Source organism: Bufo bufo, chromosome 1 (genome assembly GCF_905171765.1).
Source record: "Bufo bufo chromosome 1, aBufBuf1.1, whole genome shotgun sequence".
Lineage (NCBI taxonomy): Eukaryota > Metazoa > Chordata > Amphibia > Anura > Bufonidae > Bufo > Bufo bufo.
This window is the reverse complement of record NC_053389.1, coordinates 123,761,481-123,833,569: the sequence shown is the minus strand read 5'-3', so window position 1 is coordinate 123,833,569 and position 72,089 is coordinate 123,761,481. Positions and strand designations below refer to the sequence as shown.

Below are 72,089 nucleotides of genomic sequence, written 5' to 3'. Positions count from 1 at the left end.
CACCTCACCGCTGATCAACTTCGGACGGTTGATCAGCGGTTTTGAATTTTTTTTTCCCCATTTTTTGGCCTTTTTTTAGTTTTTGTTTTTTTTCTGTTAGTTTTAGGGTTAAGTCCGCGAACACCCGTGCCCCCACACACACGCACACAAAATAAAGAGTTACACACACGCACATATACACGCAGACACACACTCCCCTATGGCCCGCCGGACGTTCTCGGCCGAGGAGGCATACGCCCAGCTTGCCTCTGACTCCGAGAGTCCCAGTGAGGATGAGGATGACCCCACATTCCTGTTGTCATCCGCGTCCTCCTCATCATCTAGCGATGATGATGAGCCCCCAAGGCGGCGGAGACGCCGCCAGGCGGAGCAAGGGGACCGCCATGTTAGGGACCCTGTGGCCCAGCCTGGTACGAGCAGCTCTGGGGCTCGTACTGGTTTCCCGGCCCACCAGTTAAATCCACCGGAGCCCCCTGCCGGTGAACTTGTCTGGTGTAGCCCAGAGCGATACGAGCCTGTGATTCCTGATTTTGTAGGCCAATCAGGAATCCAGATTTCCACAGTGGGCTACACTGAATATGACTTTTTTTGTCATTTTTTCAGTGACCCACTGGTAAATCTGATGGTGGAGCAGACGAATCTGTACGCCCAACAGTTCGTCGCTCAACACCCGGGCTCCTTTTTGGCCAGGCCCGGTGGCTGGACGCCGGTCAGTGCAGCCGAAATGAGGACATTTTGGGGCCTCGTGCTGCATATGGGCCTGGTCAAGAAACCCAGTGTCAGGCTGTACTGGAGTGGGGACGTCCTATACCAGACCCCACTTTACAGTACAGCCATGACACGCTCCCGGTTTGAGGCCATCCGGAAATGTCTGCATTATTCCGATAATGCAGCATGTCCACCCCGAGGTGATCCTGCCCATGACCGTCTGTATAAGATACGGCCGGTCATCGATCACTTTGGGGCCAAATTCATGGAGGCCTATGTACCTGGAAGGGAGGTCGCAGTTGATGAGTCTCTCATTGCGTTCAAGGGGAGACTCATTTTCCGCCAGTATGTGCCCTCCAAGCGGGCGAGGTATGGCGTAAAGCTATACAAAATTTGTGAGAGTACCTCAGGGTACACTTACAAATTTCGTATATACGAGGGGCGAGATTCCCGGATTCAACCACCAGAATGTCCCCCCACTCTGGGTGTTACCGGGAAACTTGTGTGGGACCTTATGTACCCACTGCTGGATAAGGGTTACCACCTGTACGTGGATAACTTTTATACCAGTATCCCCTTGTTCCAGTCCCTTGCCGCCAGATCCACGTTCGCTTGTGGGACCGTGCGGAAAAATCAACGCGGCTTCCCTGCCCTCCCCCTCCAGGTACCTATCCCCAGGGGTGAGACCCGTGCCCTTACCACTGGAAACCTGTTGCTGGTCAGGTATAAGGACAAGAGGGATGTCCTTATGCTGTCCACAATTCATGGTAACGGCATCACCCCTGTCCCTGTGCGAGGTACCGCGGCAACGGTCCTCAAGCCCGATTGTATCGTCGCCTACAATCGGTATATGGGAGGAGTTGATCTCTCGGATCAAGTCCTCAAGCCATATAACGCCATGCGCAAAACCCGGACATGGTACAAAAAAGTTGCGGTCTACTTGGTGCAGGTTGCCATGTACAACTCTTTTGTACTATCCCGAAGCGCTGGCAGCACAGGGACATTCCTGCAGTTCTATGAGGCAGTCCTCATGGCCCTGATCTTTTCGGACCGGGAAAGAGCAGGCCGGAGTACCTCGGGAACTGTAGGTACCCGGATCGTCCCTGGCCAACACTTTCCAGGTGTGGTCCCCCATACTGGAAAGAAGGGACGAACCCAAAAAAGGTGCAGAGTGTGTCACAGGAGGGGGATACGGAAGGACACCACTACTCAATGTGACACGTGCCCCGATCATCCGGGCCTCTGCATTATTGGTTGCTTCAGGGAGTATCACACTTCCATGGAGTACTAAATTTATATCCCAATTTAGCACTGACATCGGAAAAAAAAACTGGTTCTCAGACTTGAGACACCCAAAAAAATGAAAATAATTTATTAAAAGTAGACATGTTAGGTATTGCCGCGTCGGTAATAATCTCCTCTATAAAAATACCCCATGACCTAACCCCCCAGATTAACACGGTCAAGAAAAAAAAAAAAAAAAGGTTCAAAAAAAGATTTTTTTTTGTCACCTTACATAACAAAAAGTTTAATAGCAAGCGATCATAAAGTCATATAGCCCCCAAAATAGTGCCAATAAAACCGTCCGCTGGTCCCGCAAAAAATGAGCCCCCACATAAGATAATCAGATAAAAAAAAAAAAAAAAATGACACCTAGACTTTAGAGATACAAAAAATTTTTTTTTGTATCAATAAGGATAATATAGTCTAAAACCTAAATAAATGTAAAAAAAGTTGACTTATTAGGTATCGCCGCGTTCGTAAGAATCTCCTCGATAAAAATACCCCATGATCCAACCCCCCAGATTAACACGGTCAAAAAAAAAAAAAAAAAAGTGCAAAAAACGATTATTTTTTGTCACCAAACATAACAAAAAATTTAATAGCAAGCGATAAAAAATAAATAAAAAAATGACACCTAGACTTTAGAGATCCAAAAAAAAAAAAAAAAAGTGCAAAAAACGATTATTTTTTGTCACCAAACATAACAAAAAATTTAATAGCAAGCGATAAAAAATAAATAAAAAAATGACACCTAGACTTTAGAGATCCAAAAATTTTCTTTTTGTATCAAAAAGGATAATATAGTCAAAAACCTAAATAATTGTAAAAAAAAAGTAGACTTATTAGGTATCGCCGCGTCCGTAAGAATCTCCTCTATAAAAATATCCCATGACCTAACCCCCCAGATTAACACGGTTAAAAAAAAACGGTGCCAAAAACGCAATTTTTGGCACTTTTCCATTTCAATCCGTTTTTTCCGGTAACAAAACGAGGGTTAACCACCAAACAAAAGTTAAAATTTATTACCCTGATACTGCAGTTTACAGAAATGCCACATTTGTGGTCGTAAACTGCTGTATCAGTAAAAGGGAGGCCGCAAAAGGAAAGGACCGACATGGTTTCTGGAAGGCCGATTTTGATGGCCTTTTTTATTGACACCATGTCCCTTTTGAAGACCCCCTGATGCCCCCCTAGAGTAAAAACTCCCTAAAAGTGACCCCATCTAAGAAACTACACCCCTCAAGGTATTCAAAACTGATTATACAAACTTTATTAACCCTTTAGGTGTTTCTCAACAGTTAATGGCAAATGGAGATGAAATTTCAGAATTTCAATTTTTGGTAACCTTGCCTCACAAAAATGTAATATAGAGCAACCAAAAATCATATGTACCCTAAAAATAGTCCCCCAAAAAATGCCACCTTATCCCCTAGTTTCCAAAATGGGGTCACTTTTAGGGAGTTTCTACTCCAGGGGGGCATCAGGGGGGTTGAAACAGGACACGGTGTAAATAAACCGGTCCATAAAAATCAGCCCTCCAAAAACCAAACGGCGCACCTTTCACTCTACGCCCCGCTGTGTGGCCGTACAGTAGTTTACGGCCACATATTGGGTGTTTCTGTAAACGGCAGAGTCAGGGCAATAAAGATACAGTCTTGTTTGGCTGTTAACCCTTGCTTTGTTAGTGGAAAAAATGGGTTAAAATGGAAAATTAGACAAAAAAATGAAATTCTCAAATTTCATCCCCATTTGCCAATAACTCTTGTGCAACACCTAAAGGGTTAACGACGTATGTAAAATCAGTTTTGAATACCTTGAGGGGTGTAGTTTCTTAGATGGGGTCACTTTTAGGGAGTTTCTACTCTAGGGGTGCATCAGGGGGCTTCAAATGGGACATGGTGTAAATAAACCAGTCCATAAAAATCAGCCCTCCAAAAACCAAACGGCGCACCTTTCACTCTACGCCCCGCTGTGTGGCCGTACAGTAGTTTACGGCCACATATTGGGTGTTTCTGTAAACGGCAGAGTCAGGGCAATAAAGATACAGTCTTGTTTGGCTGTTAACCCTTGCTTTGTTAGTGGAAAAAATGGGTTAAAATGGAAAATTAGACAAAAAAATGAAATTCACAAATTTCATCCCCATTTGCCAATAACTCTTGTGCAACACCTAAAGGGTTAACGACGTATGTAAAATCAGTTTTGAATACCTTGAGGGGTGTAGTTTCTTAGATGGGATCATTTTTGGGTGGTTTCTCTTATGTAAGCCTCGCAAAGTGACTTCAGACCTGAACTGGTCCCTAAAAATTTAGTTTTTGTAAATTTCTGAAAAATTTCAAGATTTGCTTCTAAACTTCTAAGCCTTATAACATCCCCAAAAAATAAAATATCATTCCCAAAACAATTCACACATGAAGTAGACATATGGGGAATGTAAAGTCATCACAATTTTTGGGGGTATTACTATGTATTACAGAAGTAGAGAAACTGAAACTTTGAAATTTGCTAAATTTTTCCAAATTTTTGTTAAATTAGGTATTTTTTGGTGCAAAAAAAAATAATTTTTTGACTTCATTTTACCAGTGTCATGAAGTACAATATGTGACGAAAAAACAATCTCAGAACGGCCTGGATAAGTCAAAGCGTTTTAAAGTTATCAGCACTTAAAGGGACTCTGGTCAGATTTGCAAAAAATGGCCTGGTCCTAAGGTGTAAAAAGGCTGTGTCCTTAAGGGGTTAAAATTAAAAATCATTAAAAAAATGTTCATTATTGGGGGCAGATAGCTGTTCATGTGCATAAATATGGTAAAAAAAAAGGGGGGCATTGTACAGTCTCTGGGCCAAAACACCCAACCATCTGGGCCGGACTGGGAACCTAAAGTGGCCCTGGAAAAAAAACTAAAAGCAGCATAATGTTGTACGTGGCTCCAAATTGCCAGAAAGCAGGACAACACAAGTAGGCAGGGCCGACAGAAGTAGGTGGAGCCAGCAATAGCATAGTGCAGCACAAAATACTGCCCAAGCAGAACCATATACTATAGCGCAGCACAAAATACTGCCCAAGCAGCACAAAATACTATAGTGCAGCACAAAATACTGCCCAAGCAGAACCAAATACTATAGCGCAGCACAAAATACTGCCCAAGCAGAACCAAATACTATAGCGCAGCACAAAATACTGCCCAAGCAGAACCAAATACTATAGCGCAGCACAAAATACTGCCCAAGCAGCACAAAATACTATAGTGCAGCACAAAATACTGCCCAAGCAGAACCAAATACTATAGCGCAGCACAAAATACTGCCCAAGCAGAACCAAATACTATAGCGCAGCACAAAATACTGCCCAAGCAGCACAAAATACTATAGTGCAGCACAAAATACTGCCCAAGCAGAACCAAATACTATAGCGCAGCACAAAATACTGCCCAAGCAGCACAAAATACTATAGCGCAGCACAAAATACTGCCCAAGCAGAACCAAATACTATAGCGCAGCACAAAATACTGCCCAAGCAGCACAAAATACTATAGTGCAGCACAAAATACTGCCCAAGCAGAACCAAATACTATAGCGCAGCACAAAATACTGCCCAAGCAGCACAAAATACTATAGTGCAGCACAAAATACTGCCCAAGCAGAACCAAATACTATAGCGCAGCACAAAATACTGCCCAAGCGGAACCAAATACTATAGTGCAGCATAAAATACTGCCCAAGCAGAACCAAATACAATAGTGCAGCACAAAATGCTGCCCAAACAGAACCAAATACTATAGTGCAGCACATAATACTGCCCAAGCAGAACCAAATACCATAGTGCAGCACAAAATGCTGCCCAAGCAGAACCAAATACCATAGTGCAGCACAAAATACTGCCCAAGCAGAACCAAATACTATAGTGCAGCACAAAATACTGCCCAAGCAGAACCAAATACCATAGTGCAGCACAAAATACTGCCCAAGCAGAACCAAATACCATAGTGCAGCACAAAATGCTGCCCAAGCAGAACCAAATACCATAGTGCAGCACAAAATACTGCCCAAGCAAACCAAATACCATAGTGCAGCACAAAATACTGCCCAAGCAGAACCAAATACTATAGTGCAGCACAAAATACTGCCCAAGCAAACCAAATACCATAGTGCAGCACAAAATACAGCCTCAGTTGCACCAAATACCACGATGCAACAGAAAATACTGCCACCCACGCCACAGTATTCAACTGTATCACCGTCCTGAGGACGGCGATATAGTTGAACTCGGCAGAGCATCTGTGGCTGCTGGCCAGGTGCATTAGTATCTGTTGCTCCTACATTAATAATTGCTGAGCACAACAGATCGTTATGTATCTGGCCGATGGCCATGTAGCCCTTCCCTAGCCATCGGGCCACCGGGAAACTTCCCTGTATAGTCTAGGGCCAGTCCACCACTGCCTGCCAGATCACAACTGTTTCCCCCTGATTCCTTTACCACCTTCGACTGGGGAGTCACGTATACCACTCTGTGAGCTATAAGATCTTAGGTGAGGCGTGACTCCCCTTTAGGCCTCTTGCACACAACCGTGCCGTGTTTTGCGGTCCGCAAATTGCTGATCCGCAAAACACGGATGCCGCCCGTGTGCCTTCTGCAATTTGCGCAACGGAACAGACGGCCCATTATAGAAATGTCTATTCTTGTCCGCAAAACGGACAAGAATAGGATATAATCTATATTTTTTTGTGGGGCCACGGAATGGAGCAACAGATGCGGACAGCACACGGAGTGCTGTCCGCATCTTTTGCGGCTCCATTAAAGTGAATGGGTCCGCACCCGAGCCGCAAAAAATGCGGAACCAAACCATGGTCGTGTGCAAAAGGCCTTACAAAGAGCCGCTAATACAGGAGTGATGGTGGTGGGAGAGTGGATCCAACAAACCTCAAGGGGCACTGGTGTCAAGAGAACCTAGCAGCAGTAGCGCCTCCATGCCACTACCTTATTGGTCGGGGAGAACACTCATGTTCATACCCGGCAGGAAAACACAGGAGGGTGAGTAGGGTTCATAGGACATCAATACCCTGACACTGCACAACCCCTTGAAATATTCATATGGTCCTGCACATCTTCATGGTAACTTGCTGTACACAGACTATATTGCACTATTGTATCTGATGTAAAGATTATAGGGGTTGTTCAGGAATAGAAAAATTTGGCTACTTCTTTCCAAAAGCAGTGCTACTCTTGCCCATGGGATGTGTATGGTATTACATCTCTGCTCTATTGAAATGAATAAGGGTTAGTTGAAATACCGCAAACAACCTGTGGACAAGTGAGCTGCTGTTTTTGGAAGAAAGATTGAACAATTCCTTAAGGGCTCGTGCCCACGAACGTAAGGGCTCCGTGCCTATGCTGCGGACCGCAAATTGCGTTCCGCAATGCACGGGCACCGGCCGCAGGGCAGCCGCATGCGGATCGCGGACCCATTCACTTGAATGGGGTTCGCGATCCGCATCCGACGGTCCGCACCGCAAAAAAGTAGTGCACGGCCAGAAACACCACGGAAGCACTTCGTAGTGCTTCTGCACCGCGTCTCCGGATTTGCGGACCCATTCAAGTGAATGGGTCCGCATCCGTGATGCGGAATGCACACGGCTGGTGACCCGTGTATTGCGGAACCGCCGTGTGCGGTCCGCAGCACGGGCACGGAGCCCTTACGTTCGTGGGCATGAGCCCTTAAGCTACATGGCTGAGCTGTTGTTGCTCCTAGGGATTTCTACTTTGTTAAATAATAATGGATTATTCACTGGAGAGGACTGCTATGTCCTATAGCCGCACCACACCGAAAGTCCTTGAACAGGACAGGAATGATGCGTCTGTACCTCTAAATTAGAATGGATGTCCACATGAATGGGGTTCGCGATCCGCATCCGACGGTCCGCACCGCAAAAAAGTAGTGCACGGCCAGAAACACCACGGAAGCACTTCGTAGTGCTTCTGCACCGCGTCTCCGGATTTGCGGACCCATTCAAGTGAATGGGTCCGCATCCGTGATGCGGAATGCACACGGCTGGTGACCCGTGTATTGCGGAACCGCCGTGTGCGGTCCGCAGCACGGGCACGGAGCCCTTACGTTCGTGGGCATGAGCCCTTAAGCTACATGGCTGAGCTGTTGTTGCTCCTAGGGATTTCTACTTTGTTAAATAATAATGGATTATTCACTGGAGAGGACTGCTATGTCCTATAGCCGCACCACACCGAAAGTCCTTGAACAGGACAGGAATGATGCGTCTGTACCTCTAAATTAGAATGGATGTCCACATGCAGTGAGTACGTCAGCATTACAAACCACACATTTTTCTATGGCTTGTCTCAATATATTTTAGTTAACACCTCCTATGTAATGACCTAATTCCTGGCAGCCATTAAAGTTACCACACCCAGTATAATTACTCCCAAATCCTCAGTGTGAAATTGAGCATGTTTTCCACCAGTCAATGAGGAGCAGTAATGCCTTCTTTGGCAGTTTTCGACAGTCACTTATCCCTCCTGAAGTTAGGATATTTCTCACAAACAGTCTATATGGGAATATGTTTACCGTAATTACACCGTAGATATATTTATATATGAATTCATTCGGGCTGAGATTTATGGGTCGCACTTTTACCATGGCTCATTTTTATAGGGTATTATTCCAGTTAAACTCAGTTGACTGAGTGGGAATAGTTGAAAGAACTGCATTCGTTGCCTCAGCGCCATCTAGCATTGGTTGTTTGCACTCGGCATGTTGGGTGACACCAATGGGCCTTCATCTGCAAAGGTCTGGTGGTGGAGAAAAAAAACAGCTCCTGGGCCTCAATGCAAAATCTGTAACAGTGCCTCCACTTACGATGTGCCATTTAAAATACTGGCATCTTCCTATGTAGCAGAGGGCCCCCCAGGTGCCAGGGTTGGACTGTCCCACCAGAATACTAGAGGATCCTCTGGTGGGCCCAGGCTCCGATATCATTGTGGGCTCCAAAGGTCCAGGAGATAATCGTTTGCCACTAGGGTCTATTTCTTTGTTTTAAAATGTATTACACTTTATTGATGATATAGGGGTTCAGCCCCAAGAATAATTTTCTCTGGTGGGCACAAGGAACCCCAGTCTGACATTGCCAGGTACGACTGCTACTTCTGCACTCCCTATAGATGCACCCCTGAGCAATGGTACTTGATTTTCCATCCTGTAATAATTATAGCTTTCTTAAGTGCTGGGGATGTTACGTAAGAGAACCACACACCTAAGGTGAATTGCAAGACAGGTCATAAAATATGGAATTAATAAGTAGCGCCCACACCCAAAACACGAGTCTAAGATGAAGCATAGTGTACTTTGTAATCCCCACTATTCCTATGCATCTGTTTCTGGAAGAGTTTGGTGACCATGAACCTGGTGGCCATGACAGCATTGTCTTCCATCTTGCAGTATGCAGGCATATTTGCTTTTCAGAACTCTAGGAAAGCTGTGAGACAGTCCCTGTAGTTGTCACAAACTTTCCCAGAAAGAGATGAGACCAAGAAATGGCTGCATAGAAATTCTGACTTAAAGGGCTTGTCCTACAACATTTATCACATACTTGCAGATAATCACTGTGTGATTGTTGGGGGTCTGACCACTGGGACCACCACCAATTGTGACAAAAGGAGTTCCTAAGTCCCCTGTGTGCACATGTGTGACTACTGTACAGAGCTTGCCTATCTCCATCCATTCCATAGAAGATACTGGAGCGATGATGACTCATGCACACTACCGCTCCATTTACAAAGGGAACTCGGAGAACCCTTCTCTCTTGATTGACAGGGGTCCCATCGGTCCAACTCTTAGGGATCATGCATTCATCATCCATTCAGGAAAACCCCTTAAAGAAGCAAGGAACATATTAAACAGAGAATATATGCTTTCATTAATCCAGAAGATTTGATAATCCAGCAGCGATCAGTAGTGTTGAGCGCGAATATTCGTATTACGAATTTCTATCGCTAATATCGGCACTTCGAGAATTCGTTGTAGTTTACTGTACATCATTAGATAGTATTAGGAAATAAAGGAGCTGTGCTGCCCTCTCTCTCTCTCATTCATTTGAATTCCTTCTTTCAGGGAGTGCACAACTTTAATTTCATGTGTGAATAAGTTCCGAGGAAACTCCACCCAATTTTAATTAAACAGAGGAACGAATAATAACAGTGATTTCAAAATGGCATCACGTAAAGGTATGGGTGTATTTCCCCTTTAAAACCTTGTAAAGTACGTTATAAAATAGAGATTATTAAATGACATTACATGGACAATATCTATCTATCTATCTATCTACATAGACATGACTCGTGTACATACCAACATTCTTGTGGTCAATTCAGTGAATGATCAAACTTCATCAAGGACTGACCCTCCTTTTAATGGAAAATTAAGGCCGATCCCTGCAAAGTCAGGACTGTTAGCATTGTTAGGCATTGGCTGCAGCAGAGTATGTGACCATGCCCATGCTGCGCCAGATGTCAACACTGCATGGACCAGAACATGGAGACATCGGAATTAGCGTGGAGGACTGGAATGGCGGGGAACAGGTAAGTATGAATCCTTAGCTTAGTGGGGCAGGCTGATGGCATTTTTAAAATGTCATTATTATCGGAGAACCCCTTTAACGGATGCTCCAGGTTGCATGTTTGGTGTTGTTAGGGGCGGTGCTGGAGCTGTGACCGAGAAAGGAGAGGTGCATCATGGGTTTGGTTGGAATCCAAAACTACATACAGAATGGAAACTAGAGCGATTTGTGTACATGGCGAAAAGGGGCCAAAATTGGAAAAAATGAGCATGGCGAATATGTACATGAGCTGTTAAATATGTGTTAAAATAACCATAGTAATCCTGGAAAACCCCTTTAACCACTTCCAGACTGAGACAGTTTTCGCCTCCCTAACCAAGCCCAATTTTGAAAATCTGACGTGTGTCACTTTATGTGGTAATAACTTTGAAACGCTTTTACTTTTCAAAGTGATTCTGAGATTGTACTTTTTGTAACACATTGCAATTCACTTTAGTGGTAATTTTGGGTTGATATGTTTCTTGTTTAAAAAAAAAAACTCCAAAATTTATAGAAAACTTTAATTTCTGTGTTTTTAAGACATACATGAGCTGATACCTCAAAATTATTAACATTCACCATATGTCTCCTTATATCTAAAGTTTACTTACTTATACCTATGAACATAGGACTAAGGCCTCATGCACACGGACTTTTTTTTTGCGGTCCGCAAAACGGATATCCGTTGTTCCATGATCCATGACCGTTTTTTTCGTTCGTGGGTCTTCCTTGATTTTTGGAGGATCCACGGACATGAAGGAAAAAGTCGTTTTGGTGTCCGCCTGGCCGTGCGGAGCCAAACGGATCCGTCCTGACTTAAAATGCAAGTCAATGGGGACGGATCCGTTTGACGTTGACACAATATGGTGCAATTGCAAACGGATCCGTCCCCCATTGACTTTCAATGTAAAGTCAGGAGTCCCTTTTATACCATCGGATCGGAGTTTTCTCCAATCCGATGGTATATTTTAACTTGAAGCGTCCCCATCACCATGGGAACGCCTCTGTGTTAGAATATACCATCGGATTTGAGTTAGATTGCGAAACTCAGATCCGACAGTATATTCTAACACAGAGGCGTTCCCATGGTGATGGGGACGCTTCAGGTTAGAATATACTAAAAGAACTGTGTACATGACTGCCCCCTGCTGCCTGGCAGGTGCTGCCAGGCAGCAGGGGGCAGACCCCCCTCCCCCTCCCTGTATTTAACTCATTGGTGGCCAGTGCGGCCCCCCTCCCTTCCCTGTATTTAACTCATTGGTGGCCAGTGAGTTAAATACAGGGGAGGGAGGGCTGCCATGGTTACTTAGCAATTTTAGACGCATTATACTTACCTGCGATGTCTGTGACCGGCCGGGCGCTCCTCCTACTGGTAAGTGAAAGGTCTGTGCTATAAGCAATGCGCCGCACAGACCTTTCACTTACCAGTAGGAGGAGCGCCCGGCCGGTCACAGACATCGCAGGTAAGTATAATGCGTCTAAAATTGCTAAGTAACCATGGCAGCGAGGACTGCAGTAGCGTCTTGGATGCCATGGTAACCGATCGGAGCCCCAGCGTTTAAACTGGGACTCCGATCGGAACTCTCCGCTGTCACCAATGATGGGGGTTGGTCATTTTAATGGGGAGGGAGGGAGGGGGGGCCGGCCGCACTGGCCACCAATGTGTTAAATACAAGGGAGGCAGGGAGGGGGGGCCGGCCGCACTGGCCACCAATGTGTTAAATACAGGGGGGGGGGGGGTCTGTCATGTACACAGTTCTTTTAGTATATTCTAACCTGAAGCGTCCCCATCACCATGGGAACGCCTCTGTGTTAGAATATACTATCGGATCTGAGTTTTCACGAAGTGAAAAATCTGATCTAAAAAGCTTTTATGCAGACGGATCAGCGGATCCGTCTGTGTGAAAGTAGCCTACGGACAAGGATGACGGACGCAGGTGGCAATCTTGTGTGCATCCGTGTTTTTTCAATGGGTCCGCGAAAAAAAACTGAAAACGGAACAACGGCCGCAGATGCACACAACGGTCGTATGCATGAGGCCTAACACTAACATAGGACTAACACTAACATAGGACTAACTCCGATGCCTTCAGCTGCCAAGCGCACATGCAACAAGTCAGGCAGTTTCATAGATACAAATCTGATGACAGATTCCCTTTAAATCAAGTTAAAGGGTTTCTATCACTTTGTATGACATAATTAGCTGTCAGACACTAGCGATCTGCTAGTGTCTGCTCTGGCCAACCATCCTACTATAATCACTTGTGGGGCAGCGGTTTTGCTAAAAAACTAACTTTTATAAATATGCTAATGAGCCTCTAGGTGCTATGTGGGCGTCATTAGCACCTAGAGGCTCCGTCTACCTTCATACACAGCCGCCGCCCAGCGCGTCCCTCCAGCCCGCCCATGTCCTCCTCCGTGTGACGCGGCGGCCGAATTCTCGCGCATGCGCCGTGCGCGGCTGTATTCGGCGCTTTTGAGATGTCTGAGCTCGGAGCGGTCAGACATTCAATGCGCATGCGCGGATGTATTCGGCGCATGCGCATTGAATGTCTGACCGCTCCGAGCTCACATCTCAAATGCGCCGAATACAGCCGCGCACGGCGCATGCGCGAGAATTCGGCCGCCGCGTCACACGGAGGAGGACATGGGCGGGCTGGAGGGACGCGCTGGGCGGCGGCTGTGTATGAAGGTAGACGGAGCCTCTAGGTGCTAATGACGCCCACATAGCACCTAGAGGCTCATTAGCATATTTATAAAAGTTTGTTTTTTTAGCAAAACCGCTGCCCCACAAGTGATTATAGTAGGATGGTTGGCCAGAGCAGACACTAGCAGATCGCTAGTGTCTGACAGCTAATTATGTCATACCAAGTGATAGAAACCCTTTAATTTTCCATGCCACTATCTGTATTGGAAAAATCATAAAATCCTGCAGTTTTTACATTTACCACAGAGCTTATTATTAGGCCTTATGCACGCGACCGTTGTGTGTTTTGCGGTCCGCAAACCACGGATGGCGTCCGTGTGCGTTCTGCAATTTGCAGAACGGCATGGACAGCCATCAATATAACTGCCTATTCTTGTCTGCAAAACGCAGACAAGAATAGGACAGGTTATATCTTTTTTACGGACCACGGAACGGAGCAACGGATGCGGACAGCACACGGAGTGCTGTCTGCATCTTTTGCGGCCCCATTGAAGTGAATGGGTCCACATCTGAGCCACCAAAACTGCGGCTCGGATGCGGACCAAAACAACGGCCGCGTGCTGTCCGCATCTGTTGCTCCGCTCCGTGGTCCGCAAAAAATATATAACCTGTCCTATTCTTGACCGCGTTTTGCGGACAAGAATAGGCAGTTATATTAATGGCTGTCCGTGCCGTTCCACTAGGTGCGGAACGCACACGGACGCCATCCGTGTTTTGCGGACCGCAAAACACACAACGGTCGTGTGCATGAGGCCTTAGGCTGACAATTCCTGTTCTGTAGATGTTAATTCTCAGCAATCATGTCACTATCTTTACAGGCAAAATTACAATGATAGATAAAACCCACTGAATATTTACAGCGTATCTACTTCCCTTCCCTGCACAATGACTTTTCTCCATAGGTCGCATGGTATGCTCATATATATTATGTCTTTGGTCCATGCTGTTAACAGCAGCTCAGGAAAGATAGCCACTCTCAAAATCATGTACAGAAAAAATAAATAAATATACAATTAGAAAATAAAAACAGATTACAAAAAAACGGGGTCACTATTTGGTTTTAATTAGTAAAAAGGGTTCGTTATAAGATTCGCTGCAGATTCTCATCACCCATTAATAACCTACCTTTCTTGTGAAAATCCAGTCCTGTAATCATGAAAAATGCTTCTAGATTCCCAGTGCACCGTGGGCTGCTCCACTCGGTGCACTATCACTCTGCCACAACACTAGCAGCACTTCCATCTCTTGTTTGATTACAGTGCCTGAGATTTCAGACACGGCAGCATCGATGAAGGGGAAGCCACAGAATGGAGCAACCCCACCCACGGTGCAGAGTCCTCGAACTCTGACCAAGTATTGGTCGGAGTTTGAGGACTGGATTTCCACAAGAAATTCTGGCTCTATATTTTGGGTCACTTGCCCTAAACGGCCATATGCTTACTTTGAAACAGATTTTGGAGGGGACAGACTCTCTTTAAAAAGGAATCAAGTCCTTATTTGATTATTCATAGTATTGCTATTAGTGGAGAGATGGAAGGCCTCTGCCATAGAACAGTAACACTATTACCATGTCCATGTTACCTAATCTGCTACAACCGGTTCAGGCTGCTCCCATCCTATCCTCCCCCTTAAAGAAAGAATATTGTCCATTATATGGAATGACAGGAAGCCAGGAATTAATCCCAGACCCTGACCCTTAGCTGCAGCCTGGGAGGTCTCGCCCGCTACAGAGAATTACTATTCTGCACATAGCCATCATCTGTCATTGTCAAATATCCCTGGCTGGCAAAGATGGTGAGAGATGCTGTCAGTTGTTTCACTTGGTGCCATTTTGTATCACAATTGTTCTTTCTCAACCGATCCAATGAAATGTCTAGGAAACTATTGACCGGGGAGGAGTCCTGAGTAGGTTTTTCTCCCAGATTACTGTGGGTAAAATCTAAGTTCAATGAGAGCTTGGACTGGCACTTGTCTCTGAACAGCAGAATGCATAGCCCCTATGAGCAGCCATCGCTCATGTCGTCATGAAAGCCATGGGGCATTGTGGCCAGCACTGGTATGGTGGCACTGGCCACGTTATGCATTATGGGCGGTCACGATTATGAGGGCACTGTGGAGTGACTGGCACTGTTATATGTTTGAAAGGGTTGTTCAACCACCACAGCAATTTTAGTTATGGCTCAGACAGTGCTCAGGCTAAAAAAAAACAAAGCCATTTACCTAGTCACCGGTGCTAAAGGTCCCACCCTTGTTGTTTCCGGACCCCTGCGGACTGGAAGTGTGATTTCCTGAGCATATTCACATGTACCGCTGCAGCCATTTATTTGTCTCTGTCTCAGACACACAACCACTGAGACCAGAGAATGGTTACAGTGGTGCACGTGATAGCAGACAGAACATCGCCCCTTCTGGTCCACAGGGGACTAAGAGCAAAGGGGACGGGACCCTCTTTGCTGGGATGCAGCACCCTGATTAAGTGAGTGGATTTGTTTTCTTAACCTGAGCACAGGACATGACATAACTGAATATGCTGGGAGGGTCAGACAGCCATTTTAAGAGCATTGCGGATCCGTGTTTTGCGGTCGTGTGCAGGAGCCCTAATTCAGCAATGCAACATTTCAGTCCTCTTACTGGGACTTTCCTTTCTTTTGGCTTGAGAAAAGTCCCAGTAAAAGGACTGAAAGGTCACATTGGTGAATAAAGGACACCTTAGTGGACCACATTTTGGTAGTGCTGCAGAATTTTTTTTTTATATATTGTTTGGACTCAGGATTGGGGTCACAGCTGCTGGGACCTCTAAGGGTACTTTCACACTAGTGTTTTTCTTTTCCGGCGCTGAGTTCCGTCCTAGGGGCTCAAATTCGGAAAAGAACTGATCAGTTTTATCCTAATGCATTCTGAATGGAGAGTAATCCGTTCAGGATGCATCAGGATGTCTTCACTTCAGTCTTTTTGACTGATCAGGCTTTTCAGAAAAACGTAGCATGTTGTATTTTTACCTTCGGCCAAAAATCCTGAACACTTTGACTGAACGCCGGATCAGGTCTTTTTCCCATTGACTTGCATTAACGCCGGATCCGGCGCTGTGTGTTCAGTCAAACCGGATCCGGCTTTTGCATGTTAAACCCGAAAAATGTTTAAAAAAAGTTAAAGTCCATAAATGGCGGATCCGTTTTTTCCAATGCATTTTTTCATTGTGATCAAAATCCTGATCAGGATTCAAATGTAATCCGTTTTAACATGTTTTTCCGGACCCGGCGGGCAGTTCCGGTGTCGGAATTGAATGCCGGATTAAAACAACGCTAGTGTGAAAGTAGCCTTACTGGGACTTTCCATAAATTTGCTAATATTTTACCATAACATCTATATCCTGTGTTCATCCTTTCAAATTCATACAATTCTAGTTAGTAGTATTTTGCAAATGTTGGCAAAAAAATAAAACGTGTAGTTTTATAAAAGAAACATTGAGCAGAAACATAAAAAACAAAAACAAAATTTGGTTTCCTCTGTCTGGAGCTGTGCCCGAGTGAGTGAGGACAGCTCATAGAGCAGAAAAGGCTCATTGCACTGCACAGGAAATGAATGGAATATCTGGAAAATGAACGTGGGCTGACACCATAGTATAAACATAGCTCACCGGACTGGGTGGAGGCTCCATTACTCGCTCACAGATCCTACACACAACAGGAGAGACTCATGCAATAACAGGTGAACACACCCGAGGTCAGGACAAAAAGTACAGACCAGTCCAGTGACATCCAGAATCTCCCCCGAACATCATACCAGCCACAGTCAGTGCTTGAGTAATTCTCAAGTTCTTAAAGGGGTTGTCTCACTTCAATGAATAGCAGTTATCATGTAGGCAAAGGCACTTACTAATGTATTGTGATTGCCCATATTGCCTCCTTCATTCATTTGCTTTGGCCACCGCTGCCATGCAGATACGAGGTGGCCAGGACAGGAGCTGCTGCGCATGCGTTCCTATCAGGGCCGGTACAAGGCAGGGGCCGAAGGAGCGGGTGCCCTGGGCGCTACCATTTGCGGACAGGAGGGGGGCGCAGGTGAAGTGCCAGCAGCAGTGGCGTCGCCAGGGGGGGGCCAGAGGGGGCCACGGCCCCCCCTACATCATGCTGTGCCCCCCCAACTAAAATGACCCCCCCTTCCCCAAGTGAGCAGCCGCCGCCGGGCACGGGGAGATGAGCGCTTCCATTGCGCTCATCTCCATTGTAAACTGTCTGTGCCAGCGGAGGTGCAGGGGAGGGAGAGGCGTGTCCCTTCCCTTTCCTCTGATAGGCTGCAGGCAGGCACCAAAGTGGAGGAGAGGCCCCGGCCCCTAATTACTCCTGTTTACCTTTCTAAAGCTAAAGGACCTTTGATGATGTCATCACAGGTCCTGTAAGGGAACTGCACAGTGTAAAGTGTAGTTCCCAGGTCAGAACAGTGCATCTGCCAGGACCTGTGATGACATCATCTTCAACATCACAGGTCCTGCAGAATCTAGCAAAGGAACTGCACCAAAAATGGTGTAGTTCCTAGGTTTCAAAGGTACATCTGCCAGGACCTGTGATGACATCATCACAGGTCCTTCAACCCCTAACAGCAAGTATTAAAAGTTCACAAGCAGCTCTGTATTGATCCATACAGACTGGAATGGAGAGGTAAGAGGAGGTCCTCCACTTTTCATCATTTACCCCCCCCCCCCTCCATGCCCTGTTTTTACTCATTGCTCACTCATGTATACTACTTCAGACAGTTACCACTACCTCATGTACCTCACAGTGACTATAATGCATAACTGACCACATATTTCTATAAACACTGCATCTACAGTATTATACCTTCTATGTGTCACATCAATACACTGCTCTGTATATATATATATATATATATATATATATACACACACATACATGCACACACACTGCATATATTACACAGTATTATACATGCAATATGTACAGATATATAGTATATACCGCAGTGCACTGATATGTGAGGTATGAGGTATAATAGATGCTGTGTGTACAGATATCAGTACACTTCTGTATATACTATATATGTGAGGTACGAGGTATAATAGATGCAGTGTGTACAGATATATAGTATATACAGCAGTGTACTGATATGTGAGGTACGAGGTGTCAATACACTGCTGTATTTACTATATACCTGTACACACTGCATCTATTATACCTCGTACCTCACATATTACACTACTGTATATACTGTATACACTGCATATATTATACCCCGTACCTCACATATCAGTACACTGCTGTATATACTATATACCTGTACACACTGCATCTATTATACCGCGTACCTCACATAACTGTACACTGCTGTATATAATATACATCTGCATCTATTATACCTCTTTTGTGTGCCAGGGCTGTTTTGTAATCCCATTCCGGCCCTGATGGCATAAATTATAAAACGCAGCAGCAAGAATAGTTCATGGAACAAAGGGAGGGGCTATAAAAGGGGAATGGGGGCCCAATTTAGATTCCTGCTATGGGGCCCAGTGATTTTTATGTACGCCCCTGGCTGCAGGCACTAGGCCGGCAGCCTATCAGAGGCCGGCGCAATGACGTCATCGTGCCGCCTGAGCCTTACATTACAGCGTGGGACACAGGAAGAGGCTGCATCGCATCGCTGACACTTAGGTAAGTATAAGTGTTTTTTTTTTGTTTTTTTTTACAATAGTGTTACTGGCACATTGGGGGGGCTTATTACAAAACTGGCACATGATGATGGGGGGGACTTTATACTGGCACATGATGATGGGGGGGAACTTTATAGTGTCTGTGACTTTCAAAGTCCCACAGTCCTTTGTTCTATTGCTTTAAGTATATTCTTGTTTTGAAACAACATTGATTCTTTCTTAAAAACGGGGGGGGGGAGGGGGGCGCAGTTTGCCATCTTCGACCACTAGAGAGAGTGGCACTTTTCCCCATAATCTGCAAGTGCGGCCGCCACTGCTGGATTGTAGGTGGTCAAGACCCCTGGAATCGAGTAGTGGATAATGTGATGGAAAAATTAATCAAGCCAACCAAGGAGGCAATATGGACAATCACAATACATTAGTAAGTGCCTTGTATTCACTTTCTCCACATGATATATGCCATTTGCTAAAGTGCGACAACCCCTCCTCCCATTCAAACTTTCGGACCAACATTCAACTATAATTCTTTGGAGGTACAGTCTTGCTTTTAGGAGAAATGCTTTTGTTCATTGCTCCGGAAATGTCCATTAGTATCAAGAGATCTGCATTCAATGGGAATCGGTCACCAATGTTGAGCCCTTTAGTTTAGATCAGGGATGCTCAACCTGTGGCCATCCAGCTGTTGTAAAACTACAACTCCCACCATGCCTTTCTGTAGGCTGAAAGCTGTAGGCTGTCCGGGAATGATGGGAGTTGTAGTTTTGCAACAGCTGGAGGGCCTCAGGTTGAGCATGCCTGGTTTAGATCACTTGCACCTTCTGGGAACCTGAACACCTTCTTTTTTGGATAGAACTGCAGAATTACAGAACTGCTGTACCACTGAATTGGCACACATTATTGGTCTCCGATCTGAGGCTCTCCAGTTGTTTCGAAACTACAAGTCCCAGATTTGTGCCAAAAGACCCCTCTAAATAAGGCTACTTTCACACTGCCATTTCTGGGTCCGCTTGTGAGATCCGTTTCAGGGCTCTTACAAGCGGCCCAAAACTGATCAGTTCAGCCCCAATGCATTCTGAATGGATAAGGATCCGTTCAGAAGGCATCAATTTGGCTGCGTTTGGTCTCAGTTGCGCTTTTCAGGCGGTCACTAAAACGCTGCTTGCTTAGACTTTTTTTTTAATGAATAACGCAAACGGACTGTGCAGATACAAGACGGATCCGCACCGAACGCGAGTGTGAAAGTAGCCTAACTGCAACTCTCACCAACTTTGCCAGCCAGAATGATTTGGCAATCACAAATGATAACTATATGAAAAAACAGTAGCTATCTGCAGCTGATGTACCTGGAGCTAATGGATACGATGAGCTCTGGTAGCCTGATCCTCAGCAAGATCAGGCTACTGGAATTCAAATGTAACTGTGAACGGGGCCCCAGAGTCATGATCAGTTCCCCTCTGGACAGTACATGAGCCCCCGATCTTATTACTGTATTTAGAATTTTAGGAAATGTCATGCATAGAAGTCATTTCTCGACAACACTGGTTGCCAGGTAGCAACAAATGAACCTGATGGCTCTTAATAAGTGCTGTGTATCTGTAAATGAGATAAAACTAATGGAACACACGTTATTTGCCGACCATGGCAAAATTAAATGATAAACTTGTCTCTTGTACTGATCTGAACTGTCTGGTTGCTTGGCTACTCTTCACGATTACACGTTGCTGAGCGAATTATCTCTAGCATGCTATAAAGTTATGGGCGTTGGTATCTCCAGGGACCATGTAGTCAGACTCAAGTGATGAGATACAAAGAACAATAAACCAGCTTGTTTTTTCTATGAACAGATGTTGCAAGACAAGGTGGGATCAATGTTTGTAGTGGTCCTGGAGAAAAAACAGGGGTAATGGTACCTTGTTCCATACTATCATACTAAAGCCAATTGAATGCCATAATGTGCCAAATAATATCATGTACTGCCCACACAATACTGTCATACAATGAACACATTACATATAGTGGCTAAAGAACAGTGCTAGGTTTCCATAAGTGCCCTGGACATGTGGGTACTGACTAGGAGAAAATCATGAAAATATGACCCGTTGAGGATACTTCAGTTCTGGAGTTGCTCTATAGATAAATATATAACATATGGTACCTAATTATTAGCAGATGGTTAGACGGTGCATGGCTTGGGTGGTGAAGGCCTCTAAATAGTGGAAGAACTAGGCTAATGCCACTTTTGCCCTCCCTATATGCAGAGCACCTTTAGATGTTCTCTAAACCCCCCGGACAGATCCTGAATGTCTAGCTTTGAAGCAAAAATATATTTTGGAATTGAATTAAGAGGGTTTGAATTTAACATATACATTTGATAGATCTTTTTCTCTGTTGAGCAGATGGATCTATGTTCATGAATAGGTAGAAGTAGCTCCTGGCCCTGGTGCCTGAGGTGCTCAAGAGCTCCTCTACCATACAAAAAGATGCCTCTGAATGGCTGGACCCATAAATAATATCTGACTGTAGCCATGTTAGAGCGGACTTAATATCTCTCTGGCCTTGTTCAGAGTGGAGTTCAGGAGAGGTGTATGCTCCAACACAATTGCAGCACTTTTGGGAGGAACCAGGGGTTTGTCATAGAAGTGACACCCATTCTGGTGTAATGTTATTAAGTGTCTACACCCCTAAGTGTATAATTGTGATGACAAAATGATCCTGCTTTTGTGTAAGCATTAAGAGATGAGTGTCTTAGGTGTGTGGTTGTAAATTAGATAATGTAAATAAATGGCATCTGACTGCATTCGATTTTCAGATTTTCCATCAGAAAGACATACATGACCAGGTGTCCGTGAGACCCATGCTTGCAATTAACTATTCAGTGATGCACTATAGGCCTAACCAATCTCTTCTATATCTATTTGACATAGATATATCTTGTGAAGAGATTTACTGTTGTCTGTCCTATTAGGACATCTTATAGTATTCTATAAGCAAAATGAGACCAGAGTAGATCACCGCACTAGAGGACATCCGGGACGGTCCCTGTAAACCATCAATGACATAATGTGCATTCCTTATAATGGAGCCTACTAACTAGTGCAGCCATCCATTTCTAGTGTGGAACTGGAGTTCCTTGGTCCCCAAGAAGTTTGTCTGATACTCTGGTGGACAGCTGAACCCTGCCTGTGTATACATTGTTTTCTACTTTTCCTTATAATATAGTAAGGCCTAGTTCACATTTCAGCCATTTGTTCAGGGATTGTGAGCCAAAACCAGTGCGGGTCAAAAACACAGAATAAGTGCAAAATCTTTCCATTACACCTTCTCTGTATAGGCTCCACTTCTGGTTTTGGCTCACAATCAGTGATTTAGTGAACTAGGCTTAGGCCCCTTTCACATGGGCGAGAATTCCGTGCGGGTGCAATGCGTGAGGTGAACGCATTGCGCCCGCACTGAATCCGGACCCATTAACTTCAATGGGGCTGTTCAGATGAGCGGTGATTTTCACGCATCACTTGTGCTTTGCGTGAAAATCGCAGCATGCTCTATGTTCTGTGTTTTTCACGTTCAACGCAGGCCCTATAGAAATGAATGGGTCTGCGTGAAAATCGCATAGCATCCGCAAGCAAGTGCGGATGCGGTGCGATTTTCACGCATGGTTGCTAGGAGATGTAAGTAATCTGATAAAAGTCAATTTACTGTATTATTTTCCCTTGTAACATGGTTATAAACGAAAAATAATAGCATTCTTAATACAGAATACTTAGAAAAATGTGGCTTTAGGGGTTAAAAAATAATAAAATATTAACTCACCTCCTCCTGTTTGTGCAGCCGGCATAATCTTCTTTCAGGACCTGCCAAAGGACCTTTGATGACGTAACCACATGGTGAGCGCGGTGACGTCAGCGCAGGTCCTGCTGAATGAAGATAGAAAATTTCTATCTTCATTCAGCAGGACCTGCGCTGACGTCACTGCGCTCACCACAAGGTGAGTGAGATTACAGCAAAGGTCCTTTTGCAGGTCCTGAAAGAAAAAGAAAGAAGAGGATGCCGGCTGCGTGAACAAGTGGATGAGGTGAGTTTTTTTAGTTTTTTTTAAAACCTTAATCAACATTTTAGTAAGCATTCTGTATTCAGAATGCCATTATTTTCCCTTATAACCAGTTCTATAAGAACTGAACATCGGAACGCAATCGCAGTCAAAATTGACTGCAATTGTGTACCTACTCGCACGATTTTCCCTGATCGCAGATGCAACGCATCCGGACACGCTCGTCTGCAAGGGGCCTTAGGCCCCTTTCACATGAGAGAGTTTTCTGCGTGGGTGCAATGCGTGACGTGTACGCATAGCACCCGCACTGAATCCTGACCCATTCATTTCAATGGGTCTGTGAACATGAGCGTTTTTTTTTTCCACACATCAGTTCTGCGTTGCTTGAAAAATGCAGCATGTTCTATATTCTGCGTTTTTCACGCAGCCCTGGCCCCATAGAAGTGAATGGGGCTTCAGTGAAAAACGCATCGCATCCGCAAGCAAGTGCGGATGCAATGCGTTTTTCACTGATGGTTGCCAAGAGATGTTGTTTGTAAACCTTCAGCTTTTTATCACATGCATGAAAAACACATCAAAACGCATTGCACTCGCGCGATAAAAACTGAACGCAATCGCAGGCAAAACTGACTGAACTTGCTTGCAAAATGGAGCGAGTTTCATTAAAAGCACCCTGAACGCATCCGGACCTAATCCGTCACGCTCGTGTGAAAGGGACCTTAAAGTTGAGAACAAAACGGATCATCATTTGGAACATGTTGGAGTTTGATAATTTCTACGCTTTGAGTTCTTTCTAAGGATGGGTTCACCACAACCGATGGTCCCTGTTGGCTTCTGATAAAATAATGTTGCATGGTGCGCAATTTTTTCTGCTTTTTAGTGGAATCTACAACGGAGCCTCCAACTTAAGGTGTCAATAATAAAGTGGCATCATAAGCAATGTCATAAATAAGTATATTATAGCTTTATTAATTTCAAAGACATGATAACACACAGTATTATCCAAAAATAACAAAATGAACAGAATCATTCTTTGTCAAATACTGTACATATGCCGGAATATCAGTGCATTTTATGCTAATATTTATACCTTCATTTAGTCTGTATTAAAAAAAAAAAAAATGTAACTTAAATAGTTAATTATACATCATTTTCTAACTGTAAACAGCATGTGTATCACTGGATTATCAAGAGGCAGATACAGGGGCCGATATATAAACACTAGTGCAAAACTAAGTCAGAGGGGTTACCCTCAGCAGCCAATCAGGTTACTGCTTTCATTGTCCCTTGTAGACAAATCAGTTGTCATCCAATTGGTTGCTATGAGCAACACCACTGTTCAGTCTCGCCCTAGCTTTTATAAACCTTCCCAACAGTGTTGTATCTTTTTTCCCCAGCAGCACCTCCTTTCCTTTATTAACATTCTAAAAACAGGGAAGTCTATCAAAAAGCGCTCATAGGGACACAACTCCTTCTGCCCTTGGGAGAGGGTGTTGCACCATTTTAGACTTGGAGCATGCCCATCCCTGTACAAGATTGACATTGAAAACTGCTAACACATCTCAGTTTTTGCTAAACTTTTTAAAAATTATGGAAAAGCCTTTAAAATAGATGAGGAAAGAAGCTTTTTATGTAAAAAAAAAAAGAAAAAAAAAAAAGAAGAAAGGCACAAACATAAATCTTCTGGTAGCCTGATTGAAGATAATCCACTGTCCTACTGTGGTTTCTGAATTAATACTCCTGGTATATGTCAGTTACTGCTGGGTGTCTTGGTTTAGGTCTAAGTTCATGGTACACGTTGGCTACACCATAGGTAGCCAGTTCAGGGATGAAGAGCTTGAAGGTACCTAAACTTTGCTGGCCGCCTTAGAATGTCTACAGTATATGGGCCTACTAGTGGTCACCACATGATGGTCACCTCTTAATGCAGCTCTGTTAAATATAAGCAAAATACACCACTACTTCATTGTGAAGCATTTCAGTCCCATGCACCAGTTGTAATCTTCCGTGCTAAACTCAATGTTGCCTTCCACTTGATCACCAATATGCAGAATTGAAGAAATTTGAGGCGTCAGAGCTTCCAGCTAACTTCTAGGTTTTATTTCACCCAAAAAATTATTTAGCAACATTTTGGCTTGTGTCTTTCTGCTTACCCTTGTGTTTGTCTTGGCATGAGAAGATTTTGTCTGTGAACAATGTTATACGACAAGATAAATACATGCTACTTTTTATCTGGATCTCTGGTTCTTTAGGTTTCTTCAGTACCACTACTCAATCATCTCACCTTCAGGTCCATGTATATGGACCACTCTGCTGTCTGGACAGGTTGATTTACTCCGAAATGCTGCCTACTTCACTTAGGACCAGCAATGAGGTGCCTCAGTGATATCACTGGTTCTGTGCGACTAGAATAGATTTCTTAATCTTGGTAATAGCTAATTGAACAACAAGTCAAGATGGCTGCCTCTTGTGCATGTAAAAGGCTCAGCTGAACTTTAAAGTGGATGTCCAGATTTGAATTAATTTTTAGCAGCCCCCTTCCTCAGTGGATTAATAGACGGAAGCTTAAGTACCGGCGCCCCGGCGTTTCGGTTTGAAACACTCCGATTCCCTGCTTGTCAACTTTTGGAGTTAATGAAGGTCACGAATTCCACTGCAGCCGACTTGACACAGCAGTGACGTGTCTTCCAAATGACATAACTCTGGGGTCACATGCAACTTGGGCAGGCATGTCCTCACTATTGGCAGTCAGTGACCCCGTCCATTTTGGAACCTGACAAGCAAAAAAAAAAAAAGTGCGGTACTTTTTAGCTAAGCTTTGGAAGACTGTCAATAATTATGAGTTATGATACATAGCATTAGGGGCCCGTTGAACCGAAAAACCCAATTGCCTTTTCACTGCCCCAAATCAGGACTCCAATGCGGTTGGTAAGGAATATTTTTGGAACTCGGATGAGTTTTCTGCCCAGGTTCGGAGAACTTAATTCCCAATCAATGCTGTGTATCTGGGGGATGGAGCGGGATGAAAAGTGACAACTATAATGGGCACATTTCAGTTGTCACAGTTTGTAGCTCACCCAGCCATTACCAGGGGCCTGCGCAGTTGAAATTATAGCCCAGTGTAATATAAATCAGAACCAAAATATTACAGTAGTCCGTTTTTCAGACTTGTTCATTGGATCTCAATTGGACACCCTGTATGACACACCTAATGTAAAGCATTGTTGATGAGAGTGCCATTGGCCTGCTCAATGGTACATTACTTTTCTGTCCTCTACAATACATCAATTATATGCTCATACAATTTTTAGCTCTCTGCTTGTCTGAAACAAAGAGTCCTTCGGATCAGGAAAAAAATAAAATAAAAATCCATACATGTGTACACACAGACTGTACATACTACCACGCACTCTGACTCCTCTATTGACCTTGGCAAAAAGTTTGATGCCATGTCACTCACTCCCGGTAAGTTTGTGCATAACTTCCTGCAGAGCGATTGTGCCATGTACTACCTATTATGATATTTGTTATAGATTTATTCAACGCACAAGGAAAAAAAAAATACTGAATAGATAGCATTAACACAAGGCCAGCTCGTGCTTCAGATCTATTAATATATTAGAAAAGTGAAAAAGAACAAACAGAAAGAACTTACTGGCAATCTAGAATAAAACACTTCACTAGAACTACAAAGAACACTGGGTTTTCTTCATTTCACTCTTTGGAACATAAGAGGAAGGCAAAGCACAATCTGACAAAATGAATCCAAGTATATGAACAAAAGTTATTCGTTCCAGTCATCTACATAGTAGAGGCAGCCATTTTGTCAATCACTTGCCTTGAGAATCTAGCCCATGAAAACCAGTGACAGACACACAAGGCACTCAGTGGACCTTAGTGGCGTCATAGGTTTTACTGACGGTTTTGGTCCTACTAGAGGTTGGTATGGACAACCCCATCTCAAATTGGTTGCCTCCACTACCTTTAGCTTGGTTGACAAGTCAATAGGAAGATTTCTCATTCAGAACATCTCAGAAATTACATTTGTTTGTGCTTTTTTTTTTTTTTTTTTTTTTTTTTTACTATCTAGAAATCAATAAAATGAAAAAAGGTGTCCTAATCTAACAGAACACACAGCTAGCAGCTTGTTGCGCTTCAGCCTATGTTTAAGTCCGGATGTTTAGACAAGTTAAGAGGCAAACTTTTGAGGAAGGTTAAAAAGTAGGATACACAAATACTGCACTATTCTTCCCAAAACCATTCAATTTTCATACAATATCAGCAGTAGACAGTCACAAGGTCGTCTTTTCAAATGTAACTGCTCAAACTTTTCTTACTATGGTCTACAGTACAGGACTGTTCAGCAGTGACTAAGGCCTCGCCCACCCATCACATTGACACAATTACAAAATTATACCTCACATTATTTTAATAAGGAGATCATTGATAGACTCCATATATATGTGTTCAGTTTTTGCTTTATGGCAAATGGAAAGGATCACTTAGAACTGAGAAAGTAACCTTAGTCTTTGTTTCTTTAGTTCAGTTTGTCCTACCTCTGAAACAGCCATATAGGCATAAAGTAACATCCTGCAGTATGTTCCATACGTTACAGAGAAACTACATCCTGAAAGTTTTTACGCTTGGTATGGCTATTGTCCAATTTAGCCTTGGCATCTGGCTTTGTAGAAGCTGAAGATAGGCTACTGTCACTAGACCATGATTCAGAGCAAGCGTCTTTAGATTCTGTGAAATACTTTTCATATCGATAAAGGTATGAGGGCTTCTCTGGTAAAAGATAATAATGTGTTGAACTGGCCTTCTTTCCATTTTCTATAATAGGCAAAATACAAGGGATCTTATTGGTAGAGCCTTCACTGTTTTGTCTTTGAAGAGCTTTACTGCTAACATATTTTGGGTCTGGTGCAAAACTCTGAGTTGGGGGCATTACACCGTTGAGGTATGAAGGCAGACTCTTTGGGCTTGGTGTACGAGAGTTGCTCCTGGACAAAGGTTCCCTTGGTGGTACCTTCGGAGGTCGGTCCTCATCACTATATGTGTTTGAGGAAACTTCTGCTGACCACCTTCTGTAATCTGGCTTTATTGGCCTAGGAGGTATTGGAATCCTAGGTGGAACTTCAGGTTTGTCTTCATCTGAATTAGGAGAAGTCCTGTTTGCATGTATCCGAATAGTAGGTTTATTATATGATCCAGCTGGCCCAGAATGAGACCTTCTTAGTCTCCTGTGACATTGTTCAGGTTTCTGAGGTTTTATGTTTTGTACACATCCATTCTCTTGACATGTTGGGATTTCATCTGCTTTTTTGGGTGCAGATACTGACTCAAAATAGGCATAATTGATCTGCCCACATCCCCTGAAGCTTCGTCTGCTTGGAACACCATATTTAAATGCCAAAGGTCTTCCATCTTGTATGAGCAAGTCAGTCTCGGAACTTGTAAGAAATTCAACTTCACTATCTGCCTCATCTAAAGAATGATCTTCCGAAATTGGTAGAGGCGGTAAAGGCCTAGAGCTCCGATCACTAGACGGAATTGCATAAAATTGTGGTGGCCCACTTTTGACAGGCGTTGAAGGAGGGGTCCTTTCCACCACGCCATTCATTGACAGTTTCTTAAAGGAGGGAACAACTTGGTCATCTTCACAGTTTGTAGAATGTTCTATGATAGGCATTCCAAGATGAAGAAAGTTAGATTTCTTCATGCAGTTTTCAGAGCAGCAATGTCCATTCACGGTGGCTGACCTAGAATGTTGACCTGGAAAAGACAACCATAAAATGAACTCTTGTCTACATCTACAAGCATTATGTGCTAACATTTTTGAGAATTGTTGCATGGGCTTCAATTACAGAACAGCTAATCCATATGCAAAATAGGTTATATAAAAAGGAGTCTTAGAAGATTCAAGATACCATATTATTTGCCCTATAAGTGGGAGGGGGGGGGGGGATGTAAGTGCATCTTATGGGGCGAATACTAATGAGTGCTTCCATTACAGAAGTGCTCATTAGTACAGGATGACTGGAAAGCAGTGAACACAGCACTCCTGAGTACTCACCTCTTCCCGATCCTCGGCCGCTCCCTGTGCTGTGACTGTGTACAGCTTGTGGATGTCGGCGCGCTGTGCGCGTTCGGTCACAGCACAGCTCGCGGCAGGAAGTAAAGAAAGAAAGCTGGATGTGAGGTGCGGCCACGGTGTCCGAAGCAGTAGAGGTAAGTTGATTTTATTTTTTTCATCTGATCTGAGAATGGGGGTCATTCACATGGAGGTCTGATTTGAGTTCTGATTGCGGGACTTAAGTTCTGATCTGAGGTCTGAATAGGGGGTCATTCGCATGGAGGTCTGATTCGGGGGGGGGGGAATCAGAGCTGAGATCTGATGAAAAATATATTTTTTCTTATTTTCCTCCTCTAAAAAACGTAGCGTCTTATAGGGTGAAAAATACGGTAGTTATAGTAATACTTTCACTTTTTGTCTACAGCTAGATAAGAGGCCTATATACTTTTGAATACACTTCCTTGACTTCTAAGACACTACTTACCAATACAGGAAGTTTGCTGTTGAGCGGAAGATTTTATAACATAGGGCATAGAATCCATCCCATAGAATGTACTGCAACAGAAAAAAATATTATTAACACCAGAGTTATAATTATGATGGGCCATATTAATACTGCCACAATTATACATGTAAGCTAGCCCTTTAGGGGAAACCAACTTGTCTACAGAACTTCTAAAATGGATAGTGCCTATAGTCTGATTCACACATTTATGCCATTACAGCCGTCATCTAGTCTTGAATGGAAAAATTGCCATGTTATGTGGCTATAGAGAATAGTTATGTCGTTTCTTTCAGAAATAGCACCAGATTTGTCTATAGGTTGTGTCTGGTAGCTTGTAGCTCAGCTGCAACTAGGTGAATGCAATAACAGACACAACCTGTAGACAGCCCCTTTAAGGGTCAAGGAATACTGGTTGACAACACCTGTGGGAGCTAAAATAGTGGCTATACTGGTTTTACCTAGCCTTTACAAAAGTAGATGTAACTAAGAAAGGTCTTAACAGAATTTTGAACATGTTCTCTTACTTAGGCTACTTTCACACTTGCGTTCGGGGTTCCGCTTGTGAGCTCCGTTTGAAGGCTCTCACAAGCGGCCCCGAACGGATCCGTACAGCCCCAATGCATTCTGAGTGGATGCGGATCCGCTCAGAATGCATCAGTTTGGCACCATTTGGCCTCCGTTCCGCTCAGCAGGCGGACACCCGAACGCAGCTTGCAGCGTTTTTGTGTCCGCCTGGCCGTGCAGAGCCAAACGGATCCGTCCAGACTTACAATGCAAGTCAATGGGGACTGATCCGTTTGACGTTGACACAATATGGTGCAATTTCAAACGGATCCGTCCCCCATTGACTTTCAATGTAAAGTCAGGAGTCCCCTATTAATATACCATCAGATCAGAGTTTTCTCCAATCCGATGGTATATTTTAACTTGAAGCGTCCCCATCACCATGGGAACGCCCTATGTTAGAATATACCATTGGATTTGAGTTAGATCGTGAAACTCAGATCCGACAGTATATTCTAACACAGAGGCGTTCCCATGGTGATGGGGATGCTTCAAGTTAGAATATACTGAGAACTGTGTACATGACTGCCCCCTGCTCCCCCCCCTGTATTCAACTCATTGGTGGCCAGTGCGGCCCCCCCCCTCCCTCCCTCCCCAGTATTAAATATGACCAGTGCGGCCCCCCTCCCTCTATATTCATTGGTGGCCAGTGCGGCCCTCCCCAGTATTAAATGTGACCAGTGCGGCCCCCCTCCCTCTATATTCATTGGTGGCCAGTGCGGCCCTCCCCAGTATTAAATGTGACCAGTGCGGCCTCCCCTCTCCCCCCCCCTAATTAAAAATCACCCCCCCCCCCATCATTAGTGGCAGCGGAGAGTACCAATCGGAGTCCCAGTTTAATCGCTGGGGCTCCGATCGGTAACCATGGCAACCAGGACGCTACTGCAGTCCTGGTTGCCATGGTTACGTAGCAATTTTTAGAAGCATTATACTTACCTGCGAGCTGCGATGTCTGTGTCCGGCCGGGCGCTCATCCTACTGGTAAGTGACAGGTCTGTGCTATAAGCAATGCGCCCCACAGACCTTTCACTTACCAGTAGGAGGAGCGCCCGGCCGGACACAGACATCGCAGCTCGCAGGTAAGTATAATGCTTCTATTTATTGCTAAGTAACCATGGTAGCCAAGACTGCAATAGCGTCTTGGCTGCCATGGTAACCGATCGGAGCCCCAGCGATTAAACTGCCACCAATGATGGGGGGGGGGGGGGTGATTTTAATTAGGGGGGGGGGGGGGAAGAGGGGAGGCCGCACTGGTCACATTTAATACTGGGGAGGGAGGGAGGGGGGCCGCACTGTTCACATTTAATACAGGGGAGGGAGGGGGTCTGCCCCCTCCTGCCTGGCAGCACCTGATCTCTTACAGGGGGCTATGATTCTCAAAATAATTATGCGGATCACAGCCCCCTGTAAGAGATCGGGTGCTGCCAGGCAGCAGGGGGCAGTCATGTACACAGTTCTTTTAGTATATTCTAACTTGAAGCGTCCCCATCACCGTGGGAACGCCTCTGTGTTAGAATATACTGTCGGATCTGAGTTTTCACGAAGTGAAAAATCAGATCTGTAAAAAACAGTTATGCAGACGGATCCGTTCTGAACGGATGCAAGCGTTTGCATTATAGGAGCGGATCCGTCTGTGCAGACACCAGACGGATCCGCTCCAAACGCAAGTGTGAAAGTAGCCTTACTGGGTAAATTTTGATTTTAAGGAACCAACTGAATTTTATATTGAAAAACAAAAACACAAAAACAGTGGAAACCAAATGGACACAATCATAAGTAAAAGACATAAGTCACGATACGTTCAAATGTAGAACTGGAATTGTGGTCATGACTTATGATGCTAATATGATCAGAGCCTTGAAGGAACCAAAGACTAGTCTAAAAAACTTGTCACCCAACCCCACATTTTTTATTTTTTTTTAACTTAGGCTGAACATTACATCTGATTTTAACTGGAAGATTTGGCTTTACTGTGTGGAAGGTTATCAGATCCCATTACTTACTTTTCATACTCGTTATGATTTGCCCAACATGATTTGCCGCACATTAAACCCTGTGCACTGTGCATAAAGCTGTTTTTCAATGAAACGTCTTGAGATGCAAGCCCAGCTGTTGTCATTGTGTCTTGTTCCTTGTAGACATCAGCTATTCACAAAGAGCTCCAGACATGGGATCTATGAGCAGCTGTCATTCCTTTAACTGCAAGAAATACAAAAAATAAAATGATTATTCAAAGATATAAGAGTCTAAACACATGGCAGATATAGGATGGGTGTGATATTACCGCGCCAACATACTTATGCAATTTTATGCAGATTTATAAGTCACACAAGCCTAGTATTCTTCTTCATTATCAAGAAGTGCTTGGCACTTAAATTACATATAATTAGAGCTGGTTGCACATCCAAGGACATTTCTCATGAAGATGATCATGCCTAGGAGTATTACTGATCTACATTAGATACACTATGGCCTGGATCTGAATTCCAGTTGTTAACAACCTGATATGGCCCACAGATGGAGGACATTAGGAGGCCCATTGTTGGAGGACATTAAGAAGCACTCTCCAATATGTTCTCAAACTGCTCTGCAAGCCCTACAGACAAACATTAACTCCTATCTGAAGTGTGTCAGACACCTACTCAGTATTTAGACATAACACAGCTAGACAAACAGACGGCCGGTGGAGATTTGTGTATAACCAGTCCCTTCAATAAGAAGCAGAACTGGAGGAGGATTGAATTTGCCTGGTCAATTTTTTTTAATACATCTTGGCAGCTACATAACATTACATCTTCCTGAATGCAACCTTGTTCCCCCGTCCATCAACCTGATAGACAACATCCATACAGAGCAATCTGATTCACTTAGCGTCTACATACATCGCTTAGAAATGTTTGCATCATATGGTTCATATATTCAAAATGGTTTCTGGAAACTCTTTGAACCCAAGGTAAAATAGGCCATTTAAAATACTGGGGTTTTCTTATGTGGAAGAGGGGACTACGGCCCTCCTCAGGCACCAGGGTTTGATAGTGACCGCTACCTCTGTATCCCCTATAGTTACATCCCATGCTTGGACATTGAAATTATTGCCATTATTCCTTTTGAGGACATCATGGTAAGGACTGAAATGCTTTTTGAATAAGCTGTGTGGTAGCTTGTTAAATGGGTTGTCCTCTGTTAGAAAGGTCTGCAGATTGGGGACCCGCGATCCCTAGTGATCAGCAGGTGTTCAATTCCCCTAGAGCACCACCACAGGGGAAATTAAACATTACATAGTTTTCATTGACGTCATGGGTCCTCCAGAGCAAGAGACACTCTTGTTACTGTAGTTGTTCCATGCTCTGTCCAATAGGTGGGGGTCCTCAGAATAGGAACCCCCACCCGCTGTTATTAACTCTTGAGTTTCTCAATAGAATATTTCAAAATAGGCTTTTTAAAGTTACATGAAACTAATTGGGCAAAGTGGTCATTCATTCTGCTACCAAGCTCGGGGCACCTGAAGAAAAGGTTTTTTTTTTATGGCCAGACTAAAATATAATCAGGTTTGGAATTCTAGACTGTAGTCGTATTGTGGCAGCTTGAGGTTCCTCAATGTGTAGCAGTACGGCATTGCATTTGGCTCCAGCAGCGTTTTGGTGTCCGCCTCCAGAGCGGAATGGTGACTGATCGGAGGCAAACTGATGCATTCTGAGTGGATCCTTTTCCACTCAGAATGCATTAGGGCAAAACTGATCCGTTTTCGACCGCTTGTGAGAGCCCTGAACAGATCTCAAACAGAAAGCCAAAAACGCCCGTGTTAAAGTAGCCCTACTCAGAAATCTGCTTCAAGGCATAAATCACAGAGCTCAACTTCTCCGTCTATTATATCCTGCTCCAGATAGTGTGCACAAATCGCCCGAGAGGTTCACTTTTATACTTTATTTGGACATTTTAGAAGATGCCAAAAAAAAGAAAAATCCTAATTACTGCGTTTGCACTTGATCCACTGCATTAGGCCAGATTTTTATTTTGAAGGAGAATTGCCATTAAAAATACCAGAGTGCTGTTCCAGTGTGTACAGGCGTTTCTAGGAGACTCTGATGGAAAGCATAATTGGATCTGACCATTTATCATGAAGTCTCTTGTTTTGACTGCTGGCATCAGACTTCATCTGCATTTTCTTCCATGTATGGGCTTCTAAGACCATGGTTTGTTTTTGTGACAAGCACAGAGTCCTGAGCACAAAATGTTCTATTCATCATCCTAATGGTGAAGCTGATGCTCAGGATAACATTCTATATGTAGAACCAGTAGATAGAAAGATCTGTTCACACTTTGTGAATTACTATGAGCGTATGCGCCAGAAGAGCTGCCAGCGCAAACACCGAACATATCCATACGGCCCCAATTATGGCATGATGTTTTTGGATACATTTCTCCTTCTAGGAAATAGTGTCGTAAACTACTATGGGGTCAGTGATGCCTCTATAATGGTGTACATTGCATTCTTGCATTAGAGGTACACGTCTAGCTCTGAAGGAGGTCTCAAGTGAAAGCCCTAGTCCAAATGACATGTGTCCACCCCTCCCTAGTCTATGAGGCTGACCAGAGTCCATGCCTGAATGAATCATCATGCTGCTGTAAAGACTGGAGGAAATAATATTTCGCCTTCAGTGTTATACTATGGGAATGTGTAACTCTGGAGCGTTAACGTTTCACATTGTAGGTTGTAAAGTCCAACCGGTGAAGTCTCTTTGGAAAGTCTTGAGAGTACACATAGGTTATGAATTAAAGGGGCTATATGTTCCTGAAACAGTGCCCCCCCTTGCCCATGGGCTGTCCCTGCTATTGCAGCCTAACCCCACTCAGGAGAATGAGGTTCATTTGCAGTACCAGACACAGTCCATGGACAAGGTTCTCTTTCCACAAGAAAAAGATAGACATTTATTTTAGTACCCAATTTTCTAAACCAAAGCTCTGCTTGTACATTAGGGATTTGACTTTATAGCAATTCCCTGCAATATATCTATTATCAGAAACATCCGAGAGACCAATCTAAATGTCCAGGTCTTCTGTCGTAGCTCACATACCTAACCCTAGTCTTAGGGGCAATAAAAAGGCATTTTTAGGATGAGCTGCATTCAATATGGCCTAGAAGATCCATGTTAGCCCCTCATCAGAGTCTGAAGAAAGGAACATAGCACTTAATGGTCCAAGGCTGGTGTATGCTGGTTGATCCAGCACCACGGGCCCCATGTTATATAATCCGTATTACCCACCAATATTTATCACCTGGGAAACTATACTACTACACATTCCTGCATCCTGCGATATCCCCAGAAGACCCTGGTAGATGTTACTGGAAGTCTACAGTAAGCTTCGCTTTCTATACCTTATACTAAGTGGATTATAAAGCACCGGATATAATAAAACAATATAAACACGGAGGATTTTCCATCTACTTCTCCCCGCTATGCACAGCCAGACACCAGGAATTTACTGTGATGACAAAGTGGTCACTTACATTCCCAGCTATGTACTCACAGGTTACCACACACACAAAAAAGACGCATCATGGATGAAAGTGTCTGCTGCAAAGAGCCCGCCACCGCCATATTCAGACCGGGACAGAAAAACAGATGTGTGAATGGAGAATAAAGTCCTTAAATGAGTCAGACATGCATTAGTGTTCTAGCTGCACTTACATAGATGAGCCAAGAAAGGAAGTCAGATAAGAAGTATTGGTAAGTGCTTAATGCCTAGTAACTGACGGGTCTCACGGGAAGTCTACAAGACGTCCATTAGTGAGCATGAAGAGTCTTGGCTGGAAGATCAGGAAAGCCTGAAGACATGGGTTAGTGCGCTGATCCTTAAGTCTAGACCCATGCTCTAAAACCAGTGGTAAAAATACAACTTCTTGCAGCTCCTGTTGGCCAAGGGCATGCTGGTTGATGTAGTTTTCAAACATATGGAGAAAGAGGTCACATCAGGTTGGAGACCACTAATGTAAATGATGCTAGGAATCACATGAGTTGTAGTTCAATAGCTGGGGGGGGTATTCTCAAATCATGACCGGCAGGTGGGCACTGAGGACTGGAGTTGAGGAACACTGATGAAGAGGGCCTAATGAGGACCTAGGTGTTGGTTGGAGGCCACTTCTAGAGGTCAAAGCTGGTCACATCAAGCTGGAGACTACTACTGTAGACAATGCTAGGGTGACATGCAGGCTGGGAGTTATAGTTGCTCTACAGGTTAGAGTCCCCCAAATCTTTCCCACCACCAAAACAATTTCTGATTGCAGAGTCCCACCCTCCACAGTTATATGCAATGCTTGGCTAAAAAGTTGCTCATGATTGCAGACAAGGGCCAAATATATTTTTACTAAAAATGTGAACCCCAGAGGATTATATTGGTCCCAAGTATGCTTATTTGTCCCACCAATCACAGGACAAGACAAATCAGTGGGATAGCTGTAGGCTCTTGGAACCTTACACAAAGCTTATACTTGAGTTTAACACTTAAAGGGGCTGTCCGGGATTTACAATATTGTTGGCCTATCCTCAGGAAAGGTCATCTTTATCTGCACCCCCACAATCGGCTGTTTGAAGAGGCCATGGTGCTTTGGGGAGTGCTGCGGCCTCCTCAAAGCTGACCCAGTACAGTGCTGTACATTGTATAGTGGTTGTGCTCGGTATTGCCGGCTCAGGCCCATTCATTTGAATAGGACTGAGTTGCATATAAGCCATGTGACCAATGAACGCAATGTCACTGGCCTATAAGAGGCTGCAGCACTCACCGGAGAGCCAAGGCCTCTTCAAACAGCTGATCAGGGAAGGGGCCGGCAGTAGGAACCCCCTGGTCAGATATTAATGTGCTATCCTGAGGATAGATCAATAGTAAATTCTCGGAGAATCCCTTTAACCACCAATGTCTTGCTTTTGTGTTGTACCTGTATACACTAAAATTAAACAATTCTTTTATGTAGCGAGTTAGGTTCACACAGACATCGTATTATTGCATACTGAGCCTACCCCTTCACTGTGCCCCCAGAAGTTCACTGTGCCCCCAGAAGTAATAGACGGGTTGCAACTTTTGAACACCTGCATTTGTGTTTCGATCTCAATACCGGGATTTTTTATATGTTTTACTTTGTGAAAATTTTTATTCAAATAGACACTTATAGGCACCACACTATCGTTTGCCCACTAGGTGGCACTGTTCCACTGAAGTAATAATGCATGTCGCTACTCCCAATCAAATGAAAGACAATATTTACCTCGCCCTAACATAATAGATATGTCTTATTATATATTATATAATATTTTAATGTTATGTCATATTAAGCAGTCCCCATATCCTCATACGATAGGCCTTTCTCCCTAAAAAGATATGTTGCCATGTACCAGCCGAGGCCTTATGGGTCTTCAATGTATCCCAACCCCCCACCTGCACCACTGCTTTAAGGCCCCCACTCATAATCAGTACACAGATCTCAGTAAAGCTCATCTGTCAGCGATTGTGTAACTCGGGTCTGCTCCAAATTCACTGTGGAATTCCAAAGTTTTAATGAACACTTAAAATATTTATACTTGCTCTAAAAAAAGATTATTTTTGTTACTCTTTTAAAAATTTTGCTTGCTTCCAAGCGTAGGGGGAGAAACATCTCCAGCCTTGCCTATGACAGACAAACGAAGCCTTTGTGTCAAACGAGGTGACCTGCCTTGAGTTTCTGCGGAGAATTGTGAATGGCCGGTATTATGAATGTGGGGAACGCTGCATGGACAGGAAAGAAAAGGGCGGGGGGGAGGAGAGGATACAAAATAATTATATACTGTTGACAAATCAACAGGAGAAGATTCGTGGGAAGCAAAATAAAAGCCCTAAAACGCGTTAATACATCTCAGTTAGGTGGTCGTGTGTGAAATGCAGGATCGTATAGGAGTAGCTGCTGAAAACTATCCGCTCGCTGAAACCCCTGCGGCAGAGTACAGGTCAAATAACGTAAATACGCCATGTCAAAGGCAGCCAATCAATATGGGTTTGGACGCCGGGAGCTGAGCCATGAATGGAAGTGCCTATTGGGTTGCAGGATGCTTGTGTCAGTTGTGCAATGGTAGTAAATAGACAATACGGCACCACTGGCGAACTATAGGGATTGGGGAGGTAGAAATACTCTGGAAAACATACATAATATGATAATAAAAAAGGAGTATAAATACTGTCGATTTTCTGTAATAATATCACGGAAAAGTGAGGCGCTAAAACTAATAAACTTTATTAAGGCTACTAAAAACAAGGGATTGTGTCCACACGTATACACAGATACACACACAAGACACTTGGTGCCCAATGTATCGGCTCAATTTGTGATTGTGAGGTCGAATACAAAGTGCAACATTGAAACCATTGGGTGTGTATCTGCGTATACGTGTGGACACAATCCCTTGTTTTTAATAGCTTTAATAAAGTTTATTAGTTCTAGCGCCTCACTTTTCCGTGATATTAGCAATTGTAGAGACGTTTACCTAACACATTTTCATGGCAGCGATTTTTGGTTTTAGATTTTCTGTAATAGTTTAATACAGCAATAATTGGCAATTATTTATTCTCATCGCCCCCTTCTTACATTGTAACCTCTTATACGTGTTCCGCCTTTCTCACGTGTCTACCGCCTGACGAAGGAGCCTCTGTGCTCTGAAAGCCAATAAGGGTATCACCGCTACAATACTTTTGTGCCTTTTTTAACACAAAAGTATTTAATATCGCAGCATCCGCAATGGATACATGCCATACCATGATACAGCATTTGGCAACTTTAGATTCTTTCTGTAGCCAAGGGTGTACATAACATAGAAACAGGGGTCCCAGCCATGGTCGACCCTCTTTGCTACAGTGTGTGCAGGAGTCCTCTCTTCAGAGGAATCGTGTCATTAGCAAAAAGAAAAGAAAGCCGAGCCTCTAATGCCACCAGATGTAAGGTGACAATCCTATAAGTTTTTGAAGAGGCCTTGAGACATAATTTAGGATTATAGCTAAGCCAGGGCCTCATCTTCAGACAGCTGTTTCGGGGGTAATTGCCCCTCATTAGTGCAGAGCGAACTGGCATACCTGGGTGAGAGGGATTTGTAAGGATTTTTCCTTATGAAAAGTGCCCTGTAGGTGTTCTTAGCAGGCACAGGGGTAAGGAGTTGGGCCAAGGGTCATGGAACAGTATGGGGGGGGAGGAAACTAAGACCAGATACTTCAGGTTTAGGTGGCAAAAATCAAGCTTAGGGCTTCATCTTCTATGCAGGTCACTGGTTAGAAAGACATATGTCAGACGGCGGTTGGCTCCATAAAGCTAGACCCTGCATGGACATGATGTCAATAAATCTTCAAACAATTGCTGAAACCAAAATGTTTAGCTTGCATTTTTTTTCTCCCCCCAGACACGGTCACCCCTAAGCTTACTTTCGTCATATAGCCACGATGAAGGGAAGGGTCCATAATTAAAAGGTATCACCTCGTCCTAGGTCGCTGGCATATTATTAATGAAAGACAGTAGTCAATTTAAGGAGGAGCAGCACATTTCTGTGACACACATATTATTATCATGCACTGCCCTTCTTAAGCGTCATCTCACTACAGGCAGTTCTTAAAGGGGAAACCACAATTCTGCAATGCACACTGGCATATGAAGGGAATACAATACTAAGCACAGTTACAAGGTAACAGGTTTAAAAAAAAAAAATTAAAAAAATTATGCATTTACAATATATTTGGCAGAAACCCACAAATACAAAGAAGGAGAAAATATATGCTTATCTATACAAGTTGGGTAATCTTGTTAGAATGACAATGTATTGTAGCCTGTCCTTCACTAGTAACCAGTAAATGGGAGGTGTTATATGAATACAGTTGCCATATTCATCCATAACAAGTCATTATATAGTGCTAAACAGTGACTAAATTGAAGGGTTGGGTAATCTGGCATTGGCGGGGGCTCAGTTAGCCCCATGGCAGTGCCCAGTGATTTACACTGATCACTGCATTCCTGATCCTAAACAAGATTCCTCAAGAAGTATCAACGTATAAAATAACAGAAGGGTTACAAACCAGAAAACCTTAGTCCCTAGTGGAAATCAAGCCAAACCACTCCAAGAACTCCATACAGCCATTGCCCTGGTTGGGACTTATGGATCAAAAGTCACAAGCCTCCAGGAATTCACCTTTTTTCTGGGTGCCCACTTCCAGTTTTTATGTGTGCCCCAGATGGCGCTAACCACCAAAATGCCCCAGACTTGCCCCATCATGTGTTATTTGGGAATACATACAGAACAAGCCCCCAACCAGATCTTTGTTTCTACAAAAAGACACATTTTTTTTGGCTTTTTTCCGTTTTATGTAAAACTAGCTGAAGGACCCGGCTTCGCTTGGGTATATTTAATCCATTTCATTTAATGTTTGTATGTGCCGTTAAAAGATATCAACACTATCCACTATAACAGTGACATCTACAGCCCCCCACAGTTCCCCGTCCCTTAAAATTGGACCTCCACAGCAGCCCACCCCATTAACTTTGACCTTTACAGCAGCCTTCCCCTTTAACAGTGACTTTCACAGCATACCACCCCCTTGACAGTGATCTCCACAGGGGCCCGCCCCCTTAACAGTGGCCTTTACTGGATCGGTGGCGTGTCCGTTTGAAAGGCTCACTCTAAGGCTGGGTTCACACTTGAGCGTATTTGATATGCGCGTTTAACGCGCGTTTTTGTCCATAGTCAACGCGCGTATTACGCGCGCTTGTGTGATTGACAGCAGTGTCCTATGGCCGCAAACGCGCGACAAAACGCCCCAAAGAAGCTCAAGAACTTTTTTGAGCGTAGGGCGTTTTTCAGCGCGTTCAAACGCGCTGTAAAACGCTCAAGTGAGAACCAGGGCCATAGGGAAGCATTGGTTTTCATGTGTTGAGCGTTTTACAGCGCGTTTGAACGCGCTGTAAAACCCTCAAGTGTGAACCCAGCCTTAGACAGCAGCCCTGTGCTGTCTGAGTGTGAGCTGCAGGGAGAAAGTCACCCTCCCTCCCACCTCTGCAGCTGACAGAAGTTGATTTTTACCTTCTTTTTTTATCCCTGTTGGCTGAGAAGTTGGAGGGGGCGTAGCCTAACCGGATCAGGGCGTGGCTTAGTTGGACCTGGGGCGGGGTTTTAAGTCTTTTGAGGGTGGACACATTGTGGCAGGGGGCGTGTCTGGGCTCCTTCCTGCAAGAATGACGCCCCTCTGGGCACCTTACTGGATTTTCAGAGGATAAAAACATCTATTGCTGGAAAAAAGGCACATCTGGAAATAAGGTACTAAGTGCTATTAGGCCATGGCTTTACTGCAATAGCGATTATCCTGGTGACAGATTTCCTTTAAAGCTCTCCTACAGCAGTGAAGATAAATGGCTGGGTTGTTATGGAAACTTGGAGTAAAACTGTATGTGGAGGCTGGAGGACTTGCGAGCTTCTATTGGCTGATAATGGTCATGTGACCAAGCTTATATTGGCTAATGCTGAGACCTGGTCTAAAACCTTCCCGGACACCTGATGTACCTGTGTGCCAAATTTTGTGATTGTAAATGCAACGCTGCGGATTCCTTTAGCGGACATACACACATATACTCAGCTTTATATATAAGATTCAGCAGTGCCATCTTCTAATCACTTTGCTGCCGTTCCTACAACTCCTGCGGAGTATTAGTTTCATTATTACTAAATGGGGGAACTGGAGATGAAGGCAGCAGAAAATTGGAAAGAGTTGCCAAACTAAGATTCCCTGGATTAAAATAAATAAATTGTATATGGTCAATATTAGCAGACAGAAATAGAAGCTGTCAGTCTCATGGTAGTTATTGAGGTGTCTTGGAGGGACCTCCATAACATGCTCCATCTTTGTTAAGACAAGGGTGAGGAACAGTAGACTTGGAATATTATGGTCTTGAGTAGCTAGGATTTGTAGTATTGTCCCAAACAAACTGTCTAGTTAAATTGGAAAAAAAGGCGACAGGACCTTTAAATGAGCTATAAATTGATTGGTTGCTATGGACAAGCAAGAAAAGGTGGTCATCTTTCCCATAGCAACTAGAGTTCCTGTTTCACTATTCCAGTACAGCCCAGCTCTGATTGGTTGCTATGGGTAACAAGGCCTCAGTTCTTTTGAGTGGTTTAGGGGCCCAGTGTTGTCCTCAGCGACCAATCAGATGGCAGCTCTCATTTCTAGCACCAACAACTCCTCCACTTCCCTTCATGTTTTCTTGAGGGTCTGCCCAGCACTTGATCAATTCAAGCAGGAATTTCATTGAGCTTCAGCCGTTCCGAGATAAAAGACCGATACTCGGGGCTGCGTGCAGGAAGGACAGCAAAAATAAAGAGAAACAGTGACATTGGGAGATCAGAAAACACATCTTTTTTGTTATTCCGCAGACAGGGGCACTTGGCAGCCTCAAGTCGCTGAAAAGTCAAAACATGACATTTCCTTTTGGAACGCAATGTACTTGGCTTTAGAATTTCACCCACCTCACATACAATTCTGACTATAGCATGGCACCACATCTTACCCAGAGCCGTGGTATATGTATTCAAGGCAAGCCAATCCTTTCCTCCCCCGATTCATGATCTGCCCTCCATTCAGCAAACTGATTCATGGTCTCGTCACCCACTTTCATCAGTCTGTCAGCTCATGTGTCCATTGTATTCTAGGGGCTGGGAAACTGGCAGAAATTTTTGCCTCTAATTTACGTTTTTTTCTGGAGACTTTGAGGTCTGAAGGTTTCATACACCATAGACCAGCTCTTAAAAGCATATTTTTAGCTCACCTATATCACCCTGTTTAAAACACACCCAGGACTTGCTGTAGTATTTTATGACTAATGGGGAGGAAATACTGTACTAAATGAATGAGCAAGGGGTTATTTAGACTATTTGAATCTAATGGACGTGAAGGTAGAAAACAATGACACAATAGACTCCGATGATGCATGCATCCTCCTGCAAACTTGTTTTTGCGGTCGGAGTTATGTGACCTATTTGCACGCAGTTAATGTAGCAGGCATACCATAGTAATATACAGGTGAGCCACGAGGACAAAATGGGGGAACAGAGGTGGAAGTCAATGGCCCAAAAACTACAGCTGTGCCCATCAGTCAGCGGTGGCATGAAACAACCTGTAGGACCTATAAGCGCTATAAAATGTATAGAATCTCATCGCTCAGTCTAACACGATTACATGATGAGTTGTCCGCACAACTTCATTTTCAATATAGCTAGTAGTAGGAAATCTGTAGGACATTACATTCTCTTTTGGTGCTAGGGAGCGTGTGGGACCCCATTGCAGTTCTTGAGGGTGTTAAAATTGTTGGTATGAGACTTGTAGGTTTCTGCTGTTACCTTATGTGTCAGGTGCTAATGGGACCCCACTACTGTTCTTTTGTGTGACAAAGGCCATAAGGTGGCCACACGGTGCTCTTTTTTATAACGGGGGTATGAGAGACCCCATCGCTGTTCTCTAATGTAGCAGGAGGCTTGTTCTGATATAGCATTCCTTCCTGTATCAATTTTGCTATGCTGCTGTACATGAAGGGTATTAATTCTTTGCGTCTATGGAAATTTACATTTTCTTGGCTTTTGCCAGAACAAGAATCATCTTCATTCATTTATCAGCGGTTATGCAATCGCTGCTTACAGTATTCCAACACACCAGTACAGTGTTGTGCCCTTGGTATGAATCCAACCAGGCTGCTGCTATGTGCAAGTTGATTGTATGGTCTTATCAAGTTCAGATGGGTTTCCTTGACTAGTCTCAAACCGAAATGATAGCTTATATTTAAAAGCGCTGTTGTGTGATGGCAACAGGAGGAAATGTGATCGTAAGCTCTTGTGTGACAATTAATAGGGATCAGATGGTAGAGGACTGTGGAGTACTACTTGGGTAATAATAGGGCTATTGTACAAGTCTGGAGCCATCAGTCACATCCAGGAGCCATCAACTGCTTGCGCTTACAGGACATCTCTCAGGTGCATTCATCGTATCTCACTTAGAAAACTCATTTTTGGGGTTATGGCCTACAAGAAAACCTAAAGTATAAAATGTGCAAATTAAAGTTCTAGCTAATCCATTTCCAGAATCTTCATGGAAACTCCACATCCAACCAAAAATAAAATCAGAAACTAACGTAATAGTGAGTAGTCCGTGGCCTCACATTTTTAGGTGCTACTGGTGGAGTCTTGATCCTGTAATACATATCCTAAATTGGAGACCAATTTGGGTTCAGAACCAGGATCTGACCTTCTGTGAGGGTTGTTATGGATAGACACAGATTTTTATGGATTTTACATGAAGCTCATTAGTCTCTACTTTCTTAGGAAATGAAGATAGTGGGACAGAACCTTCAAAAATTCTTCCAGGTCTACAGTATTAGTAGCTGAAAACTTGAAGATGCCTCTGCCACTTGTTATTGTAGATGTCTTAATATTCACAACCAAACTTAAAATTTACCCGCGTCTCAAAGATGATGCAACACATGCCTATCAGCTGATGGACAAATCGAAGGAACTAGGTGCATGGCAGCACCTACAGTAGGCAACCAAGTGCCCATTCTCTCACCACCACACAAAGGACCCAATCCTTCTCTTTTAGAGCATACTAGCAATGAGTTTCAACTACATTATTCAGTTCATTCAATCTCACACATCACTAGAGGACTACCCTATTAAGCACCAGCTCGAAGACAGGTAGCATTTTAAGACGTTCTGGAGAAGTACTTGAGGATGGTCTACTATTAAGAACCTCAACACGTTGCATGCCATTTACTGAATGAATAAATTAGCAATGACAACATGACTAGGTCCAAGCCAATATACTCCAAGATTACGACAGACATTTACAATCTCCACCACCAGCAAGATAATGATCAGTGAGTCACCATTATGGCTAACCTATGTTCCAGTCCTATCATGCGAACACGGCTCCACTATCAATTTTATAAGCGGTCAGAACGTGGGGGAAAAATAAAAAAATCTCAGTCCTAATAGGACCTAGAAAACCAGAGTCAGATTTCCATTTCTCTAACTACTACTCCCGCCACGCACAGGAGTTAAAAGTTGGACAGGTATTTTGCCGGCGGGTGCAGTCATGACCACAGAGGGTTAAACCAATGACATCAGACTCTTAACATAAGGGGAACCTGTACATAATATCAGTGTGTGTATACAGCGCCGGGCAGGATCATAGTCCAGGTCCTATGTTTGCAGTGCTGATTACTTTAGAATACGTCCTGAAATAAACAGGGTTGTCGCCTGTAAAAAAAAAAAAAAACCCAACCTCACCTTTCTTCACCCCTGACAGTTGCCTCGCAACCGTTCCTGTCATACCTGTGTGGCAGGTGCACCTCTCGCCAGTGACACACCTCCTTAAAGTGACACTTCCAGCCCTAAATCTACTTGATATTTGGAATTCATTACAGATCATATTGCTGTCCTTGCACAACGGCCTCCATAGAGGAGTGAAGCAAATATGCGGCATTCCCTGGGTTCTGCTACCTGTATCTTTACATTACACATATACTGAAATCTGCAACAATCCCCGACACTGGACTGCGGCGGTTGGTATGCGTTGTCTGCAGGCCCTCTTCCCACCGGAGCATGATCCAGAATTTCTGTTTTTCCAGATTAGTGGAATTGTATTGCATATCGTCTCTCTCTATGGATATACCCTAATCCCTATAATCACTCTATATACATACTCCATATGTAGTAGTATATAGGTGCCGGTGGCATGCTGGGAACTCTAGTCCCCCAACACCTGAAGAAGGCCAGGTTGTACACCTTTAGACCCACATACTGCAGAACCATGAACGGTTATTATACATACTGTCCATACCCATAGGGTGTAGTTGTAACCTAATTATAGGGCCATTTATAGAACTCTGCATAGGGAACAAGTACAGGGAAATCTTAGAATTTGTACCCCATGAAAGATCCAGAAGGATTGTAATAATTCTAAATGGTAATAACATCAGATAACGGCAGCAACAACCCCTGCAAGACTAGAGGTACCATAGAACCAAATGTATACTATGTGTAGGGTGTCAGACAGTGTGTGTGTGTGTGTATATATCTATGTGTAGGGTATCAGACAGTGTGTGTGTATATACATATGTGTAGGGTATCAGACAGTGTGTGTGTGTATACCTATGTGTAGGGTATCAGACAGTGTGTGTGTGTGTATACATATGTGTAGGGTATCAGACAGTGTGTGTGTATACATATGTGTAGGGTATCAGACAGTGTGTGTGTATACCTATGTGTAGGGTATCAGACAGTGTGTGTGTATATACCTATGTGTAGGGTATCAGACAGTGTGTGTGTATATATCTATCTATGTGTAGGGTATCAGACAGTGTGTGTGTATACCTATGTGTAGGGTATCAGACAGTGTGTGTGTATATACCTATGTGTAGGGTATCAGACAGTGTGTGTGTATATATCTATCTATGTGTAGGGTATCAGTCAGTGTGTGTGTATACCTATGTGTAGGGTATCAGACAGTGTGTGTGTGTGTGTATACCTATGTGTAGGGTATCAGACAGTGTGTGTGTGTGTGTATACATATGTGTAGGGTATCAGACAGTGTGTGTGTATACATATGTGTAGGGTATCAGACAGTGTGTGTGTATACATATGTGTAGGGTATCAGACAGTGTGTGTGTATACCTATGTGTAGGGTATCAGACAGTGTGTGTGTGTGTATACCTATGTGTAGGGTATCAGACAGTGTGTGTGTGTATACCTATGTGTAGGGTATCAGACAGTGTGTGTGTGTATACCTATGTGTAGGGTCAGACAGTGTGTGTGTGTATACATATGTGTAGGGTCAGACAGTGTGTATATACCTATTTGTAGGGTATCAGACAGTGTGTATATATAAATCTCTATCCACACATACAGAGGTGCCCCTAGCCTTTCTGCTGCCTGAGGCAAAAACTGAAATGCTGCCCCCCCCCATGCCAATTTCTTAACCTAACCCCTTCCCTTCAGCTGCCCCCTCTAGCCCCTACCTGGTGCTGTCTGAGGCCTCATTGATGGTGCCCCTGTGTATATATATATATATATATATATATATTACATACACACACACAGTATATATCATCAGCTATAGTGTCAATCGATATTCTGTGAGCTGTAGAGCACTGTGGTGGTAGCAATCATATCACATCAGGAGAATACATGCATATCTAGCATGCTCTTGTACATACAACTGCAGGTAAAACCTACAGTGTAATCTCAAAGTAACACTTCAATGACAAACTCAGCTCTGCTACATCTGTTAGTATGTTCATGCTCTAGTGCACATGTACAATGTTATTGACTGTCCAGCTGCAGTGTCCGGGTCCTACCTGTGCACGCAGGGTGGGCTCAGCTCATCTTCAGTTCTCCGGGGGGATACACGCGTTTCCTGGGGGCTCCGGTTCTAGAGTCCTGATCATTCCAGGCGGTTCTCCTGCGGTACAGAGCGCTGCTTGTTATGTCCTGTGCGTGCCGGGCGCCACATCCACCAGTCCGTGTGTAATTCCTCCAGCCTGCGAGACGGAGCTCGGTTATATGAATGGGCTGGGCGGTGACGTCACGCAGGACGCCTACCACTAGGCTGAGCTTCTTAAAAGGGCAACATCCAGGGCAGGGGAGGGGTCCGAAGAGAGAACACTGTGTGTATGTGTTGTATCGTATCAGAGAGGCTGCAGACCCCGACACAGCAAGGAATAGGAAGTGTCAGCTATGTGTCCAAACAGAAAAGAAGAACTTTCTTTCCTTTCCTCTTTTTCTTTATTCCTTCCCAATCTTTCTTTCTTTCTCCTTCCTTTCATACATTCATTTATCCTTCTTTCCAACCATTTATCTTGTTCTTTCTTCAATTCATTCTTCCGTCCTACCTTCCTTCCATTTATCTTTCCTTTCTAGCATTTATTGTTCCGTTTATCATTCCTACCTTCCATTTATCCTACCTTCCTTCCTTCTTCTGCTTTCTTCCATTTATCCCTCCATCCTTCCTCTCTTCTTCTCCTTCCTTCCATTTATCTATCCTTCCATTTATCCTTTCTTCCTACCTTCCATTTATTTACCTCCCTTCTTCCCTTTCCATCCATCCATTCATCCTTCCTTCCTTCTTATTATTCCTTCCTTTCATCCTTCCTCTCTTCTTCTCCTTCCTTCCATTTATCCTTCCTTCTTTTCATCCTTCCTCTCTTCTTCTCCTTCCTTCCATTTATCCTTTCTTCCTACCTTCCATTTATCCACCTCCCTTCTCCCCTTTCCATCCATTCATCCTTCCTTCCTTCCTTCTTCTCCTTCCTTCCTTTCATCCTTCCTCTCTTCTTCTGCTTCCTTCCATTTATCCTTTCTTCCTACCTTCCATTTATCCACCTCCCTTCTCCCCTTTCCTTCCTTTCCATCCTTCCTTGCTGGGTAGCCTGTGTCTCAGTGAATGGCTGCCCCTGTGATGCCATGTATGGTGGTTGATGGGCTCTTTTCAGACCTGACAGGAGCTGATGTCCGCTTCTAGTGAATGGTGGGGATCTGACAGCTGGTACCCCACTTCTCAGATGTCTCTTGGCAGATTTGTCACCCCATTGAGCTGGTAAGAAGTGCTGTCAGCAGCCCCAGGAGGGTGGAATCCATGGTGAGTTTGCTATGAGCCCCTCGGTCCTAGGCCGCTGGACCAATGGAGGTCCCAGAATAATGCTGTGGATGGCCTGGGCAGAGATGGCGGCCTGATCCCATCACTGGAGACATGACCTCACAGCACTTGACGCTTTGTTTGAAATTCATCAGGGAACATTCATCTCCCTAGGACTTGTTTACCAGCACTGGCATCATGGCTTAAAGGGATTGTTGATCCTTAAGTGTCTTACAAGGGAAACCCTTAAGGTTATATCAGGTGAAGCTCAGCATGTCTGCTTTATATCTTCTCCAGTCAGGCCGAGCTGTTGGCACCGCTGAACCGCTTCATTTAAAGTAAAAATACGGTAAATGACTCCCTTGCAGGTTTGATGGGGTCAGTGCAGGAGTGTTTGTGTACTGTACGGTTATCACACAAAAAGATGGAGACAAAAGGCTACAAGTCACAGTACACACGGCGACATGGATCAAGTCACGCGGGAGGTTACCAGAGGCGGAGGCAAATACATAATGTACACACAGGGCGCAGGCAGGATGTATGGAGCTTACATCACATGGCACCACATAGCACATGGGCCCCATATATCTATCTGTCTGTCTGTCTGTATCTATCTGTCTGTCTGTCTGTCTATCCATACATCCATTATTTATGTGTTTTTCTATCTATGATGTTAATTATTGTAGATCTTAGCTCTCTTTATGTCTGTGTTTATAAATAGGGTCGGACCGAGTGGCATGCCTAGGTTGTTTGGCACCCAGGGCGGGTCCTTTCTCTGGCACCCCCCCCCCCCCCCCAATACTTAAAAAAAAAAAATGGTACCCCCTTACAGTAGTATTGCCCTCAGTGTACAACCTTCACAGTAGTTTTATACAGATGTGTGCCCCCTAACAGTAGTTATGCCCATATTATGCCCTCTTAAAGTACTTATCCCTTTATTGCGCCCCCTCACAGTAGTTATGCCCTCATTGTGTCCCCCTTAGAGTAGTAATGCCCTATCTGTGCCCCTTCACAGTTGCAATGCCCTCTTTGTGCCCCTTTCACAGTAATAATCCCCCATTGTGCCCCCTTCACAGCAATAATCCCCATTGTGCCTCCTTCACAGTAATAATGCCCCCTTAATAGTAGTAATGCCTATTGTACCCCCTTCACAGTAATAATGCCCATTGTGCCCCTTCACAGTAATAATGCCCATTGTGCCTTTGCAGTAATATTGCCCTCTGTGCCCGCTCCATAGTAGAAATCCCCATTGTGCCTACTTAATAGTAGTAATGCCCTCTGTGCTAGTAATGCCCATTGTACCCCATTCACAGTAATAATGCCCTCTGTGCCCCTTCATAGTAGTAATGCCCTCTGTTCACTATGCCCCCTTTAGAGTAGTAATGCCTTCTGTGCACTGTGCCCCCTCCATAGTAGAAATGCCCATTGTGCCCCCTTCACATTAGCAATGCCCTCTGTGCCCCCTTCAGAGTAGAAATGCCCATTGTGCCCCCGCCATAGTAGAAATGCCCATTGCGCCCTCTTCACATTAGCAATGCCCATTGTGCCTCCTTTACATTAGCAAAATGCCCATTTGCCCCCTCCAGAGTAGAAATTCCCATTGTGCCCCCTCTGTGTTAAAACAAAAAACAACAACACAGTAACTACTCACCTTGTCCCGTTCCTGAAGATCACAGTCCTCTCTACTGCAGACACAGATCACTCTGCAGTACAGTGTGGGCGGAGTTTATGTAGATTTCCGGGCTGGAGGCTGGTGCCTGCTTCACCATTCAGAGCGCCGCCGGCTTGAAGGAGGGGAGGAATGCGGGGAGCTGAGCGGTGAGTGACAGGACATCAGCTCCCGGTGCTCCAGCAATGAGCGCTTCCATCTGTATTGATGGAAGCACTCATTGCTTCTGGCACCCCCTGAGAGCAGGCACCCGGGGTGGACCGCCCCCACGTCCCTCCCTTAGCACGCCACTGGTTGGACTGCTCTGTCCGAACCTGATTCGTTCCAAAACTTTGTTAATAATATGCGCTCTGTACAGCCTTACAATGTATTGGCTCCGCTGAGGCAATCTTCTTACCGCCACCATTAACGCGAGAGTTCATTCTCATCTATCATACTATAGATTGTAAGCTCTTGTCAGCAGGGCCCCAGACTCCTAGTATTTTAGTTGTTTATTACTATGTAATTTTGTGATCTCTTGTGACTTGTACATGAACCCTCTGAATTGTAAAGCGCTGCGGAATATGGTGGCTTAATATTATCGTTATTAAATATCTATCTACATATAATCTATCTATTATCTATCTATTTATCTACTTATAATCTATTATCCATATATCTAGCTCTCTGTCAAGTGGTAGCTCAGGGATTAGCACTTAGGTCCTGTATTCAAATCCAACCGAGTCCTCCTGCGTGGAGTTTGCATGTTCTCCTTGTGTTTGCATGGGTTTTCCCCCACACTCCAAAAGCGCCAGCCGCTCTGGTGGCCAAAACCGCGGGAGAGCACATGGGCTGGTACTTTCTCCCACTATGTGCAAGTACGGCCACCACTACTGGATAGCAGGGTGGTCGTAACCCCTGGAAACGAGCAGTGTATAATGTGATGGAAAAATGAATCCAGCCAGCAAAGGAAGCAATATGGATAATCACAATACATTAGTAGGTGCCTTGTATTAACTTTCTATACATAATAAATGCCACTTGCTGAAGTGAGACAACCCCTTTAATGGTTAATGCTGAGCTCAGCCATTTTCAGGTCACCATCAGTCCTGGGAGGGCTATCTGTAAACTCACTGCTCCGTGTTACACCAGTCCCCGGGACTTGCTTCATTCTAGCACAAATGTTACTTGGCTCCGGTGGCAGACTGGGTTGTCACGTACCACACTAACTAGTACATGTGATTCCAAATGTGGGCTGTTTGCATAAACTTAATCAACTGCTACATTGCATTCCTCTCCAAAAATGTGCACAATTCTTCACCTCTCCCCACGTCCTTCCTGCTTCCCTGCCTGAGTATTCCTAGCAAAGAGGAGCTTATTGCATGAACCTGGCGCCCACAAACAGCACAACTATCCCACTGTCTTGCTGAGAAGGTTGGTAGGGTAACTATAAAGAAATAAAAATCTCAAAAAAGTTACTATTATTTTTCTCAGCTCTTCAGGTCAAGGGGACAAGTAGTGAACTGAATACGAATTGGGCCACTTATAATTTTAAAGGGGTTTTCCAGGAATTTTATATTGATAACCTAGCCTTAGGATAGGTCGTCAGCAGTTCCAGTGCTGGGAATGGAACATCCGCTGATCTGATATTGGTGATACCCTATATATCCTAAGGATAGTCCATAAGTCCTGGAAACCCCTGTCACGATCCCTACTCAATAGGTCACGTCACTGGGGTGAATTATACTAGTGAGCTCATCAAGTTACCCCAGAAATTCCCACCCACCTATTCTAGATGATGGAATTATGCTAACGTACTCCCCTAGATTCTAACACCCCAATATCTGCCACCACCTATACTATAAGGCAATAGGGGCCTATACTCAGATATTCTCTCAACCCAAATACAACACAGTAACACAGGTTATCTATATGGGACCTAAATTCCTCTGAAACACTACTGGTAATGTTATTCCCACCGAAAGAGCAAGTTCTATAAGACCACAAGGACTTATTAATGTTTAAATTTAATACACAATAGTGCAGTGCAATACAGAAAGAAAGTGTCAGATAAAAGATAAAAACACAATATACATACAATAACAATGCAGTGAACAGATAAAATAAACGGGATAAAATACAGAATATTGGCTTACTGAGATGCAGCAGTTAAATTCCGGCTGTGGGGACAGCTGAAGATATGGGCAGTCACTCCAAACGATGTGGATCCCCAAAATGACTGACAATTACCTGTTACCAAACACCCATTTTTATCCCCCCTCAGCTGAGGGGTGGGCTGTGAGGGAAACTCCCTCCTTTCGGTCCGGCCTTCTGGGACGTCTGATATTATTCAGGTTTTTGCCCCACCTTCCCAGAAGACTGACTGAGGTGGCAATATGAATCACGGCGATTCCTCGCTGTATGACAGGGACTGCGGGTACAGGTATGATCCCATAATCTGAGTCGCTTCGTCCCGGTCATACAGACACCAAATATGATTGAGTTATGATTTCCAGAAGGCCAGATCCTGAATACCGAGAAATGCCTCCTGCCCAGTATGGCGCGCATAGACTCTGCCCGAAGCCCATGTCAGGCTGAACACAATTATTAGGCTCCATTCACACGTCCGCAAAATGTGTCCGCATCCTTTCCGCAATTTTGCGGAAAGGGTGCGGACCCATTCATTCTCTATGGGGACGGAATGTGCTGTCCGCATCCACATTTGCGGATCCGCACTTCCGCATCCGTGCTTCCGTTTCCGCAAAAAAATAGAACATGTCCTATTCTTGTCCGCAATTGCGGACAAGAACAGGCATATTCTATTATGTCGGCAATGTGCGGTCCGCAAAATGCAGAACGCACATTGCCGCTTTCCGTGTTTTGCGGATCCGTGACTCCGTGTATCCGCAAAACACATTGCGGACGTGTGAATGGAGCCTAAGGGTTCTGAGGCTGTGGGTGCCATGAGGTCGGAGTTATGGCTTCTGATATTATTTCATTCATCTACTCAATGGGTTAGACCACCCACTGGTCTAGCAGCCAACATGTCTAGGGTGGCTGTGCATTTTAGGTATCCCCCTCCCAGGTCTTCATTAGGATGCCCAAATGATTTTCAATTAGCAGGCCTGTGCTAAATGGGGCTTCCTCTGAGAAAGTGGAGGGTCTCACCTAGTCTTCAGACGGGCTGGCATCGAGAGGCACCATATGCATTTGCTTAATAGATCAATTGGCCACTGCTATACAATTAGCTATTGATAATGTAAGTTTAGGAGAATATGAGATCTATCTATATATCTATCTGTCTATTCACCTCAGATTTCGTTACAACCCCCTTTAAGGTGAGCCGTACTGAACACTGGTGATCCGTGTTAAGGGCTCATTCAGACAACCGTATGTTATTTGTGGTCCGCAAATATCTGGATCAGCAAAATCTTACGCATATCCACCAAAAAAAGGAATGTATGTTTCCGTATTTTGCGGCTCCGCAAAATAATTTAAGGTATCATCTTAATAAAGATTTAAAGATGACACAACAGGTTATTAAAGTTTGCGGACACGGATCTGCAAAATACAGATTGCATGCGGAACTCATTCTGTGTGCAAACCGCATTTTTTCCCCTCCTGTATTTGTATTAAAAGGTTACTTATCTTCATTCCCCCACTACTAAAAACATTGGTGGCGCAGTGCATCCCCCCCAACCCCCCCAGTATTATAATCATTGGTGGCAGTGGCAGCTTCTGATCGGAGCCCCAGCAGTGTTATCCTGAGGCTCCAATCGGTTACCATGGCAGCCAGGACGCTACTCAAGCCCTGGCTGCCATGGTCAGCTCCCTGCTGCTGTGTGCACTATGCACAGGGCAGCAGGGAGAGTGTGAAGTCCTATTCACCCTAATAGAGCTCTATCAGGGTGAAAAGGACAAGGGGGTAAAAGATCCCAGGTTCTACCCCTAAGGGGGCTAATAGTTATTAAATAAAAAGTAAATAAAAAAAAGTAAAAAAAAAAACAACAAAATATTAAGTTTAAATCACCCCCTTTCCCAATTTTACATATAAAATATATAAACAATGAATAAATAAACATATTACATATCCCCACGCCCAAAAATGTGCAAACTATTAAAATCAAAAAAAAATATCTCCTATGCAGTGAACGCCGTAACAGAAAAAATAAAAAACGCACAATTCGCAATTTTTTAGTCACCTTGTATCGAAACAACCCTAAATCTAAGGCCTCTTTCACACGGCCGTTTTTTTTTTCCCGTTTACTGGCCGTTTTTTGCGGTCCGTATACGGTCCGTATACGGAACCATTGATTTCAATGGGTCCGCAAAAAAAACGGAATGTGTTCCGTATGCATTCCGTTTCCGTTTTTCCGTTTTTCCGTTCCGTTTTAACATAGAACATGTCCTATATTTGGCCGCAAATCACGTTCCGTGGCTCCATTAAAGTCTATGGGTCCGCAAAAAAACGGAATGCATACGGAAGTGCATCCGTATGTCTTCCGTATCCGTTCCGTTTTTTGCGGATCCATCTATTGAAAATGTTATGCCCAGCCCAATTTTTGCTATGAAATTACTGTATACTGTATTTGCCATACGGAAAAACGGAACGGAAAAACGGAACGGAAACGGAAACACAACGGAAACAAAAAACGGAACAACGGATCCGTTTAAAACAGACCGCAAAACACTGAAAAAGCCATACGGTCGTGTGCAATAGGCCTAAGGTTTACATTTTGAGTGGAAATTCTCCTTAAAGGGGTTTTCTGGGATTAACTTAAATGCTTATATAGTTGTTTTTTTATCTTATCTACATCTTCCCCATGGATTTCTTTTTCATTTCGACTTTCCTGACCCCTTTTCTCTATGTAAACAAATCCCTCTGGTTGGTTTCCATTCTGTATGTAGCACTTTCTGTTGTTGTTTCCAACCAAACCCATGATGCACTTCTCCTTTCTCTGCCACAGCTCCAGCACCTCCCCTAACAACATCCAGGAAATTTATAGCTCCTCCCACACTCCATAGTTACATAGACATTCCCCAATCACTGCCCCTGTTGCTGCTTTGACACGCCCATGGACATAACATCACAGGAAATGAGAAGGCGTTGCATGGACATGGTCATGTGACCGCAGCCCAGAATGGAAGATAGGAGCAATAAAAGAAATACATTAGAAAATACAGCGACCTTCATGAATGATTATTTTAAAGGATGTCTGTTCAAAACAGAAAAAACCCTTTAAAGGGGCTGTCTCCTTTTCCTCAGGCTACATTCACACGACCGTATGAATGAGTCCGCATCCGTTCCACAATATTGCAGAACAGGTGTGGACCCACTTATTTCAATGGGGCCGCAAAATATGTGGACAGCACACCATGCGCTGTCCGCATCCGTAGTTCTGTTCCGCGGACAAGCAAAAAAATTAGAGCATGTCTTATTCTTGTCTGCAATTGTGGACAAGAATAGGCATGTTCTATGATAGTGGCCGCAAATTGGGGAACGCACACTATGCGTGTTTTGTGAATCCGCAAAACACTATGGTCACGTGAATGTAGCCTAATGGAGTTTGCCAAGGGAAGTCACTGTCAGATGTTAACGGCCATTCAGATAAATGGCGACTAGTATAAAACGGATGGCTTGTGTCCGCCAGTGCAGGAGCTGCTCAAGGGGTTCCTCACCTTCATGAAACAACCTCTAAAGCATAAGATCTTCCTGGTAAATTCCCCTTTAAAACTTTCAAGTCAAGCCCATTAGGGCAATTAGTGCGGATTTTCTTTAAAACGCAGTCTCCATAAAAAAAGGAAAAAAAGAAAAACATTATGCAAGTTATTTCTTTCTTATCATGTGATCTGCTCGCTAATGCTTGCAGTGGCTCGCAGATTGTCGACAGGTCATGTTACTCATTAACTGTACCTGCTATTTACCCAAACCATTCGTATCCCCTAAGTTATGAACATCTGCTTAGAAAGTAGAGCTTGCAATGTTCCAAATCTACCAGGTATCGCGTTAACCCCTGCGTGTCTGCAGCGCATGATGGCTGGTATTCATGGGTTAAACTCTGACTTTGTCTCCTCTAATCCCTTCATCTTCATACTACATTTTTTTTAAATAAATATAAAAAATCCTACCCCCCCCCCCCCCCCCCTCCTCACATTATAAAATGGAACCCTTGACAGAGTTTGGGTGTTTATAAAAAATTAGGAATGTGAGCGGGAGGAGGCTGACAATCTAACAGGAAATTCCAAGCCCAGTTCCTCTATTCACACTTTCTTGAAGTCACCCACTCGGTGAAGGTTAATACTATTTACTTTTGCCCACTCTGAGGACAGGGGAGTCTTCTCCCCAGAGGTAGGAGAGACCTGGAGCTGATAAAGCCTGCTGTTTGCTTCTATACTAGTTAATCTCTAGTTAAACTGCTAGACCAGTCTATGGAGGTCACACACATTAACTCTTCATGCCCCAAATATAACTACTAAACTAATATTTTACTTCCATTTTCCCCTTTATGTATATGTTTGCTATACTGTACATTCTCACAGAATAAAATTTAAAGGGACACTATCCTCAAAAATCTTTGTACTTTTAGCACAGTAAACAGCCCCACATCACTCATTAAGACCATTCACGGCAACCAGAGGGGATGAGTGACTCAAATAAAGCATCACACATTACACTGATAAGCGCATCAGTGATCATCTTGCAGTGTAATACTGCCCCCAATTGCACGATGAATGAGCAAAAGCTCGTTCATCAGGCAATCTAGATCTTTCAGGATGCTGAAATTTCAGGATTTGCCGGATTTTGCTGTCTAATTAGGGTCTGCCACCAGCAAACCACTGTCCAGGATGGGGACAAGCGATGGCGTAGCGATGATCGCTCCTCCCCATGTTACTGAGGAGATTGCTGCATGTAATAGTAGCTGTATCCTCAGCAAGCGAGTAGGCAATTGCCGAGAGGGAAGGCATAATTGGGGTGTTTAATACAGCCTTTACTTTTATCCTAATTCTACCAATCTAGTATTATGCTAACAGATAACATATCACAGCAACAGTAAGCTGGAATAGTACTGCTGAAATGAAAAACAGCCAAAAATTCTAAATTCCTTTCTAGGGACATTTAGAAAGCTCTTTAAGCCACAACTGTAGCATAAAAAAGTTGCAAATTATAGCACACGGCATATGTGGATCATAATTTGCAACTTTTCAAGCTTCTTGACACTTTTCAAATGGAGCAGGGCTTTGTGGGATGGGCGGGGCTTAGTTCTGCCCACTGGATTTACCATAACTTACACTAGAAACTGGCATGTTATAGCTGAAGTCTGCGCCAACCCCCTGCCTAGTTTCTGGCGTGCGGACTGCGAGATGTGCCTAATTTATTGTGAGACATCTGCTTTTCACTCCGACTCAAACAGGATCAAGACTGGTTTGTTGGAACACCAATCTTGATAAATGTCTCTCACTGAGTTTAAAAAATACTACTTTCTGATGAACGTGGTGGTACCTGTTGTTTCAGGTGACATTTTACAATAAACTGTCGTGTGTGTGTACGCGAGGAATACCAATACATCTGGCCATTATACTGCTTGTATACTGCATTTGTCAGCAGGTTTTGCCTCTGAAGGCTCTATATCTAATTGTCAGTTTTCCTGAGCTACTGGGCAGACACTAGCCACTATAATGTCTAATGTCTATAATGACTAAGCGCACATAGAGAAGAGGAGATCCTGCTCCACTGTCTCTCTAATACATTATCAGAAGCAGCAGCTTGGAGGACATTATATCATAGTACTGAGCAGTGTTGCTGTGAATCCAGCACTGGGGTGAGATAAAAAATGTACTAGTAGCAGCCTTTGTGTGTGTCTCTGTTTATCTCTAGCTTTGCCTCCTCCTCGCCTTCTCCAAGGATTTATATAGACAGTAGCTGTACCATGATCCACCAGTAAGCAGCTGACCTGTCTTCACTGAAGGCAGATTTTAGAGCGTGTGATCAGTGCAGGGGGGAGAGGAGGAGGAAGGGAGACATCAGTGAAGAAAGAGGATTTTTTCTGTAATACATTTTCATTGCTACTACTAAAAAAAAATTAAACAATAATTAGTCTTTAAATTGTAACTCTCATTTCAATTTTTACAAAAATATTCTGTAGGGACAGGGATGTGAAACATTTTTGTAATATATTTATTAAAGACTTGTAGTTTCTTTATACTAGAAAGCAAGGTGTAATGAATCTTCTTAGCAAAGCTCTGAAAGCATTACTGAGTAGAGTCTACTAAGCACTGAAGACACCTGTGTGTAACATATAGAGCAGGGATGGCCAACATGAGGCTCTCCAAAACTACAACTCCCAGCATGCCCAGACTGCATACAGCTATCAGCCTACAGCAGGGCATGGTGGGAGTTGTAGTTTTACAACAGCTGGAGAGCCGCAGGTTGGCCATGCCTAATATAGAGGCTTCCAGCCGCCTCTTGTCGCTACCTCAGTCCTATGTACATGTGGACTAACTATCACTGCCCATCACCCTGCCTACCTGACCTGTGGCACACAGGAGTCCTCAGCACTTAGTAGAACGCTGAAGACTGAAGACAGACTCTATTTAGCTACTCTCAGTTCCTAAGAAGACATTTTACATCCGGTTTTCTAGTACAAAGAAATCTTTCCCTAATGAAGTATATTACAAAAATGTTTCACATCCCTGTCCTTACAAAATTTTAAAAATAAAGTGAAACGACAGCTATATACTCAACTGTGTTATAACTCATCAAGACTTAATCTCAATATTTTACTAATATGTTGTTTTTTTAGGTCCAACATTCTACGTTGATTCATTTTTTAATGTATCTTTATTGTGGTTAGCGTTCCAAATAATTTAGCCATAGAGGTGCACTTCAAAAAAATGCCATCAAAAACTGAACTTCATGAAAAGACATTTAAAATGTGATATCTATAACTGGAATACATTGGCTAAAGTCTCAGTTCTTAACATCAGCTTGAGGGGTTAGCCAGTGTTGATAGTTGCATATCATTGTGCTGCACCTTTCGCAGTGATTTATGTATTTTTATATTTGTATCCACACATTATCCCATCTTGTGTAGGATGCCATTGTGGTCCATTTGGTCCGCTGCCGGCATCCTCCATTGTATGCATTTTTGCTGGGAATTGCCGTTAGCAACCGGGAATTGCTCCCCCGGTTATAGACACGCCACAGTGTTTGGGGTTTTTGAGCATTTCCTCCCATTTAGGCCACTTTATTTCTGTTATTTTTCCAGATTCATTATTACACAAAATATAGAGTACTTGGCATAATCCAAATGTATGATGTGCTTTAGACACATTGTAAATAGCCTGGACGAAGAAACCCTGCATTCCTAACGTAAATGCTGCCACTTGGGGCACTGTCTCCCTGGCATCTGTAAGTAGTTGCAGAGAGATTGTCTAGTAGCTTTGTGTAAATCAGGTTTATTCATTGTGTAATAAAATGATGCAACTTTATTTTCGACTTTGTGTACCAGTTCCAAACCATATTCAAGTTCTTTTGCAGTCAGTGAACGGACGGTTTCCATTCCGCAAGACATCCTGAATATTGTGAGGATTCGTTACACAAAGCATTAAAAGAAATTCGAATTCCAGGTAATAAATGAAAACGTGATGAGGACAGGCTGAGGCTTTAAACAAGAATGCCTTTACAAGCTGCAGACAGCATTGCACGTCTCTTCAGCGGCCACTGCAGGGGAAATATAGTATTACACGCTGACCTTACTTGTATAATACATGGACATGGAGATGCTCTTCTCTGTTCTGAATAGTAAAAGGGAAGCCCCTCATTACAATGCCCATATACCTTTCCAATATGTTCTTGCAATGTTGTTTTCTGCAGTTGATTGAAAGTTTGTAGAAACTCATGCATGACCCCAGGTGGTGACCCCACCATAACGTAATTGAAGGCAGCTGTTACCCAGCACATTTTGTGCTGTCCCGAGCCACGACCTCACTGACCTACACCCTCCTCAAAACCCTATTTCTTAAACTAATGATCCTGCTGAGCTGAACTGCACTGAATGACAGACTATATATTATACTGTTGTAATTGTGCATAAAATGACCTCAGTGCTGCCTTTGTCTACATGAAAAACATGTCTTTATAAAGTTTTAGGAAAAGACATACCCTGGTTGATCAACCATTGGCATACATATAAAACAAAGGTCCTCCTATCTAAGTTGACCCTCTATTATGGCGGCAGATTTTGCTACCAGGAATAGTTGGGCCTGGTGTTTGTTTTCCTTCTCCATGACCCCTTAGCCATTTTTCCACCCTATGCCTATGCAGTTACCCGATAGACGGGAGTACTGGACAAGTTCTTCACCAGATTTGTAGGTAGGCTTTAAAGGAGACTGGGAACTCCTTTTAGTATTCCCAGTCGGGGTGCAGGGATTAAGACAAAAATACTCACCTGTCACTGGTGCTCAGATTCCAGTGCCAAGTTCTCTTCTCCCTGCTGGACCAAGAGGCTGTCTACAATGACGTCAACCTGGCAAGTCAATCAGCAGCCTTAGAGGTGACAACTGCCACTGATTGGCCAGCCATGGTGACATGAGTGTAGAATTCACATCACCTTCTGGTCCAACTTGGAGAGGAAGTTGAAGAAAAGGTACATTGGAGCTGAAAGTGTTTGTGACAGGTAAGGGAGAGTTCACATGTCCGCCTCTTCTTCCATTGTTCTGATCCTTCAGAAGAAAAGAAAAAGAAAAACAAGATCCTGTAACAAACCTCCCCCCCAAAAAAAAAAAAACGGATCCTGTTACACATTTGGCATCTGTTTGAACCATTTCCGCTGAGATCCATTTTTTTGACTGAAAAAAAAAGCCCTGCATGCAGTACTATTTTTTTACACCTAAAAAAACAGATTTCAGATGGAAATAGCTCAAATGGATGACAAATGTGCAAAAGAATCTGTTCTTTTACAGGATCCTGTTTTTTTTTTTTCCCCCCTGTTCTTCTGACGGATCACAAGAACAGGAAATGAAAGGGAGATGTGAACGCTCCCTAAGGCCTCTTGTACACAGACATTTTTATTTCCGTTTGCGTTCCATATACGGAACAATTCATTTCAATGGGTCCGCAAAAAAATGGAATGTACTCCGTATGCATTCCGTTTCCGTATTTCCGTTTTTCCGTTCCGTTCAAAGATAGAACATGCCCTATTATTGTCTGCATAACGGACAAGGATAGTACTGTTCTATCAATGGGTCAGCTGTTCCGTTCCGCAAAAAAACGGAATGGACACGGACATCATCCGTATTTTTTGCAGATCCGTTTTTTGCGGACCGCAAAATACTGAAAAAGCCATACGGTCGTGTGCAATAGGCCTAAGGGTCCATTCACACGTCCGTAGAATGGGTCCGGATCCGTTCCGCAACGTTGCGGAACGAATCTTGACCCATTCATTCTCGATGGGGCCGGAAGAGATGCGGACAGCACACAGTGTGCTGTCCGCATCCGCATTTCCGTACGCAGCCCCGATTTTCCGGTCTGCGGCTCCTGAAAAAAATAGAACATGTTCTATTCTTGTCCGCAATTGCGGACAAGAATAGGCAGTTCTATGGGGGTGCCGGCCGGTTGTATTGCGGATATGCAATTTGCGGATCCGCAATACACTACGGACGTGTGAATGGGTAAGTCTTCTTGTAATTCCTGCACCCTGCATGGTAATATTATGTGGAGTTTCTGGTCTCTGAGATGCTCTTTAATTCACCCAGAGCAAAGAGTAATTTTGGTACCTTAGTCCTGTATGTACAGTAGTCACACTGGCAAATGAGTCTTTTTGTTGCCTGCCCGGGCACCTAGCCACTCCTGTAGTTACACCTCAGCTTATCACCCAGTAACAGTGGGGATGGGACCAGCCAAAACTGGTCCTCCGAGGGCCCCACAATAGCTTCATGGGCTACCTCTATGGCACACACACAATTTCAATTAATCAATGGAACTGCTTTTGGAAAACATTCAGAGAATACGAAACCCAAATATAAGAAATCTACATCCTTGAGAATGAATAATAGTGACATAGGATGATATGGGGGAGTGTGTGAGTGTTGGTCAATTAGTCTTGACTTTATTATGTATAAAACTATAATGTACCCTCGACAGTTTTATGGGGTTAGGAGAAATAGCTGCAGCCAAACACTCGTGTATATGGACATCTTATAAGGTTTGGCTGGATCTGTGTGGGATTCGGTTGAATCCTTAGGGTTTTTGTTATATGTGTGCGTTGTTTGCTCTGATTTATATATTTATATGTGGTAAGATTAACTTGACCTGTGAGTGGTTTGGTCTGATCTACAAGTGGTTTGGCTAGAACTGCAAGTGGTTTCTAATGATTGGTTAGAACCTGGTTTTATATGTTTTTGGTTGATCCTAGAGGGGTTTAGCTGAACCCGTGAGTCTGTTTGGATTTCCTGAATGGTTTGGATTTATCCGTGATTGGATTCGTTGGTACTGCCAATGGTTCTGTGAGCAGTTGGGTTGGGGGATGGAGAGTATTACTTGACTTGTCTGAAAGAAGGAGAAGACAAACGTGAAGATATAGTTTAAATTTTATAGTGTATCAGCCACCATTTTTCTTTCTTTTCTTTTCCGAGATTTTAACACTGATGCCCTTTCCTCTGGATAGGATATCAGTATCTGGTCGGTGGGGATCCAACATGCGCGGGACCCCCGCCAATTTGCTGTTTGAGAAGGCACGGCGCTCCTGTGAGCGCCGCGGCCTTCTCAGTGCTTACCAAGCACAGAGCCGTACATTGTATAGCGGCTGTGCTCGGTATCCCAGCTCAGCCCTATTCACTTCTATGAGGCTGAGCTGCGCCTAGGCCACGTGACCGATGAACGTGTCATCACTGGCCTAGGAAAAGCTAAGAGAAGGCTGAGGTGCTACTGCGAGCGCTGCTGCCCTTTTAAACAGCTGATCTGCGGGGGGAAGGGGGGGGGGTCATGGGTGTCGGACCCCCCAGACCTAGAGGATAGGTCATCAGTATTAATATCTCAGAAAACCCCTTTAATATTACAATATATTCACATAAAAAGTCAAGCAGAGCCAATCATAGCTGAAGGAACTCAGCACTCAGAATTTATGCTGGTTTATTTTTCTGGATGCTTTATAGTTTTTATTTGGTACCATTTTGGACTGCATAAAATATTATGAATAATTTTTAGACTTTTTTTGGGGTAGACAATGGGGAAAATGGGCAAATTTACTATTTTGTGTTGTTTTTTTACACCATGAGATATAAAGATTGACTTCTACAGGGTGTTATGTTTGTGGTGGTGCCCTATACCATGTTTTGTTTTATTTTTTTTATTTTATAAATGATAAAATCATGAAAAATAGAGTTATTTATTTATCTATTGGGGTGGTACTTTTTTATATATATATAAAACTTTATTTTACTGTATTCTTACAAACCTTACGGTGTTTATGATGCTGAAATCATTCAATTGCATATGGATTTCTTTGGAATACTTAGTATATCAGAGCATTGTAATGTGTCAATGTAATACTTTTTGATCAATAATATATATTATTAGACAGAAGTGACTGGGAGAGGTGACATCTGGTAGAAGAAGCTGCTGCAGTCATTCTGACAGTAGATACAACAACTTTCAGACTTCCGTTTCCATCCAGTGGTAGTATGGAGGGGGTGGTAGCGTGACTGTGCTGATGCCTACCATGGGAATAAAGTGGGTGGGCACAAGTGAGTACAACTCTTTTCTTTTTTAAATGCAAAAATGAAGTCTTACCTTGGGATAATATAAATTCAGTGTCAGACTGGGGTGCCTGGGGCCCAGCAGTAAGATGAATAGTAAATATTACCCGCTAACACAGCGGCAGCAGCAGCAAGGTGCTACAAGATGATTATGGGGGCCCCTGTAGGGACTTTTACAGGGCAGGTTCCCGGGGAAGGAGGATACTGGCCGGCCTGCTTCTGCACCTAGAAGTCCTCCCAGCCACCAGATCCATCTATAGTGATAAACTAGGTACTTTGTTAAATAACTTACCCACTTTTTAATATGCACATAGGTTGAGTGAGATGCACGCTGCCTATGTATATGTAGTGTAGTCAGTGCTACATTCCTCTTGTGCAGAGGGTGGGGAACTAGGTGCCCACCTTGCTCTGGGGCCCACCGGGGAATTCACCTGTTCCTCTGTGGGCCAGTCCAAGCCTGCATAGATGTCATCTAACAAAACACATCATTTTAATTTATAACTTATATAGATTACTTACACTGATGCTTATATTATTTATATATATATATAATTATATATCATTGTATTGGATTTTGTCATGTTACAAGCACTTTTGTTTCGACTTTGCGCCCCCCTGATATTTTCATTATTGTCCTCTGCCTACACAAGGTTATGATTGAAGATGATGTAGAAAACATAGCTTGTTCTATAGCGGAGGGGATTTCTAAATGATTTTGATAGTAAAATAAAACGTGTGGGAAAATTAGTGGGAAGCCAGGTCTTAATCTTGGTCCCTAGAGAGGCGATCTTATATGTGTGTTAGGACAGGCAGATTGTAGTCTACTTACAGTGAGAACAATGTGTCTATTGTATATCGGAGCGTAAAAGGTATCTGCTTAGAAAATACAGTAAATGGTTATAATCCGTGAATCTTGTGGCCATCATCTATCTATTATCTATCTATCTGATTATCTATCTATCTATCTATCTATCTATTATCTATCTATCTGATTATCTATCTATCTATCGTACTATCTATCTATCTATTATCTATCTATCTATCGTACTATCTATCTATCTGATTATCTATCTATCTATCTATTATCTATCTATTATCTATCTATTTATCTATCTATCTATCTATCTATCTATTATCTATCTATTATCTATCTATCTATTATCTATCTATCTATCTATCTATCTATCTATCTATCTATTCTCTATCTATCATCTATCTGATTATCTATCTATTATCTATCTATCTGATTATCTATCTATCTATCTATCTATCTATCTGATTATCTATCTATTATCTATCTATCTATCATCTATCTGATTATCTATCTATTATCTATCTATTATCTATCTATCTATCTATTATCTATTTATCTATCTATCTATCTATCTATCTATCTATCTATCTATCATCTGATCTATCTATCTATCTATCTGATTATCTATTATCTATCTATCTATTTATCTATCTATCTCCACACACATATAGAGACAGGAGATTTTGCTCTCTAAGGGCCCTTTACGTGGCCACATTCTCTGCCAGATGACTGCTAACAAGTGTTCACAGGAACGCTCCTTAGCGATTATCTGGCGGTGTAAAGGGGCCGCCGATTCATGCGGTCACAAAAACCGTAGTTTGCCAAAGGCAAATTGTGTTGTGTGAACAGCATCTGCAGCTGGAAAACGAGTCTGGATGGGGACGAGTGATGGCATTGGTGATCGCTCCTCCCCATACTGTGGAGTAGATCCCTGCATGTAAATGTAGCGATCTCCTTCACTGATGAGCAGGCGCTTCCTTCCCGAAAATCATCTGCAAAATTTGCCCGTGTAAAGGGGCCTTAAGGGTACGACCACACTGTCAGGTTTCCTGATGCAGTTTTGGAAGCCCAAACTAGGAGGGAATTTTAAAAATAAAGGGCAGATGCCGTATCTGTACAGTATACATTTTCTCACTTTATGATCCACTCCTAATTGTGCATGCAGAAACCTGACCGTGTGGCCAAACCCTGACTCTCTCTTGCTTCCTTAGAATCCCTCAAACGTTGTATATAGGACATTAACCCCCAGAGGGCATCCTTCAGGCATGGATCCTGGCATGGAAATTTTCCATTTTGGTATTTTCGTTTTTCACTTCCAGCCTTCCCGGGGTCATAACTTTTTTATTTTTCTGTTCAGATAGACATTTGTGGGCTTGTTGTTTGTGGGACACTTTGTACTTTCTAATGGCATTATTTTATATTGCATACAATGTAATGGGAGGGTGAAAGAAAATTCCAAAGGCCTGGCATGGGTGGTTCCAGCTGGTTCTCTCCGGTCCAGAAGCGGAAAGGTTTGAGTGTTGTGATTGGTGCTGAGTGCTAATGGCGGGAAGATTACCCTTTATAATGCAGTGTTCCGTCGGGGTCCATGCCCATTTGAAGAACCATGAAGACCAGCGCCCCAACCACCCACCCACCCTCTCTTATTTATGAACTGTCGCAATGTTTACTAGTGGGATTTTGTCTTTCAGCTAATGCTGGGTGGACTGGTGGATATGATAACTGATGTTTTAATCCATTATTTTAATATTTGATGGTTTCATTAATTTAATCTGAATTAATTTATTATGCTAATGTATTAAAATTATCTGCTTGTTATCCTCAAAAAACATTGCGGCCTAATATTTTCCAACCATCTTGGTGTTGTGTGCATGTATTTTATTATTTAGGGGGTACTCTCTCTCTTTGGGCTGAAAGCGCCTTAGTCAGTGTGAGGAGACTTGTAGTCCATACATGCTCCTCTGGAGTTCTGAGAAGAAATGGATGCAAATGAGCTCTTAACAAGCTCTGCCTCTAATGCCAGCAGATGTAAGGCAGCTATCCTATAAGTCAATGTTCGACCCTTTAAATAGGCCTTGAGACATGACTCAGATATTAAATAAGCCAGCACCTCATCTGAAAACAGCTGTTTCAGGTTGATTGCCCCTCATCAGTGCAGAGTAGAGAGCAGTGACTTAACTCGGTAAGAGGCCTTAGTCAGGATTTTGGGAGTACTATTTCTTCTTGGGGAGCGAGCACTTTAGTCGTGTGAGGAGACTCTGGAATTCTGGGAAGAAAGGGATGCAAATGAGCTCTTAACTTAGGCCTCTCACCCGGTTAAGTCTGCAGATGAGGTGCTGGCTTATTTAATATCTGAGTCATGTCTCAAGGCCTATTTAAAGGGTCAAACCAGGGACAGACTAGCAACTTAAAGTGGCCCTGGAATAAAATTTAAAGTGGCTCCAATGTTATAGGTGGGGTCACATTGACAAAAGGCAGAGCAACACAAGAAGATTGGGCCAATGCAAGTTGGAAGGGTCAGTAATACCACAGTGCAACCCAGAATACCATCCCACAGAACCAAATACCACAGGGCAGCACAAAACACATCACCAGAAGCTGCCCCTCTGTAGTGGCCATCAATAGCTGCCGCATTCTGTCCTCCTCCTCCTCTGATTGTCTCTAATATGGATATAGAGGTAAGATGTGGGATACAGCACCAAGCCAGTCCTACCTTCAGCATTCTGCCTGGACTTTCTCTTCCCTTATAGTTCCCCCAGTAGTATGTACCTGTCCAGTGGTGGTGAGGGGGACTCAGGTGGCCCTATGGGAAGATTTCCTGTAGGGTCTATGGCCAGTCCACCACTGGGTCAAACATTGACGTATAGGATAGTTGCCCTACATCTGGTGGCTTTAGAGGCAGAGCTTGTAAGAGATCATTTGCATCCCTTTCTTCCCTTTATTTTATTAGGTATGAGGTTTATTTTAAATGACTATGTGACTTGAGCCACCATGCATTGGTAGCAAGCAAGGAAGTAGGGAATTGACCCAAGGGCCGTAAATAAGGGGCAAAGAGAGGAGCAAACACTAGGACTCCTCCTACGTGGAGACTGAACTAGAAATAGGGGGCTATTTTGACATTTGCTGTGGGGATCCCTCTTTTCTATGGAAACAACTGTCTATAAAGAACATTATGTTCATACATGACTACCTGAATTAATGTACACCAAGCCCAGGGACTTCGGCCCCATTATTGCATGAGTAATCTGAGGGTACTGCTGACATAGCCTTGCTCACAGCTGTAGGTTTGTTACAGTGTAGCCTAGATTCAGGAACAGAGAGAGATTTGTGCTGTTGTTCCCGCCTGGGGTTTCTGTCAGGCACATGACTTTGTATAAAATAGCATGGTAAAAAAATCTGATACCCATGCAGATACCCACCCAAAGGAGGCCAAAAGGACACTCTTTTGGAAGTCTATGGGGTTATATAATGTTTGCACTGGCAGCTTTCCAGACACATACATTAAATGACCATACAGATGCAGTGTGAAAAAACGTATTATTGCTTCCCCTGGTAGAAAAACTCTACTGTATATGTTGGGGCTATATAAAAAACATTATTATTACCTGTGATTCTTAGTGATAAATTGATTCCAGTATTACCCTATAGGAGAATGAGATAAATTACTTTCCTATTTTAGGTGGTAAAACGATATTTTATTTCCACTCTTACATTTTTCATCAACTTTTTATCTGGACCAGTAAATCATGCCAATATTTGACTAGACCTTTGAGATTACATCTGCAAGATAAGAAATGTTGCATCACATAATGGGTCAAAAGGCGATGGACTAAAGACCTGAAAATTTCTGGCTAATATTCAGGAATCTTAGGGAAAAAGTCATAGAACTATATCAAAGAAAAGTGCAATAGTGGAGCAGATAAGGTAAAGTGTTCCTCCAGCCAACAACAAGAACTTGTCTGAGCTCCTAAATCCGAAGGGCTCGATCATATGAGTGATGTTCCGTGTAGAGCGCAGAGCACTAGAATCAGTGGGCCAAGACACAAGTGCAGAGACCTATGGTTCCCGCAGAGAAAATCACAGCATGCAACATACTGTATGTCTGGTTGTCGTGAAAGTTTCTTGCCCAATTACGTGAATAGGAGCACAATAAAACTGGACAGCACACGGATAAATATGGCCTTGCGGTTCGCCCTGCGGTCGTTTCGTGGCGAACTTTGCTTGTTCGCGATTCGCCGAACATGCGAACATATGGCGATACTCGCACGCACCATATCTTTTTGCATAGTGCCGAACTTTGACCCATGACACGTCCATCAGGTGGCACAGGACAGCCAATTGAGACGTTTCAGCACATGGACACACCCCCAACCCTATAACATAACCCGATCTGGCAGCCATTATACATTATGTGTTTTGCCAGTGTAGGAAGAGGTTGCATTTTGGAGCAGGGACAGTTACGGCCCCCCAACGCTAGCTAATAGGGCCATAAAAGTTCTTTTAAGGACTGGTATAGGTGTACTATCGATAGCTGTGATATATAGGGGTGTGATATACTTATAATATACTTTCTAACATGGAAATTATATTGTAGTGTATTTGTATTGTGCAGCAGTTGTGTGCGGTTCTGCTGCGATACCGCAGCTAGATAGAGGGACAAACGCTATTGGAGTAACTAATTGCAACGGGTGTGATATACCAGTTGCCCCCAAAAAAACAGCTTGAGGGCTGCGATATACCTTCTTCCACAAATTCCTGATTCAGGGGTGCTATATACCTGTTTCCGCCAAATACTGACTGAGGGGTGCTATATACCTGTTTCCGCCATATACCTTCTTTTACAAAATACTGATTGAGAGGTGCTATTGCTATATACCTTCTTCCACCAAATACTGATTGAGGGCTGCGATACACCTGCTTCCACAAAATACTGATTGAGGGGTGCCATATACCTGTTTCTGCCAAATACTGATTGAGGGGTGCTATATACCTGTTTCCGCCAAATACTGATTGAGGGGTGCTATATACCTGTTTCCGCCAAATACTGATTGAGGGGTGCTATATACATTCTTCCACAAAATACTGATTGAGGGGTGCTATTACTATATACCTTCTTCCACCAAATACTGATTGAGGGCTGCGATATACCCGTTTCCAACAAAAACTGATTGAGGGGTGCTATATACCAGTTTCCGCCAAAATACTGATTGAGGGGTTCTATATACCTTCTTCCACCAAATACTGATTGAGGGCTGCGATACACCTGCTTCCACAAAATACTGATTGAGGGGTGCCATATACCTGTTTCCACCAAACACTGATTGAGGGGTGCTATATAAATGTTTCCGCCAAATACTGATTTGAGGGGTACTATATACATTCTTCCACAAAATACTGATTGAGAGGTGCTATTGCTATATACCTTCTTCCACCAAATACTGATTGAGGGCTGCGATACACCTGCTTCCACAAAATACTGATTGAGGGGTGCCATATAGCTGTTGCCGCCAAATACTGATTGAGGGGTGCCATATACCTGTTTCCGCCAAATACTGATTGAGGGGTGCTATATACCTGTTTCCGCCAAATACTGATTGAGGGGAGCTATATACCAGTTTCCGCCAAATACTGATTGAGGGGGTGCTATTTACCTGTTCCCGACAAATACTGATTGAGGGGTGCCATATACCTTCTTCCACAAAATACTGATTGAGGGGGGTAGCAACGGCCGCCACCCAGCGGTCTGACGACAGTACCCAGATCAGCCCAAGGACGGAGGTCCCCTCTGTTGCTGCCTACTCCGAGATCTCTAATGTCAGTTGTGGTGAAGGTGACGATGATGACGTGTCGATGGACGTCACGTGGGTGCCCACAAGAGAGGAAGATGAGGGGAGTTCAGAGGGAGAGACGGAGCAGCAGATAGGGAGAAGAAGGAGGAGAAGCAGGCAGAACTTGCAGTGCACAGGAGCCAAAAAGCAGACTGCAAATGTTTCTGGAGCGAGCCATCCACCATGCACGGTCACATCTTGCGCTCCCAGGACGCCGGCACATGGCTCTGCAGTGTGGGCTTTTTTTAATGTGTCAGCTGCTGATGATAGTGTTGCCATCTGCAGCCTGTGCTGTCAACGCATAAGTTGCGGTAAGCCCAACACTCACCTAGGGATAACCCATCACCGAGCCCAGTGGGAGCATCGCCGTCAGAACTCACAAAGCCACACTCCCGGCGCTCCACGTCCTGCATCTTCTCCTTCTCCTCTCTCCTCCCATTTGTCCTCCACTCCACCTACCACCGTGCTGTCGTCTCGTTCTGTGTCGGTGCCAAGATACATCTGACCACAGACACATGCCCCTCACCCCGTATTGTGCCCCCTTATACCCTGCATTGTGCCCTCTTACATCACCCTCTGCAGTGCCCCTAGTCATTCCCCTTACTGTGCCCTCTTATTCCCTTTTATCAAGTCACGGTATGGCAGTGTTATCCGGTCACTGTACAGAGGTGTTATCCGGTCAATGTATGGTGGTGGTATCCAATAACTGGATGGCCATAACTGTATCCCTTTCCCTGGCCACGCCATCCTTTTTTAGACCTGGCATGAGCGGGAAAAATATGCAGATTGCGGTGCTAAGGACCTTTGCGCCACAATCTGTGTCAGAAATACTCCTAACATAGACTATTTCTATATAATAAATAACCACCTAATTGTAATATTATTCGGGGGTATGGCTAATATCTTTATATTATATAGATTCTAGTGTATTATACTTGCCCTGTATTTCCCAGTAGAAAATGATCCTTGGGAAACACAGTCCTCATCCCTGACCACCAGGACCAGGTAGCGCTCTGTCAGTACATGGCGGCCTCCCCTCTCCGCCACGCTGCTCTGCTATGTACTGGTGCTTATTCTGACACTCGGGCTGGGTTCACATCCTATTTTTGCCATCCCATTAATGCATACCAAAAATGTATGCGTTAACAGATGCCTCAGACTGATGCCGTACAGTGGCGTCCATTCATCATAAAGTTCCATTGTAATAAAAACAT

The 72,089-nt window shown here is 43.7% G+C and overlaps 1 protein-coding gene across 2 annotated transcripts; it reads right to left on the bottom strand.

Moving 5' to 3' along the window:
* Positions 1-23,952: 23,952 nt before the first annotated feature.
* Positions 23,953-52,703, bottom strand: ERRFI1 (ERBB receptor feedback inhibitor 1). Of its 2 annotated transcripts, none has more exons than XM_040429175.1 (4): positions 52,635-52,703; positions 32,159-32,354; positions 29,571-29,641; positions 23,953-28,785 (listed from the first exon to the last, which is right to left on the bottom strand). In XM_040429175.1, the coding sequence occupies exons 2-4, from the start codon at positions 32,272-32,274 to the stop codon at positions 27,620-27,622; spliced, it is 1,353 nt and encodes a 450-aa protein (XP_040285109.1). In that variant the 5' UTR covers positions 32,275-32,354; positions 52,635-52,703; the 3' UTR covers positions 23,953-27,619. The 2 variants fall into 2 exon arrangements, with proteins under 2 accessions (XP_040285109.1, XP_040285118.1); XM_040429184.1 differs by lacking the exon at positions 52,635-52,703 and adding an exon at positions 47,554-48,193.
* Positions 52,704-72,089: the final 19,386 nt, after the last annotated feature.

What these genes read in the sequence shown, in the direction of transcription:
- ERRFI1 (XM_040429175.1), bottom strand. Translation starts at nt 32,274, where the DNA reads ATGACAACAGCTGGGCTTGCATCTCAAGACGTTTCATTGAAAAACAGC. An exon ending in AATCATAACGAGTATGAAAA is followed by an intron (nt 29,642 to 32,158) that starts GTAAGTAATGGG and finishes TTTCTGTTGCAG; the next exon opens with TACATTCTATGGGATGGATT. An exon ending in ACAGCAAACTTCCTGTATTG is followed by an intron (nt 28,786 to 29,570) that starts GTAAGTAGTGTC and finishes TGTCTTTTCCAG; the next exon opens with GTCAACATTCTAGGTCAGCC.